The sequence below is a fragment of the Lepeophtheirus salmonis genome, chromosome 5 (genome assembly GCF_016086655.4).
Source record: "Lepeophtheirus salmonis chromosome 5, UVic_Lsal_1.4, whole genome shotgun sequence".
NCBI lineage: Eukaryota > Metazoa > Arthropoda > Copepoda > Siphonostomatoida > Caligidae > Lepeophtheirus > Lepeophtheirus salmonis.
This window is the reverse complement of record NC_052135.2, coordinates 26,880,758-26,952,846: the sequence shown is the minus strand read 5'-3', so window position 1 is coordinate 26,952,846 and position 72,089 is coordinate 26,880,758. Positions and strand designations below refer to the sequence as shown.

The 72,089-nt window shown below is 29.2% G+C and overlaps 1 protein-coding gene across 2 annotated transcripts; it reads left to right on the top strand.

Annotated features, from left to right (window-relative positions):
* The first annotated feature begins 18,019 nt into the window (after nt 1–18,019).
* Nucleotides 18,020–30,917, top strand: LOC121118447 (uncharacterized). 2 transcript variants are annotated; one of them, XM_040713030.2, is made up of 8 exons: nt 18,020–19,110; nt 19,892–20,110; nt 21,484–21,612; nt 21,668–22,062; nt 25,520–25,638; nt 27,124–27,277; nt 30,025–30,196; nt 30,266–30,917. In XM_040713030.2, exons 1-8 carry the CDS (start codon nt 19,069–19,071, stop codon nt 30,488–30,490), a joined length of 1,455 nt encoding a protein of 484 aa, XP_040568964.1. In that variant the 5' UTR covers nt 18,020–19,068; the 3' UTR covers nt 30,491–30,917. The 2 variants fall into 2 exon arrangements, with proteins under 2 accessions (XP_040568964.1, XP_040568965.1); XM_040713031.2 differs by lacking the exon at nt 18,020–19,110 and adding an exon at nt 19,465–19,614.
* Nucleotides 30,918–72,089: the final 41,172 nt, after the last annotated feature.

The window sequence follows — 72,089 nt, the reverse complement described above, 5'->3', positions numbered from 1 at the left end:
GGAGGCCTAAGGCGGGACTTTCTTGGATGCATTCGACAGGGGAGAGCTCAATACATAGTTCTACCAAGCAAGGATTGTTGAATGTGCTCCAATCAACTGTAAACATATTCAAAATTGTACTATATTTTAATTTAGTTTTTAGTACAAAGACACTATTTTCAACCCTGAGCTAAACAAATAATATCTGAATTATTTATAATCATAAATTATAATTGGTTATCTTTCTTCTTTGATATAAATACAATTAAGTAAATTGGCATAATTATATAGTAGCTTCTAGAAATGAAAAAAAAATAAAAAAATAAACTCACTGACTATAAACTAGGTAAAAAAATTAATGTATCTCAAATTATTGAAAATTTAATTTATTGAGGTCATAATTTATATTTAATGACATGAAAATTTATCATCATAAATTTAATTTTCCAGCTACTTTATTTTACCTGACAGTATTCAAATTGTTTAAAGATTTTTATCTAGGTACACATATATAATAGTTTTTTCTTGAATTTATCAGGATAATAATTATGGTAATAATTATCGATTTAGTTTGAGTTGATAGAGTGCTTAAATAATTATAAATACTTACATTGAATATTTCTACTTCCTGAACCATTTTAAGTATAAAAAATAATAACAAATGAATACAATCATATTTAGCTATATTATCTATTAAATTGAAAACATTATTATAAATTTAAATAAAAATAGGATAAATTAAATTCAGACAAATATATACTTCGTCATTACAAAAACAAACAGTTTTCTAAAGATTGAGTCTACATAAAACATAAAAATAAGTTAGAATGATTTTTCTTAAAATTGAATAAGAATTGCATCTGTATTCTTTGTCAAATTATCGTCAGTTTCTATATCTTTTCTTTTTAACCCTTTGGAGGCACCGCAAATTGCACTTAAAGTAGTCAAAGTAGATTGTCACAATAATAATGAAAAATTGATAGATTATTCTAGAAACGTTATACTGGTGCCAATATAAGTATCTTAAATCAAACCAATATAAATTAACCAGCAATTTTTTAATCTTTATTTAGACAGAAGATAATTTATAGAAATTAAAATTATCTAAAATTTTCTGATGAATATGCTTTTACAAAAATATAATTAAACATTTTAGTTTAAAATTTCTTCACTAGATAAAGGCCTACAAACATAAAATATTCATATATCAAAATCAAAAACATTATTATCTAAAATCAATAAAGATAAGAGCTAATTTGCTTTTAAACCATCACGTATCTCGTTTACCAGCGATTTTTCTGGGGCTGTAACCCCTTGATAACATTTACCAAGTTTGAGTGACCCCAGGGATATAATAAGTTGGGTTGATCTTCCTTTACTGCATTTTTGGAGCTAATTTGTACTAGGCTATATATTGAATTTTGCTTCAAAATATCTGAAAATTTATGGGTACATTTTTTTCCAGATAAATTTTCAAAAATTTGAATTATAATAATTTTATCAACACAATAATTTGTTATATTTTAACAACAAAAAAGTTTGAATTGCGAAAACCAACAAATTTGAAGCTTTAACTAGAATTTTATTCTTATAAGTTGGTTTTTATCGCCTATAAGTGCTTTATACTGTTGTTTAGATTGTTGATTCAAAAATGTTTTTAATTCATCACGAATATCAAAAATACATTTTAAAACTTTGGCTCCGGACAACCATCTCACATCACTTTAAATTGGCAAAACAGTATTAGATGCGTCCTGCAAAGTTTTTAAAATAGGGTGGTGTTTCAAAGATTCACAACTCTTAGCACTTTTTCTATTATTTATTGAAGTTCTTGTGGCTAAGTCCTTATGGCTTACACTTGTCGATTAATAATACAGTGAGTTCCGATGGGTTTCGATGATGCCTTCATTACAAAATGTTGAAATTCAAACCTACCCCCCAGCACTACAGTCTGTGCAAACACAACAATACTTATCCAAGGAATGTCATGATTTTGCAGAAATGAACCAAAATTACAGTATTTGACGTTTCAAGGGGTGTGTAAAAAGAAACTTATCTTTGAAATCGCCTTCATACGTATACTTCAACTATATATCAGTAAATGAGAACAATTTACTATATCGGTTGATTTGTAAAACTGGATACTAAATATTCTAAGTAGAACTGATTGGATTTTCTTGATTACTTGGTCCATAACATCAGTAGAATTTTCGTTTATAAAGCTCTAAGCATAATTCGAACAACGTCTTAGGTTACTGGCATCAGAAACTCACCAGCAATAGTGTGAAGTGTCTTGGCTTAGGCGATTCTGAGAGCCACTAAGTATGAAGCTTCAATGGCTACCATATTTTGATATTAGCACTTGCCGCCAAAATTAAGCCTTTTAATTTGCACAATACGCCGTATTCTTAGAATACTACACATCCTTGTCCGCAAAGTTATGATGTTTAGTGTCAAAATGGCGTACCATATTTTTGGGCTTCATCTATTCGATTGACCTAATTTCGATGCATATGATAGATTGTGTTAGAGCAATTCCTTCTTCAACTAGAAAACTAAATCCATACTTTAAAAATTCCTCATTATATATTTTCCCCTAATTTTCTATTTTCTCTCGATTCATTATGGGCAATCTGAAATATAAAAAAAGTAATTTTAGTTTAGTTGATATTATAATTAGAGAGTATTGATATTAACACACTGGTTAATTAACTCTTTGAAATTCTTGATACAAACTTTTTAATGCTTCTTCATCAATTAGCTCTGGTATCCTCTTATTTTTTTCATTCTATAAAAGAAATGTAGGTAATATTATTCAAGCCACGTATTCAAACTCTCTCCACATCCCACCGATAAGTGAGAATAAAATGCCCAAAAAGGAAGAAAAAAAGATAGGTATAACTTAATTCTGAAATATACGAAATGGAATTATTTTCATTAATGATTAGGTCTTTGTTTAATATTTATATATATTAGGGTGCCCCGTTTTTGGAGTAGTTTTTTTTTTTTTTTTGCACCAAAGGATATTTTATGGTGTATTGATGAACAAAAATAATGTTTGTAGAAGCCTTCAAGATCCATTTCTCTGTCATGTCAATCCATTTAAAGTTAAAAAAAAAAACAAGGTGTTTTTTTTTCTGATAAAAATGATTTATTTCAAAACTTTAGAAAGATTTGAATTTTGAAGATAAGATACTACATGAAGAAACCCCCAAATTAGTCGAACATGTCCTTCGATGTTGTGGAATTGAAATTACCAGTGAAAGTTCTTGGATGCATTGAAGTGAATTATAATTTAGTTGATGTCCGTTATATCTATCACTTTCTACGCTATTTTGAGAGTTTTTGGGCTAAAATCCTTAGCAATTGGTCCGGTGCTTAAACAATGATAGATAAGAGAAAATATAACGACTTGTGTTATTATTTTTACCCCTTGCATGTATCCCAAATTGCACATCAAATAGAAAAAAATTGATTTTCAAAATAAAAGAATAAGAAATTGATAGGTTTTATTTGAAAGACCATATCGGACCAATATAGTATATTGGCAATATGTGTTTCTGAAATCTAATAAAGGCTTAAACTATCGCTAAAATTCTTAAATATCTTAATTCATGCCACAAATTTGAAGTCAAAGATTATAATAGACTCAAAAAGGTTTATGAATGATTGGCCTGTATATTGAGTATATATGAAGTAAAAAATTAAATGAAATTTTCTCCTTTTCTTAATATTTGTTAGAGATTGTTTTTAAGTTGATGCACTACATATGAATAAAAAAGGCAGCAACAAGAAATACCCGAAAAACACAGGTCTAATTATACCTTTTAATCCTCTTTGAATTATCATTTACTTATTATCACTACTCAAAAAGTAAAAAATAAACATAAGTTTACAATTTGGTATGTACATGAATGACCAATTATGGTTTAAATAACAACCTTAACCCACTCCAAAACTACCTTTGTGTTCGAACAATTGCAATTGGTAAACCACACATAGAAGATGTATTGTGACTCGATCCGAGACCGAATTTTGTTTTCCGGTTCGGTCGTTCGTAAGTGATTTTTGTATAGACCACTTCGGACCGATATTTTGGACCAGACTGAAATCTCACAGTGTCATTTTTTTCGGTCTCAATATATAAACCAAATTTTTTCGGTCTCAATATATAAACCAAATTTTTTCGGTCCTAATTTCTGGACCAATTTTCTCCTCTATCCTAATTTATGTGTTTTACAAAATTTATTTATGCAACAAATACACTTGACATAAGGTTAATATTCCAATATTCTCACTTTTGAAACACACATAACTTCCTCAACAATTTATCAAAAGTATTGGTCTAGACTGTATTTTTAATAGAACCATTTTTTCTTTCGTAAGATCAATACAGACCAAACTTTTTTAAAGAACCAAATTAGTTCTGTCTATTAAGTGTCACAGACTGGTATAGGCTTTTTAGACTGAAGCCCAAAACTAATGTATATATATAAGTAGGCAAGTTAATAAATTATAGAGTGATTCAGTTTTAAAAAAAACAAATAACAATTACATTTATTTTTGTTTTTGAGGGAAAAAACTAGTGGAAAAAACTTTAGCTCATATTCCTTTGATCTCTCTCTCTCTTCTATGTATATGTACACAAACAAATAATTGTTTTATAATTTCTATTTAAATTTCTTTATATGTATTTCACTTTTTTGTGGTACCCTAAAGGTATGTTGGAAATATGCATTATGTGTTTATTTAACTCATTAAAAAACAACCCACCTTGTTATTTCTATAATAAATTGTATAATCAAATTGTACAAGTTACAACTCAAAAATGAGAGGAATAATTTAGAGCACGTTTTTTGATAAGATTAATCAAATGAGTGATTACTCCATGGATGGTGGATACATTAATTGTGAAAATTTTGAATTTTTTATAGAGAAAATTGATAATTGAACAGATGTGGGAAATGCCCTCCATAAACTGCAATATCAAGTCTCTTCTATCAAGTCCGAACCTTCGAATATTTTTACGGATTTCAGAATAAGATAGTTTTAGAGTCCAATTAGAGCTGCAGGTCGTACCTATCGAATCCAAGAAAAGTCTCGAGTTTTTTTTTTTTTTTTTTTGCGAAATCAATTCGCATTGTAAGTTTTTAAAATGTGGGATCAAGTTTAAATCAATTTACATGTCTCAAAAGTCCCCATCTCTATTAATTTATAAATTACAATTCCTACAGAAATGGAGACTTAAATGCTGTACACAATATATTGTGGAGAAAATAAGTCCCTTGACGATTTTATAAAATTGCCAACTGATAAAAAAATTCTGTGGGATATGATTACACTCTTTTGTTGCTTTTTCCGAATGTTTTGGGCCGTTTTTGTGTAAGAAGAAACATTACACGACTCATTTTCAGTGTCCTCCCCGAGAAAAGGAAGTTGTTGCCCAAGATTTCCTGGTTGAAGAGCCTGTCCATCCTTTCTTCAATACGGTTAAGTCATAGTATTGGGGTTATTCTCAGCATTTCTCCAAACAATTTTTTTGTTCATTTCATGTATCTCATTGTTAAAATAAACCAGCCATTAAAGTTATAGACTGTTATTTTTTTTTCAGCGGGTAAACTTACGAAATCTGCCAGGGATCAAATATTTATTTCCTCTGCTCAATTATTAATGCCTTGACAAGTAAGTTTCATTAGTTCTTAGACGAAGCACGTGAGTCAAAGCAAATTATCCCATAGTAAATAACTTTAAAAAATTAAGCTTGAAGCAGCTTGTATCTCTAAGTGTTAATATATGTACATATATATATATAAACTGATGAATTTAAAAAGGTTTGACTGCAAATATTAAATTAAATTAAAATTCGTATTCTAATAATTATAACATTATTATTTTTGTTTTTGAATTTTTCTTAAACAAACTTAGAGGAGAAGTTGATGTTGAAGATGATAAGCCTGCCTTTAGGCCTTTAAAAGAGAGAGAAAAAATCTCCTCCTTCGTTCTAAAAAAAAAAAAAAAAAACTAGCCAGAAAAAAAAAATTAATGATCATGAGATTAAAGCTAAGAATGAAAAAAGAAATCTTATAATGATAAATGTGATTTTTTATTTTCTTCTCCTTTTGCTCTCTTTCAAATAAGAAATATTTTTTTGTTTTGTTGGTTTTTTTTATACCTAATGTAAATTATTTATTTTCCTTTATGATAATTTATGATCTTTTTTTTGAAAAATTTGTTACGTTTATTTTATAATATTTTTTTCGTTTTTTATATTTTTTGAATAAGCGCCCAGATAATTCAAAAGAATTACTTTTTTATTGTTTTTGAAAAATAACCTTGCAACTTTGTCTGCATGAAAAACCACATTAATTACTTGTTGTTTCATACAATTAATTAGGCCTAGGGTGAAATGAGGCCTTCTGTTTTATTTGTTTACTACTAATTACCTTTGTAATTCATACTGGGAATTGCTTTAATGGCCAAATGTATGTGTAATATGCTAGTTAACAAATAGATAGATATTATTAATAATAAGATTTGAAGACAGTCAAATCCAGATAAAAAAGCTGTTTTTTATCAATGTTAACAGATATAACCATAAATAACAGCCCACTAACACAAAAACAAGTTAAAATAATTTTTCTAAAAACTGAGTCTGGATAAAATTTGTATTCTTTGACCAATTGCAGTCATTTTCTATTAAATAAATTATTATTACTAACCCTTTGGAGGCATAGCAAATTAATTTAAGATAAGTAACCTAAATTTATCGTTACAAAAAAAAAGGCAAATAAATTGGCCCATTTGATTTGAAATACCATATCAGGGCCAATTAAAGTCCTAAAAATCAAGAAAAGATTCTAAACAATACATACTTTTCTTTTGCATCTTAAATTATACCATTAATTTGAATATTCAACTTATAATAATAGACTCAAAATGTAGATGGAGTACTAGTAGTTATGTACATATAAAGTAAAAAAATTGAATTTTCTCCTTTTCTTGTTTTTTTTTCAACATTGTTTTTATGTTGACGCACCATAATTGTAAAATAACTTGATGTTTGGTGTAGTAAAAACCAAATTACAATTTGTCAATCTTATATAGATTTAAAAATCACAACAGCATTATATGGAATAAAAAGAAGAAGTAATAGACCTTGACTTTTGTAGGGTTCTTGACGAATTAAATTTAGTACTATGCTAAATTGGCATTAGAGCCAGTTCTTGTAGTACAGGAATAGATGAAACTCTCCCGCTTAAATGTTGTTTATGAAAATTTGTTTTTATTTAAAAAAATCTTCAAATTTTGGAACTAGGATTCTCTCTCTTACCATAATAAAAATCTTACAGACACCTCCTGCTAGGGCATGCAATTTTTTCTGTTTTTAATATATTTTTATTAAAAAAATATATAGAAATACTAATAACAAAAATAAATGGTATTGTGACAACAATAATATTGTCAAATTCGGATGAGAGAAACTGGTTTTTTTTAGACGAAAAGTTAAACTTACATATTAGGATTTTTCTTTTATTCAAATTTTCTAATTTTTGTAAAGTTATGTAAATATTTAAATAAAACAATTTTTCTTTCATTTTAATGTACTCATATAATTTATTTATATATATATATTTGCCATTTGAGTTGATTTATTGTATAATATTTTTGATTTCCCCTACTGTTGGATTGTCCAGTCCTTCAAATTGAATATATTATCTTTTGGAGTTCATCATATTCAGTTTATTTATCACTACTTACTCTTCTTTCATGAATTCGAACAATTAGAGTATTCTATTTTTTCCTATCAAATTCACAAATAGCAATGAAATTGATACCAAAGAGGAGAAAAAAAGTCAATAATTTTTTCACTTCATGTTGATTTTATATAAAGTAGTTTTTGTAGTAAAAGGTTTGTGTCTAATCTTATCTGGATTTGACTGTATATATGTGGTGTACAAGTTGCAATAAAAAAATAGGATGAATAATTTCAAATGAAGGATTGACAGTACTGGGGATAATAATAATGGAATAATTAAATGTTGCATGGATGATCGATGCATATTAGTGATAAAGTTTGTTCATGAAAATTTACTAATTAATTAGTATTTGGTGGCACATTGTAAGGTTTAAAGTCCACAGTTACATTACTCATAAAGACATAATAACTAAGTAATTTGAATGAATCAAAATAAAATAATGCGTAAATAAAGTATTTCAAAACAAATAAATTGCAACTTGTACAATATACTTTATTAAATTAGAACTTGTACTGACATTGCAAGTTGTACACTACACATATTGGTATATTTTTGATTTTACCCAATGGTTTATATTTTAATAGGTGCGATATTGGATAGTAATCATTAAAATCTTTTTTAGCCGTTTTTTTATTAATAGAAGCCTTAGGGCTTTTATAAGTCTACATATACCTCTCTCTATATATAGGTATATGAAGACCATATCTATGACAGCCAACCACTATACTTTTATGACCTCTTCTAATAATGGTTGACCGACTCTGCGGTTACTTTTATTTAATTCAATCAGACCTTATGGAAATATAATTATAGTCATAAAGAGAGGATATAAATCTTACAATATCCAGGCCGCGCCATATACCAATATAGAATGATGGTCTTCTGCATATTATATATATATATATAAGAATATATTCTCAAAAAACCATGGTGGAATTAATTCCTACCCTGGTAGAATATATATATATATACTTATTACATAGGTACTCTATACCTAAATGTGCCACATACGTACATATATTAGGGTGAGGATGATGCTCTGACTTTGTCGAAACAAGCTTAACTTTTTTTTGTTAAACTGTATAAATTTAAAATTCGTACAATTTCGTTAATGTATAATATGTATATTTCCTTATATTTATACTAATAATGCCTGAGATTATGTGAGACTTGAAATTTTCGAATGCATAGATATCGACAGATTTAATAAAAACTAAATTATTGTTTAAAATCTACCCTTAAAGTAGTGTTTTTATAAAGGAAAAATTAATGTGCAGGTCCTTTATTGTACATACATATATTACATGAAGTAAATAGTTACCTCTTTTGAGACTCACTTCCATTTTTGGAAAAAAATAAATAATAGTAATTTTTTGAATAAGTGGGATTAGTATTTACTGAACTGTATATCTTAATCTAAAATATATATTTTTCTAAATTAATTATTGGGCACATTCAAAAACGCAAAAATGTGAGTTTTATGGTTTTTTAACACTTTTTCCAAAAATTCAGATGTGGTGAGTCAACATAAAAAAGGGTTTGAACCAAAATCAAGAAAATGAGAGGGTCTTAATGTATATTTTTATTCGATATATATGTACATATATACTAGTCAATAATACATAAACATAATTTTGTAAATAAAAGGCTCTGTGTTCAAATTTGAAAATGATTTAATAATTTTAGCTATAGTTTAGAACCTCTATTTTATTTGAGAGACTTATATTGGCCTCGACATGGCCTTTTAAATAAAATCCATCAACTTCTAAATTCTTTGATTATGATGCTTAATTTTGGGCTCTACTTTAACTGCAATTTTTGGCATACACAAAGTGGAAATAACAATAATTTATTTATAGAAATGGAGAATAATTCATAGAAGAATACAATTGTTTCTCAATTTTGAGAAAAATATATTGAGCTCCTGACCTTTGTAAATATTACTATATTTTATAGATCCATGACACAAAGTGTTACTACAGGGTTGTCTGTTAGAATTTAAGTAATTGTGGAGTACTGGCCTCACCCTAACGTATACATATGTGTATGTACATAATCATCGGTCAGTGCGATGATGAAGAGAATAAAAAGAAATGGGGGGGAAGAAGAGATGGAGAAAGACCTTAATTGCTTCAGACTTTATTGCTTCAAATGACCAACTTGGTTTTTTAAGTTTTTCAATTTTTTCCCATTTTTCGTCAAATGGTAGTGGTAGTTCTGTTCTAGTTGTTATTTCCAAGATTGCCCCTGAGGATATAAATAGTAGTAACAACTATGTACAACAAGAAGAAGAACCATAGCAGAAGTCGTTTCTTATTTAAAGAATCTTCTTATTAGGGCATGTTTCAACTCACAACGAGGTTCACTTGAAAAAAAAGAAGTATAATCATAGAAACTAAGGTGGTGATGTGATTCGCTTCTATAAAAATCAAGAGTGGTCTAATCTTTGAGAAATAAATAGATAGAGGTGATTAGATACGCGAAGGAAAGACATCTGTTGCCCAAAAGTGACGTTACATTTGTTTATTTGTTGTTGTTTTTTGCTAGAGAAAGGATATTAAACACCTAACAAATCAATAGGTTTCCTTTAGCTGACGATTAAATTATAATACACCTTTATACTCAGAGATAAATTATTAAAAAAAATATTTTGACATACACGTTACATCCGTTTATTGACAAAGTTCCTAAGTCGAAACAATAAATTAGAAAATGAGTACCTTAAAAAAAGTTAAAATTCGCGTTTCGTCCCCAACTATCAATAATTGAGTATCTTAATAAAAATACGGGTGTTGTAGCACTTGTATCTTTAGGTATAACTATATCTGTGGTTTTACTCTTTCTAATAGCTGATTTTGAGTCTGATGAATCAAATCGGCTCTTTTGAAACAAATAAAAACGAACCAAATGAAGTTGCTATTTTTTTGTGAATATCCACGAATAAGGATTTTTTTTCTCGTTCTTTGAGTAAAGTTAATATATTCAGAAAAAAAAACAACTATTTACTATTCCATTTTTGTGATTATTAAGAGTATTTTACACTTTTATTCTATATTATATGTAAATATACTCCACAGTTATATTTATTATAATTAAAAAGTAGGGTGTTAGATATTTGCCTTTTTTGGAGGAAGTTAAAATGATACATCCATTTCTACAAACATTTCAATTCTCAACGATGCCATATAGCCAGTTAAAGTATTTGGAACTTTTAAAAGATATTTTATTGATATTCAGAGGTAGTAAAACATATTGAGTCTGCAAGTCTAAGTTGAGTCTCAAGTCTTTGCTCATAAGTTCAAGTCTTTGAATATTTTCATGTCAAGTCTTAGCTTTTGAGTCCAAGTCGAGTCTGGAGTCGAGTTGACAGTTTTTAAATATTAACTGAAGGTCAACTTGAGTTGCAATTCTCTATTCCAAGTTCTCAACACGATTGATCTCTTATTGTTAATGTTAAAAACGCCGAGCAAAAAGCTATGAACTATTGTCTTTTAAATAATATTTATCATTTGTGTATTGCAAACAATACATTTTTTTGGTTACTTTAAGTGCGATTTATACTCCAAAGAATCAGACTCTACCTACACAAATGTGTTTGTGTGTATGTTATGTAAAATATAAATTCCTTTTTTATGGTTTGGGGTTTATTTTGGCTACTCTCTCTATTTTTTTTAAAGCTATATACTCCATATTCAAATAAGGTACCTATATACAGTAAGTTTATGATCTATCATCCATATAATAAGGTGCTATAGATAGATAGAGAACTGCTCACAAATGATACATGCCATAAAAGCCAAATATATATTAGACCATCATGAGCCAGGAGCTTTTTGATTATAAATAGATTAAATGCAAAGTGGGAACGATATAAAAACAGACATTCACAGATATTAGGATTTTGCCAGTGCCAAAACTTGAACACCCCATCCTGAGGATGTTTCCGAAATGTACACAAAAAATGTACAAAGGAAATGACGTCATCATCAATCAATATTCACCCCTTGCTATAAAAATAACAAATCATGTAATTAAGCCTAAATTAAGAATAATAACAAACTATTCTAGTGTATAAAATATACTTAAAATTTGACTAAACTTATTGGTAGACTGAGGTAGTGTTATGTCAGTCCCTATTTAGGACTGAAGACTGCAGTCCGGTCCAGTTTAGCAACAGTCATGAATATCATTCCTAAAACTTATAAAGTCCGGTCCTTGATGACGTCAATCTACTTTGCCTCTTTTTAAACTGTTCCATTACTGACATTCCAAAGGACCGACAGTCTTAGCGACCGTTCCTAAGAATGGACGACTGGACAAGACCAAATAAATAAGGAATGACACAACGCTATACTGAGGTACTTCAGCATAATATTAGTGATAATTTAGATTTGGGACTTTTCAAGGACCAAAAGTAGAGGCAGGACTAGGCGCGATTACTCTCGGATCTTGTTCTGAGGTCCGGTAGAATCAAAAGTACGTAAAATCACGGGGAAGGGGGGTTAAAACAATTTGGAATCCTGTTGCATTGCTATAAAATCCATAATGCAGGGGACGCGGGATTTTTAGTCCCATTTTTAGAACCGAAAGAACCTCTTCCAATATGCATATTCTATGTATGTACAATGTACGAATTGTACATTGGTAGATACATGGAAGTGAAGTAAAGTGAGTAGTCATAATATGTACATAGAAACGTACATACTCGTATATATAATTGGCTCCATGGTTTACTATTGTTATGGTCCAAAGAATGTTAATTACTTTGTATAGTTTAACATTATTATTTTTATTATTTTGGTTATGTACATAATTGTCCAACCCCTGATTCAATAGGAGTTTATCCGACACTTAACTTCTCGGTCTTCATTTCCTTATCCACATAACTTACATATGTATAGTATTTATAAAAATTATTACTTATTCAATTTCTTTTTTCAGTTATGAAGACGAAATCTTTTTTTACATTGCCCAGCTCTTTCTTAAAAATATATAATAAAAAAGCCATGTAAAAAACAAAAACTGTTTGCTTTAATTGCTATAAACCTTCTTGAAAGTTAATAACAATTAACTTCAAACAATTAACCTAGTAGTTATTTTTTTTAGTTACCTCATCTTGTTTTCTTTTGGTCAGTGTAACAATTATAGACAAATAAAGAATAATAAAAAATTTACGACAACATTTTCCATATTTTTTTCTTTTTCAAAATGTTTTTCCCCGTATATTTTTATAGGAAATTTGGTACAAAATTAACTTTTTATAATATAATTATTCTACATACTTGTACTTAAATATATACATAATTATGGCTTGGGCATCAGGGATACTCAAATGGAACTCTTTGTCAAAATATATGTAACAATAACAATGATAAGCTGGAAAAAAACGATTTGAAGCCCATGCCTATCACTACAGACCAAACATAACAAATGCAAATAAATTCTCAAGAATCAAGGATGAGGAAAATTTAGTTCAACTATATAATTATTATTTACTCAAAATGTTTATTTATAAGATTTTATTTTATCACCAGTTAAAAATATAATTTGCAAATATGCAATAACTCTTTTTTTTCTTTTTGAATTATATACTCTTTTTTATAATGCAGAAAAATCTTTTAAAAATAATAAAAAATAGTAAATGTTTAAATAACCCAGGAAGCGTTTATTGATTACCATCTCTTATTAATAATTGTATCATAAAAACAGTACTATGTACGCACGCACATTCAAACGTTCTAATCAATGTCCATATGTAGATTTATTTATTTTTGAATTATGGGCAAACATTGATTATGGATTGAACAAACGATTTATTATTGTAAATATGTAAAAGGGTATATTATATTGAGTTGGCTTATTTGACGCCAAGGTATAGTTTTATGGGTTTTACCTCTGCCAAGTCTTTATTACAGATTAATAATATGAGATGTAATATTAATTTAGACTACCTGAATGTAGTCAAGTCTCGGATTGAGAGTGTTTTACACACGGAGTAGTGTACGTTCTTAATAAAGATAACGCCAAATCAGTCTTGGGCTGGTAAAAAGTAGTGTTGCATCAGTGCTTGAACAGATTCTTAAAATTTAAAGGGTCTTTTATATTCAAAAATATTGTAGTAATGTACCTCAGTTTAACAATTGAATTAGTTTAGTAAAACTTTAAGTATCTCTCATGCACAAGAATGGTTTGACATTATTCTGCATGTAGACCTAATTTCAATATTTATTATTCTTATAAACAATTAATAATTTAGATCTATATTGGTTGATGGTGACATCATTGCTCTATTAATTTGATCTTCATTAATCATTATCTTTTGAAGCTCAATAATTAGCTTCAATTCTTAAGCCTTTTTATTTCATGAAAACAAAATTATCTTGGGTTAATTTCAGAGTTAAATGGAGTTATTCGGTTAAGTACTGAGTGGGATATTTGTGCTTGAAATCATAGAATAGCTGAGTGGTAAGTTGGGTTACGCTAGTTGGTGTAGTAATAAAAAAAATACAAAACCAAAAAGCCCCTAAAAAAATTTCCAATATCCAAAACTGATCTCAGTTTTTTTTTCAGTCTCAGAATTCTGAAATATAGTAATTCGGGACCATTATCGTTTAGAGTCATATTTTATCTTTAAAATAATCCCCAATGAAAAAGTACAATTAATAAAACTCATATAAAAGTGTTTTTATTATTTCTGTATCTTATTCTCTACTTGATATAATTCAATTTCGAGGCTGAAAAATGATGAAAAACGACATGCTTTTTAGACCCTTATAATTTATTCATAATACTTAGTGATGAGGAATATCATAACTTCTATTATAGAAAGATATTCAATCTATAATTTAAAAAAAGATGTATTTAAGAAATATGCACCTCCAAGGATTTTTGTTCTATTTTGTAGTGATCCCATTTTTTATTGAGGTGTACCAGCAAATACTCAACATTATCATCACATTTTTTCTGATTTCAATGCCGTTTTCATGAAGTTATGTCTCGTTAGAAGAAGATCGAGACAATCAAAGGAAGATCATTCTAAATAGATCCTCAAGAGATGTTCGAACTCGGATTACGAATTCGATGAAAGACGACGGGAGGAGAACTAATCAGAGGGAAAATACTAGACCTCATAAGGGAGTAGAGTGAACTTCTTTCTTTGGAATGATATACCAGATTCAAAACATTACAGCAATCCATTCACGATGAGTAGAGTATTTTAATATTATAAAATGGGATCACTTAAGAATAAACAAAATGGAACGAAAATCCATGGAGATAGATATTTTTTAAATATATCTTTTTTTTAAACTATGCATTGAATATTTTTCTAGAATATAAGCTATAATGTTCCACATCACTATGTATTATGAATAAGTTATAAGGGTCTAAAGAAGAGTGTTCCTCCCTTTTCAGCCTCAAAATGGAAATATATCGTGTTTCGAAAAAGATACAAAATCAAAAAAAACACTTTTACATGAATGTTATTAATCCTCCTTTTAATTATGGGGGTTTCTTAAGGGTAAAAAATGACTCTGTACTTTAATAGTTCCAAATTACTATAATCCCAGATATTTCAGATGACTGAAAGAAAAACTAAGATCAATTTTGGATTTTGTGCTCAAAGATCTTTTTTGGCTTGAATTCATTTTTGCAAAATGAGTATTCTCCTGTATTATTTATGTTATGAAACTAATTTTTAAAGTTGCTATTGGTTTAATGTTTGTATTTAAGAAAGTTATGTCTCGTTGTCACTTTTACATGTTTAACTAGCACATTTTTTCCCTTTATTGAATGACTTTATGTTTTTTTGGTCCTATTATACAAGGATGTGAATTTAAGCTAAATTGAGGTGTTTTTTTTTTTTTTAAAGTATATGTTAGTAAGAGAAAAATTGGAATGTTTTTTTTTATAATAATTCCTTTCTATTTTGAAATTTTTTACATATAAGCGAGAAAGGAGCACTAGAGTTAATAAAATATCCATCAGCAGAAATGTTGTTTCTCAAAGTTAACATATTAACATAATTTCTACACTCACTTATTCATATTCCAAATTTGAGGTATTCAAGTAACGGAAATATTTCACAATTTTCTTTCATAAATAAGGAGCAAGTTGCTTAGTTTTTTTAAGAATTTGATTATAGTTACATCCAAGATGATCCATTTTCAGAAGGATTAAATTCACGTAAAAATGTTTGATTGACTCCTTCTACTGTGAGGTAGTAGCAATCTCTTTGATACTACATACAACCTATTTTGACTATTTATTTTAATACATAATATCTGGGAAGATGAAAAATATTTCGTTGGTATTTTTATTAAATTAGGATGGTAGGAATGATTTATTGAAATCCTTGTTCAGCTCAGCATATTTATTAGTTTACATATCGTACATAGGTAGGTACCCTTTTGTGTGTGTGTTCTTTTGGTCTGACCCCTAAAATTTACTCTAATTTTTATGAGTTCTTTATTAGTATGATTATCCTCATACAACTCACATCCAGGATTATTATAATAATATGTGTAGCTTTGTCTGTTTCTTCGACGTAAAATTCGGTCAATTTTTTTGAATATATAAAAAAGAAAAACGTTTTTTTTTCTCATATTTTCATAAATTATACCATATGGGTCAATGGTGAAATATACCATATATATAGATACGTAACAATAATAATCTTTTACGAGGTCAAGACTCTATATATTCAAAATAATTCAAGGGGCAATAGATATATAATGGTGTATATGAGATATATACATTGAAACAATATATTTATTTAAAAACTAACACTTTGTTGAAATAATATAATAATTACGATTGAAGGATCTTTTATTAAAGTGTTTTATTATTTATAAAAAGTATAATTTAGGTAGATAAATACTTCTCCTTTTTTGGATAAAAGATTGTTTCTAATAGGAAATTTGCAGTCCACATCTGAACGATACATCATCTCTTTAGGTACCAAGGCCAATGGAACAACTACACAATGCACTATGGGGAAATCCATTCTACACCCACTCTGAACTTTAAACTTTTCCCAAATGTATATTCTAGACAAGTAACTCTCAAACTTAGTACACGGACACAGTCCAGTGTACGGAGAGAAATACCCTTAATTAAAAGATTACCCTCCCCTAACTAAAATTTTTGTTGTAAAATTGGTAATATTTTATGTTAAAGACGCAGGTGGTTATTTAACAGTACTGTCGAAAATGATGTTATTTTATCAAAAATTGTCCAATTTTAAAAGATTCGTCAAAAAGTAACTCGAAAAATAAAACCCTATTTACTTAGAGCCACGCTTAGAGGAACTTAATAAATAAGTTCAGCCTTATATTTTGTAAATATACTCAGTTTGATCATAATGATTGTATCAGGAGATTTTGATATTTGCAATGATGATACATAATGTAAAATGTTTTGAGTCATTTTATAGACCTTTTACATTTTAAATTGGGAATCTCAGTTTTATGTATGGACCATGTTGTTAAATACACTTATTTGAACTTAATTATTATATTGAGTAAGAAATATTCATCCATTATTTTATAAACGAATGTTTCATAATTGAATGTGATCTTGATATGACCAAAAATGATTTAATTTGACATACGTTTCTAAATATAATATATTTAGTGTTTTACATGCTGTAGCTTCTACCACAAAATTGTAGTCCTAGCAACTCATAACAAGGTAATGAAGAATATAAAGTACTTGTTTTGAAAATAATTTATTGAATATTTCATTAATGCTCGATATTTTTTATGGTGCATTTTTTTAATATTTAATAAAAAGTAATATTAAATAAGACATATTCTGTGGCACATTATAAAATTCAAATATCCATTCTTATTTATTTCTCATAAATAAATAGTACATGAAGGATTTTAATATGTCAAAATGAAATGATAGCATCTATGACTGATGTGGTTGTTAAATAGAACGTAATGAGACATAAAAAGTTTAACTTGTACAATCTACTTATACAAATTATAATTTGTACAGATATATTGACTTATGCACAGCAAACATAAATTGTGCATCCAACAAAAAAAGTATATGTAGTACATCAGCATAAAAACAGTTTTGTACAAAAATTAAGAAAAGGATACAATTCCCATTAATTATTTACTTACAAGCAAAAATTTTGTAGACATGTTTGAATCAATTATAAGATTTGTAATCAAACTTATAGAATAAGTTATGATTCTCTAGAATTTTATTTATAGTTTAGAGTCTAATTTGATTTATGAGACTTTTATTGGCCCCGATATGGGGTTTCAAATATAATTAATCCATTTAGACTATTTTTTGTGGGGCCCAATTTTGGCTACTTTAAATACACCTTGTGGTACGCCCCAATGAGTAATAAGAAAATTTTTGCATTTTGTTGACGGTCCACATATAGTAATTCATTCTGTTTAAAAAAAGAGGAACAAGAATTCAACAACACATTTTCAATTACGGAAGTACAACCAGGGAGTGAAAAACAAAACAAAAAACAAAAGACTCTTGTTCCGAAATCCATGCCTTGGGGGAAATATTATTATTAATATACTACTTTTTACCTACCTAAACATCAAAAAATAAATAAATGAAAGACGGGATATTAATATAATACTATAGTATAGATAGTACTATTACGTTTCACAAGTCGTCTCTACGTTAAGATTGTTTTTTTGTTTTTTTTAAATATATAATATTTGTAATATTATTGGGTCTTGAGAGCTAAAAGGGCTTTCTACCAAGTTACATATTGCATGTTATTATAACTATTGAAATATATTATTTCGTGTGTATACAAAAACAACGTTCACCCTACAATAAGTTTGTAAAGGGGGGACACAAAGCATGTATGTACGTACATACTTTGAAATGGTTGCATCAACGCTTTTGTTTTTCTTTAATTATATGGAAATAAATGAATAATATATGAATTAAATTTCACAGAAATTAATTTATATATATATATATTACAAATTCGGGAGGAAGAAAGGATGGATTTTGGAAAGAGATAGGGAGAAAAGAAGTAAAAAGAGAAAGGCAGAGAGGGAGCGCAAATTAACGGCTTTCTTTTTTAGTATAATTTTTTTCCCTAATGTGTGTTATTTTTTATTATTATTAAAGAAAGATACTAAAAGAAAAAGAAGAAGCAAATCTCCAGTCTAAAATTCCAACAGCCCAAAACACATCATCACATTTTGTGCATGACAATAAAAAAAAATACAAATTAAGCATAATTTTAGTGAAAAAATGTTAAAAATGTGAATTGTGTAGGAGGGGGAAAACGCAGTTAAACACACACCACTACAGACTCCAATCGAATTGTAAGATTATGGAAACCGTGTGGGCTTTCGGAAATAGGTATCCTCATCAGGTAAGAAGAATTATTTTTATTGGTCGATGCCTGGAGGGGGAGAAAGCTAGAGTAGCAGTAGGTGCTGCAGTAGGGACCCGTCCCCTCCGGGCATGCTTCTCCTCCGGCTAACCAATCAGTGAATTATTTTTTTAACAGTAGTGTCTTAATTGATTTTTTTACTTCATACGATATGTAATATATATATATATATATTTAATGGTAGGAGTGGTAGTGGAAGTAGTAGCGGCTAACTTTATATATATTTAAGAGTGTCTGTAAAAAGAAAAAAATAATAACAATAACACAGCGTCTTCATCGCACTCTTTCTTAAAAAGACTTAGCTTCAAGATGGTAAAATGTACGAAATTTTTTGTAACGTCTACATATATGTATTTCTAAGTAATCATGATTTGTATCCTATGTCAGTAAATACAATTATTTTTCTGTGAAAATTGTGAAATTACATTGTGAATATTTATTATCTCTCAAATTCTGAAAAATGGTATGATGACCTTAATGGAGGTAAGGAAAACAAGTGTTTGTGGAATATTTTGCATTCAAAATATAATTTGTCCTACAAAACATTTCATATATTTTTTTTTATATAAAAAAATAATACAAAAATCTGTCAACATCAAACGAATTTTTTTTCTTTGAATGCTGAAATTATCGATTTTCATTATTTTTAATTAGACATTTTCTTTGATCCTTTATTTTTTTATATTAAAACATTATTCCCAAAAAAAACAAAATTCAAAGCCAGGACATTCCATTAGTTATTATATTTCAATTTTTTTAGGAACGTGCTAGTACTTCAGGTTTCCCAGGAGGTCCACGCACTTCAGCAGTATCTGATTTCCATTACTTTCCGTCTCATTTTGCTGCTGCAGCAGCCACCTCGAATCAACAATCATCTTCATCACCTCAAGAGGTCTTCGTGGGTCAGTCTCATGGTCTCTCAGGAGTGGATCCCTATAACGTTACGAATTCACTTCAGCATTTTCATCAGAGTCATCAAGTAATTTCCACTTGATATTATTAGTTACATATATTTTTGTTAGAAATGAAAAAAATAGTTTTAAAAAAGGGGGAAGCAAAGACTTCAAAAAAATAAAAATATATATATATTAATCGTTCTTAACGGAATGAGAACTCAGCAGGAATTCTATTTAGAGATGTTATATTGCTATTGTTGTTGTTTTCCATCCTATTCTACTCTTAAATATGTACTTGAAGTAACGAACGAACTAACACTCATATCGTGTGAATACAAAATGCATTTACAAATACCATTATTCAAATAAAATTATGGAAAACTTCGATTTTTATAACAATTAAAATGAATACTCCATCTAGTAGTTTTTAATTTCTCTTTTACGTACAAGACATTAACAAATGGGCATTACTTCCTTAACACATCCCTAAAACACATACAGAAAAAATAATTTTCTACTGTATAATCATTTTTATCTTATTTTACTCTTAAATAACGAACAAACATTGACATCTTGTAAAAAAAGGCTCTTGAAAACTTCGATTTATAAAGAAGTTAAATGAATATTGAAACTATCATTTTTTTACGTAGAAAGTATTAACGAATGCCATAGCTTAATGATCTTGATTCTTTAAATGCATTTTTTAGCTCAGCAACAACAGCAAGTGCCCTTTTTTTATGCATAACCTAAAGCAAAGTTGACGCATTCAAATAACAGCGTTGCTCATTCTAATAAAAAGTTCTTAGATATCAAATAAGAAATAATAATAATATTGAACCCAGAGGGTTTCTGCTCTTAGCAAAACTTTTTCTTTCTTTTTAGTTTTCGCTCTTCACAAAGTCACTGTGTACTCTACATTTTACTTATCACATCATCATGCAAACAACCATCTCATAAAGAGACAGATAATATATTGATTATAATAACCCCTGTCATTTGTCTTAATTGACATTCATATTATTTCAAATCCTTTTGAGTAACTACGTATGTTAAATCTCAACCATCCCATAAATGGTTGAACAGTGAATGTTATGTATATATATCCATTTAAATAGGGTGGTTTGACATCACTATAATATGTGTTAAGCGAAGGATTTCAATTTCCTGTGAAGGCAATTACTAAGGAAGGGGGAATAAAAATTGAACCATTTTATCAAAGGTTGTCAAGATTTATGATACCCCTTTTTTCTTTTCTTCCGGTTTATTCGATGTATTCTTTCTTCACACAGTCCTGATACCCATTGGCTCAAACATGAAAATATATAAATAATAAAATGCTCAATTTTTCTACATCGTTAATCATTTTGAAATGACATTTTTTTTCCTATTCAAAATATGAAATAATTATATATAAAAAAATACAATTTCGTCATAGTTTATAAATTTTATTCATTAGGTGAACGTTCATGGAAGTTCCGGTTTCAGCTATGATTCTGTACGCCGAGCAGAAGCATATCGACATCATTCATTAGAGGCTCAAGATCCACTCGTACTTCATAATTCAATCAGCTCAATAGAACAACAAGTAAGACTCTATGGCCAATCCATCGATTTTGAAATTAATTTATTTGTTATACTAGACATTAGAAACCGAATCTCCGGGTGTTTATCCCTCTCCAGATCACATTCCATTTCCAATTAAAAAGGAATTTGGCCTTCCACGCAATTCTTCTATCTCCTCCTCTGGTCATCACCCCTACCACCCCAATGCGCATGTCTCACACCACCTCTCCCCACATCACACCCCCCATCATCATCACGGCCACCACCATCACAGCCACAGTCTCTCTGCCTCTAAATTAGGGCCACCTTCCGACTACTCTCCTCCACAATCCGATGTATTCTGCTCTGTTCCAGGACGTCTCTCTCTTTTGAGTTCTACTTCCAAGTATAAAGTCACGATTTCAGAGGTTCAGAGACGACTCTCGCCTCCCGAATGTTTGAATGCCTCTCTACTTGGAGGTGTTTTACGGAGGTAAGAAAACCATTTGGTCGTATCTTAGTCTTTGTTTTGTTGAGTCGTATACTCCTTGTGTACATAACTAACTAATATAGGATGATGAACATCTGTGAATTGAGCAAACAGTTGCCATATTGCTAATACGAACCCCTTGAATTTTAAATAGAGAGAAAAAAATATATAAAAATCTAATTTCTGTTTCTTCTTTAATACACCATACATACATACATCCAGCCACATTTCCTCACAAAAAAGAGTAAACTTTGATCTTTGATTTTGTTTTCTATTTTTCTTTTGATAGGGAGTTCATTACAAATCAATTTGAAATGGTTATATACAATAAACATAAATATGTATATATACATTATTTGTTCATAGAATATCTATAAGAAATTTCACACGAGTTATACGAACCATCAAATCGTAATCATAACAACATAATTCACGCCATTTTCCCACAAAATCAGGAAAAAGACAAAAAGCGTTCGTACAACACTTCTTTCAAGTCTCCAAATACACCACATAGGTATGTGTTGTGTCATCATTGAAATAATCTTGAACACAAATCGAGAAAGGGAGAAAATTCAAATTTATTTATTTAACTTAATGTATAAATACATTCGAATATTTCATAGAGATATTTGAGTCAAAATATGCTTTGTATTCAAATTTGTGGGATGACTCAAGATACACAATAGTTTTAGCTGTAGTTTATAATCTTTATTTGGCTTCAGAGATTTATATTGTCCCCATTATGGCCCTTTCGAATAAAATCAATCAATTTCTCCTTCTTTTATTGTAACGACCAACTTTGGCTATTTTAAGTACAATTTTTGACACACCCAATGATTTAATAAGAATACTTTGATGATATAAATTGATGATAACTTGTCAAAAATACAAATCCACTCTCAATCCAAACTCAATTCTAGCTTGCTTTTAAAGTTGACGTGCCACATTTATAATATACTTTTTTCAAACAATCTATGAAGAGCACCATAGGGCGAATAAGTACTTTTAAAGCTGTGTTAGAGTTGAATGGGGGTTAGAGAGTTATTCATTTTTCTAACAAAAGTTCCTAGTAAAAAAAAAAATAGAAATACTAATCATACAACAAAATAAATGATTGATGGTTTGCAAAGTATCTACAAAACCATTTCATTGTATTTATCTATGAGGGGAACGAGAAAGAGAGTTATAACAACTCCATAAGGGTTGTAATATCACATGGTGTGAAAATGAGATGGTGTCAAATATCTTTTATACGTTGTTTTATTCTTTCATTTTGTCACACACACAAAAAAAAAAAAAAACCTGCGTGTGGTCACGATAAGTAGCAGGGTTACAACATATTCTGTTCCAAATATGGAAATAATAAAATGGTTGGAGACAATAAAACAAAAACACACCCTCCATTCTATTACTTTTACTCTCTTTTCGTTATTCATACAAACAACATCAACTGATGGTTGTAACTTCATAAATCAACTCTATTTATTTATTTTTTCGGATTCCTCTCTCTTTTTGAAATAATTACAGAGTAATAATTTATTATTAAGTCTGCGAAATTTAAAGTCATATATTTTTTTCCTTAAATACTTAATGGTTCAAGGCACGTTTTCATATTTATGGTTTTTTGCCAGTATATAAATCTTGTATGAATGGCTTATTATCATTATTTATATAATAATAACGACTTCTTGAATTAAGTGTAATTTTATATTAAATATATTTATTCTGTTTGCTGCAAAATTTTATTGTTTTTTAAATAGCATCTAAATAACAATTATTATCTCAATGAAATGTAAAGGAAACTTTGCAGGAAGCCAGCTAGAATGATTATTTTCAACATTTAGCTTGCATTAAATTTGTATTCTTCCATAAACTGTCGTCAACTTCAACCGAAAAATTATTCTCACTAATCCTTTCTTAACGCTGCAAATTGAACTTAAATAGTCAGAGTTGATTGTCACAATAAAGGAATGAGAAATAGCCATATCTATTTGAAAGAAGCTAAATCGGGACCACTTAAATCGAATCAAGGTTTTAAACTATATTTAAAACTCTTGTTCATACTATGTCAACCCACAAATTTGAATCCAAAGCCTTTAATTGGCTAGAGTAAATCTATGAAATATTGCCTTGTATGTACACATATATGAAATAAAGAAATATATTGGGATTTTCTCTTTTTCTTGATTTTTAATTAGGATCGTTTTGATTTTGACACGCCATATATGAAGTAGACTTAGTTATGTTTGATGTACCTGAACTATAGTGGCACATGGACACCAGCGGAGCCTAAATTTCATGGGGCCAAATTAAGTCCTAAGGGGTGTCTGTAGGATTTGATTTTGAGAGGGGCAGGGCCGTGACTAAGATTTTTAAGGGGGGAGGGAGTTTTGGTTTTTTTGAGAAATGTGGCAGAATAATTCTTTTTTATAATTGGCAAATTTGTAGAAAAATTTACATTTTATTAGAAAGAGATTATTTTCAACGAATAATCTTATATATTGAAAGTAAAAATTCGTAATTTTTTTTTCAAAAGTAATAACTATGTTACTATAACATTTTTCGATGGCGAAATCCCCTTAATATTTCAACTAACCCTCTTCCATCACTCTAAACAAAAATCATGTGGACACTTGTGTAAGTAGCTGTGAATTCCCAGGAACGATATTTAAAAAAAATATTTTTTGTGGAAGAAGTATCGAAAAGTATTGGTATACCGATAATAATTTTGGTACTGGAAGATGTACATGTATATTAGTGTGGGGACGACCATTGGTAGAATCAAACATGTATATATATAAAAACTCGTATATCTTAAGTATAAGAAATATTCCCGATTACGACATTGACATCTATTTGAAATTAAAGAAGATTAATTATCTTTACCTACCTAATGAACATGAAATGCTTTGATTAATGGGGGAACAAAATAATTAGCTATATTTGTTAAGACTTCTTTTTGAAATAGTTGAGATTATGGCTCTTTATTGAGAGTGTGTGTGGGGGGGGGAGGAGGAAGATTCAAATTGATAATTAATATGTAACAATATACTCCGCTTAGTCTGTATTCTATCTATTGGGTTTTGGTACGGGGTTTCATTAATTTGAAAAACATCATATATAAAAATGTAAAAAGAATAAATAGTTTGACGTCTTAACAAGTTAGGTATATTAGTGAAACCTGGGTATTACCGATAAATATTATTATTATTTCATTTGTAGATATATACTCGTATATATATAATTTAAGAGTAACCCTACTAAAACAGATCAAAAATAAAAACTTACATTGATACTATCTGTATTTTTCATCTAGCACAAAAATATTTTTATTTTAATATTTTGTTCACAAAAAATATATATAAATTGAACCGGTTTTTTTTAATATTTTGCCTTCTCTATATTTTGTGGCTCTGTTCAAAGGATTCTTTAATCATAATCGTCTGTTTATTTTCAACAGAGCAAAATCCAAAAATGGTGGACGGATGCTTCGTGAAAAGTTAGATAAAATTGGAATGAGTCTTCCAGCGGGACGTCGAAAAGCCGCCAATGTCACTCTTCTCACCTCCCTTGTTGAAGGTAAGAAATACTACAGAGTTTAGAGACTCGGTCTGAGATCGAACTTTTACAGACTCGATTCTTAGTGATTTTTTCTAGACGGATATTTCGGTCCAAAGTTCAATTTGAAATCGTAGACCGAAATGGTCTTGCAATCTTTTTTATCTTTTTCTAGAAATAAGTAATTAATATTTTGGAACTTGATGAAGAACTGTGTGACCAGAGTTCAGACTAAAATTGAAAATAATTAGTTAATACTAAAACGGTCATATATCAGTCTAAGAAACTCAATACTAATAAGTACAATAATCTTCATTACGACAATCTCTATTTTCGATCTTCATCGGCGACGTCTTCCATGGGAAGATCGTAATTACCTGTAAATTATCTATTGGCACATTCTAACAGAAACAAACTTTTTTTTATTTCAATTGATTTTCGTTCAATCACAATTTAATTTTTGCTTCTAAGTTCAACATATCTATGTACGTAGATATAATCAATTTTCTTTTCTTTTTGACTCATTCATTTGGCTTGTGGGAAGATCATTATTCACTATATCAACAACAAAAATAATAACGAAAAAACATAAATGAAATTTCCCTAAATCGTTGATGAAAAGTAAGCTAGTAGGCAAGTCTAGCACAGTGGTTTTCAAATTGTGCGTTCCACAGCATCTTAAAGTGCACTCCACTGCACTCCTCAAATATATATTTTGTCTAGTACAGACATAAAAAGTAAGCAATTATGCATTGTCCATTAATGTGAGCTTGGATTTTCAGACCTTCGCTACAGTTAAGTGTTAAAAGAGAGGACCTCATCAATACATTGATGAGGAAGTGAGAGTTGAATAAATCGCAAGATCTCATCAAACTCAGTTTATTCATTAACCAGGAATAAATAAACATGAAGGACATATATTCATTAAATGCGTTCTTTTTCTTTATATTTAAATTAATTATAAGATATTAGTCTTATTTTGTATAGAGTACACCAGCAAGTATATGTAGTATTGTAAGTACGCTCAGAATATATGAAGTTTGAGAACCACTGGACTACCCTTTTCAATGTTGTCCATAGAAGTGAGTAGTAAGTACATATATAGATAGAAGACGATGGGAGTTTCCTATTTTGCCTCAGTGTATGTTCAAAAAAGGTGCGTAAGAAATGCAAATACCCAGGAGATGGGATTCCCTATTTATCCTCTGGCTTCGTCCCCGTCAGCTATAAGTTTTTATTTTATTTACCCCTTTCCCCCCTATATGTGCTTCTGTTTCTCTTTCTATCATTTGTTGTTGGTTGATTGGTTACTTCATATATATATCTATATAGAGAGAGAGAAGAAGAAGACATTTCTTCTCTCTAAGCAGTGCCTAAAGGCTAAGGTTCCTTCTAGGAAGAAACTTCACACACTGTACAAATTGAATTTCATGATAATATCTACACTTCCAATGACCTTGAACTCACAACATATGCAAATATCTTTTCATCCCTCCTTCATTATAGGCGAGGCAATCCATATGGCAAGAGACTTTGGTTATAGCTGTGAAACAGAGTTCCCAGCACGACAAATTGCCGAATATTTCTGCAATCAGCAACAACATTCAACCACGGACGCCAGTGAACTATATCGGAGAAAGGATCTAATTCTAGCTGCAAAGTAAGTTAATCCAAAACATCATGCATACATTAAATGGCGTACGTACACATGTAATTAGAACTGAAATATCAAGCTTTGGCAATATTGCTTCAGATTTTATAATAATCCCACAAACAATGGATGTCATGTAAAATATTTGAATCACGTACTTATCAAACCATTGGCTCTTATCATCTTGAGGTCATTTCTGTATGTACTACATAAACGTAATTACATATTTTATATGTCAGATGTTTAAAAAAGGCTTCCTTGCAATATTTTATTAAAACACCTTTTTATTTAAGAAAGGAAAAAAAAAAATACGTGAGATACTAAAATATATGCATTTCACGTAAAACATTTCGTAAATTGTTTAGAAGTTAGATCATGTGGTATATTTGGTTCTTATTCAATCTCTGTTGGTATACGTATACTTAGGTATAACAATTTTAAAGAGTTAAATAAATAGTAGACATAAAAATGGACATAAAAACAGCAAGAAGTACCTTAATGATGAGAATCACCTGTTTGAATTATTTTTATATATATTTTTTTCTCTTATGGTTTTAATGAAAAAAAAAAAGAAATTAAAAAAATAGGAAAAAATGTTTAATTTTATCTGATATTGAGATCAAAAAACAAAAACAAGGAAAAAAAACTTTCTGTAACAACTTTATTAGGTCATTTTTTTTTCTTGAAACTTTTCTTATGTACTCGTACCTATGTTGTGAAGTAATTAATAACGAAATAAGATTTTTTTCTTCTTTAAAAATAAATGTTTTTTCTCCAAAATATAATCTTTATACATATATATATTAATATAATCGATCTTACAAGTATTTAAAACATAAATGCAAGTAAAAGAAGAAAGAAGATAATTGATGTAAAAATAAGATAAAACTCTATTACGAGATTGAAAAGAAAAAAACAATATTCTAAACATGAAACAATTATGTCAATTTTTTTATCTCTTATTTTATCATATTAATATTTATTCTTCCATATGGCTCAAGATTATTTTGTATGTGAGTAGTTAAATTTTACATACATACCATCGCCAATTATCCTACTATTTTTGGGAGATGATACAATCGCTTTTTATTATGGTAGTATCAGTACTTAATATTATACTTAAAATCAATCTTTGAAAAACGTCCCACATTTTAAAGGGCTCTCTACAACCAAAAGGTTGTAGCATTTGCACTTGTTCTCGTCACCGTTCTTGACTGGGGATCCCGAGCTGGATACAGTTTGAAAAAAAAAATATATATGAGAAGTTCATTTTCAAAACCAGTTATTTTCAACCTTCAGTTTTAATACATTTATATAGTATTTTGACGGTATAAGTACATAATAAACCTTTTTAATGTTTCAATGTGAGCTATTTTTATTTAATATAAATAAAATATACACGATTCATTCCAAAATTAATTCCATTTGAGTTTTTTTTAAAGCAGTGTTTTCCAGTGTTTGTGTTTTATTGGTTAAAATTAGCAATCCAAATCTCTCATTGGCTGACCTAATTATTCATTTTAATTTTATTTTTAGGACTAAAACAATTAATTTCACTAAAAGTAATTCTCTCTGTGAAAAAAAACATTTTTCACTACTATTTTACGCTGGTTATTGAGCACCTTCTTGGACTAACATCTGGTATAATTTACATTGTATATATATTTAAAAAAAATAGAACTAACTGGCTTTGAAAATTTATTCCTCATATACACTAAGGACCATACAAAATAGGATTGACCTTTTTTAAAAATGGCTCATTTAAAAAATATATTACTTTCTAAACAAAGTCATTAAACAAAAAATAGATACCATTTATTGAAAACGCAATAAGAAGACTTGGTCTTTTTTTAAAAAGGGTGATTTGAACAAAAAAAAAAAAAAAAAAAAAGTGCCTTCATTTTATTTTTATGAAGGAGAGAAAAATGCACCAGAATAGTTTGTCGTTATTCTTTTTTTTTAGGCCTACTTAAAATTTTATTATTATTCTAAAAATTTGGCCCTTCAGATCTAGGACGGTATCGGAGATGACGTCAATATATTGGGACCAATGCATCCCCTTTTCAATAACCATGAATTATATTCAGCATTACTAAAAAGGGCATATTCTTCATATATCCAACATTCCACAGAGTTTCCTGACCATCAGTTATCATTATAATTATTTCTCCAATCATTGTCTATAGAACCTTTTTCATGGGTAGATATGACTTGATCTTCAATGATTAACTATTTTCAGGCCCTTTTGTTCTATTTAAAGCTCATTGTATATACTTTTTTTGTCTATTCCTTTTTATCAGTCTTACATACACAATTTATATCAACATTTTTATAAAGATACTAATTTTTACAAGGCTTTATTTTTTCCTTCCTTCCTCTAATTACCTTCTCTTTCTCTTGATTTATAAAAAGAAGAAGAACTCACTAGGAGGTAAAAATGTCTATGGTTGTTACTTGTTACATCTTGACTATTTCATAGCATGACTCTTTAAATTTCAGACCATTTACCAAGATACATACATACAACTAATTCAAATTTTTGTTCGCCATATACAAAAAATGTTCATAAATAGCCATTGCATTGATGAGATGACTGTTATTATTGGCCTCAATCTTTTATATTTAAGGTAGCAGCATATGGGCTGGTTTGATTATTACTATAATTGTTCAGCTCAATTACACCCCCCCCTCCCTCATGGACCCCTTGATCTCAATCTGAATCTGTTGTAATCTCTATTTTCTATTCGTAATCCTAGGGTCATTACAAAAGAATTAATGGATTTGCTTAATCAGGATCGTAGTCCTCTCTGTAACACACGTCCACAAGTCATACTCGACTCCAGCATTCAACGTCATCTGACACATTTCTCTCTTATTACGCATGGTTTTGGCTCACCTGCTATAGTAGCTGCGCTCTCAGCCGTCCAAGTAAGTCCACAGCACCAAACCTTTCCCGTGATTCACTAATTATAATTATTCTTATACTTAATATTACAGAACTATTTGAATGAAAGTCTCAAATACATTGAGAAATCATATCCAATGAATGGACATTTGAGCAGTGGTGGACAGCCCGAAGGTGCGCCGTCGCATCATTCCACCAACAACAACTCTAGTAGCAGTAATAGCACTAACAACAACAATTCTTCTTCCGTCAACAGCTCACTAGACACAAAACCCATACATTTAGATCAAAAAAACTTTGAACTTAAGAAAATATGAAAAACAACAGAAAAAACCCAGATTAAACAGTGATATGCCAATAGATATTGTTAAACCAACCATTTTTTTCTCAAGACATATTCTTCTTATTATTTTGCCACCTGGTTCACCTGTGTTTTGTTATCCATATATACATCTTATATATTATTTATATACATACATTAATTATTATTATTATAATTGACTTGAAAGCATACATACATACATACGTACATTCACCCAACCTTTTTTTTTCTCCCTCTCTTGTGTTAGTGCAATAATATTAAAAAAATAATATCTTTTCTTATGTCTCCATATCAGTTCATACACCCCAGCCCCTTATGTCTACGAAATATCTAAATAATATATCAATCTATAAATACATATTATATAATTATTATTATACTGAATAACAAATCAATAAAATAAACTTAATAGAAAAAGGTCACACAAACTTGTACTCAATTAATGGGGGACTTCATTCTTTTTGGACTCAGGCGTTTACCTTAGGGATTATACTTATAGACCAAAAAAGGAATAAAAAGCAACGACTAAAAATCCTTGTCTACATAAATACAATTTCAGAATGAATGAAAGCTTTTTAACACCTTCTAACCTAATTTTCCGCTTACATATATCTTTTATCCTTTAATTAAAATCATTTTTAGAAAGTTTTATTCGGGGAAAGAAAAAAATAAGTAAAATAAATAAATAACTTCTTAATTAAGTAAGAGATGAGAGAGAAGGTCGGAAATGACTTTAAATAACTATATAAATAGAAAGGATGTGTGAACTATTCCTCAAATTCCCGGGTTTGCTTCAAGGCTTGATTGATATTCAATACATGTTTTGATCTAGTTTGAGTTTTTTCTTGTTTTTTTTTCTCGTCCATCCCATGGAAGTTCCTTGCTCTTAACAAATTCATACAGAGTGATTGACTTCCTTTCTCCTTAAAGCCTCAAGGAGGTTCTTTAAAAACTAATAATTCGCATCATATTTTGTCAATGCGTTGATGAATTTTTATTATCGAATGTTGTTTTTATTATATTTTATTTAATTTTTTCTTTAAAAAAGTTCCTTGAGGATTTAATTTTTTTTTTCTTCATTTTTCTTTAATGTCTTGAGGGTTTTTTTGGGTTATTTTTCTTCTTTCTCTGTATTTTTGTTTTTTTAAGATATGTACATATAAGCACAATAATTATGGATAAATCTACTTTCATTTTGTGGTAGTGGTGACGAAGAACCATGACGGAGTCTCATTATGTAAACCTATGTATTTGAATTACCTTCGAGACAATGTTTATAGGTAGATAGTTAAACTGTTGTTGAAAAGTGGATCACGAATCAACAAGTGTATTAAGATATTTTTTTAAAATCTCTGCATCCTGATTATTTTTATTCTTTGCCCCTAAGAAATTCCATATTTCCTGTATCAAATAATTGATGGTTAAAGCAGCTCTGTCCTAGGGGAGACGTGGGACAGTTGCTACACCTTTTTCTATTCTATCAATTAGTGGAAGTTGGATATCAGAAATAGAGACGCTAAAATCTACCACAATGTTGAAATTGATGAATTTGATTTAGTTATTCCAGTAAAAAAATATCAAGTTCGTCTTAGATCTATTTAACAGTTTTCAAATTTGGTCTAGTTTGAGTTTATGAAAATTTCTACGTATAATATAATATTGTTTCTTTTTTTTAATACAATACTCCTCTTATAATAAGGCGTTTGTACATAGTTTTTTATTAACCTTTTGATTGATACAAAAATTTTAAATAATTATGTTCCGTGTTTTATTATAATTTGGGTTCTAATTATTTTAAATTTCCCAAAAATGTTTCGGTGGAGCTCCAGGAATTATCAAAATATTGTCAGCTTCAGTTAATTTGATTTTTTTCGAGTTTGAACACTACTTGAACTACTGTTAGAGATTATAATAGTCAGTAGTTATTAGGCACATTGCATTTAAATTAATATTTGCTTTTCACAATAATTTGCATGATATTATACAGTTGTCAAGTAAATTTTGAGGCTAAGGCTTCTTTGATATTCGAGAAAAGGGGTATGTTTCAACTAGTGTTGTGTCAATCCTTATTTATTTGCTCCAGTCATTCCCTGGGACCGCCCCTTAAGACTATAAGTTCTTCAGATGTCAGTACTATAACTGATAAAAACAAAGAAAAATAGAAATAAAGTTGAATGACGTCATCAAGGGACGAACTTTATAAGCTTTAAGGGATGCAGTCTTCAATCCTACATAAGGACTGATACAATACTAGTTTCAACAATATTAAGGCCTGGATAGTAGAAAAGAAAACCGTAATTCTAATTACGTTACTTTGGTAAGGAATATATTAGAAATGAAATTCTGATGATTATTGATAAGGAATTTATCCAACAAAATATTTTTGGGAGGAGATAAATACATTTAGAGCCTCTTTTATCATAATAATACTTAAAAATCAAAATATATAACCCATTTCCTTCTGTATGTTTTCTTTTTTACAAATTTAGACCTTTGTATATAGGCTGAGGATGTACCGATAAGGAGTTTGGCGATAACCAATTCAGCGACAATTGTTAATCGAAAAATACTGATTAATCAGTTAACTATTTATTAATTTTCAAACAAATACGAAATACAGTTAAAAGAAGACCTAGCTTGGCAATGTCTCTCACTAAGTTAATTTTTAACTCTTAGAAGAGGATTATACACGTCAGTACACAAAGCACATACTGCCTTATTCTTAACTTGCGCTATTCTCTTGAAAGTTTTTTCTTATTTTTTTGATTAATGTCATCCTCCATCCTCATACAAATTCAATTAGTAAATGTTTTTTTTTTTTTCATTTGACTTTTTGAAAAATAATAAATAGAGTTTATTAATTGGTGCATCCCTAATATAGACTTCTCTTATAATCTGGGGGTTCCGAGTGAGTTTTGAAATGTTATACATAGATGTATGAAAATGAACTATATAAATATTTTGGGAACCATCTTTTCCACATTACATTTAAGTACAGAGAATAAAGAAAAAATATGATTTTCATTCAATAGCACAGCATGGTACAACTATATGTACTATACATACACATCGTCATCAACATGATGTGGAGAAGGATGATTTTTAATCTTAAATTTTGTTCTTTCTCTCTTTTTCATGTCTGAGAGAAGTGGTGAGTAAAACAGCAGAGTCTGCTGCTGACCTGTCCATAAGTAATACACATAAACATCAACAGATATTTTTATGATTTTACATGATCAGGAATTCATTGATGGAATCCATGTTATAAATATATTATTTAATGAAGAGTAGACACGCTTATTGTTTCTTTTTTCTTTCTTAATCCCTCCCTCCCTCTGTTACTCTTCAAGTTGTACTATGATTGAGCATTTTGATTTGAAAATCACGTAATCATCATAATTTCATAGCAAATTCTTTATGTTTTGTACCTTTTCTTTTTGCTCGTTATGTTATATGTATAAATTGAAATGTGTATTGAAGTACATCAATATTTTAGATTTCGAGACACTACATACTTTGGTTAGCGAGTATTTTGGAATTTATATAGCGAGGAATGAATAGGTAGTACACGTAATGATATCCGGTCCGATATTGATTTTAAGTGATTTTTTTGGACCGATTTTGACGGATGTTATATATTCTTTAGACTATGGATCGATTTTCTACTCCTTCCACTTCATTGATACCGATGAAGATCAACATTATTGTGGGACCAATATACTCCAATTTTTTGGCCTCACTTTTAGTACCAATTTTCTACTCAATCCAATTATAAATAAGCTGTATGAAACACTTTTAACTTCATTTTACGTAAAAAACAACAACACTGTTTCAAATTTAGAAATACACAAAATGGCATCAAGAATTTATACACCAAATTCTAAAGGAGACCGATCAAGACTAAATATTTTTTGGGCGAACCGATCTTGATCGAATTTTTCCATCGAACAATCCAGGTCATACTTTTTTAAGCAACCGAATTAGTTAAATATATATCAATACCAGAAATTATATAATGGTGACGTCATCAAGGGCGCTCACAAGTATGTGTGTGTGTTGTGTTTTTGTTTTGTTTTTTGAATGGGAGATTTTTGATTATTTTGTACGAATGTTTAAGATCTACTTTTTTTACAAGAGACAAACTTTTTTTTAGAAAAATTTTAGAGTTAAATTTTTTTAGAAGGGATAATATTTGATTGAATAACTTTTTTTTTAAATGGAAAAATTAAATGCTCAAATTGTGATATTTTTTTTCATGACTATAATTTTTTTGCAAAAGTGGGGCCAATTGCCACTATTTTTTTGGCACACCTGGTCAAAAACAGATAACACCTATGCAATTGTTCAGCATCTTGTCACTATGTTCGTAGATAATTTCTATCAAAAGGCATTCACTTGATATTGAATGATTAAACTCGCAATCCCAAATATTTCTCCGCTACATATTTGGAACTCCTGTTTTTAAATAATAACGTCCATTTTTAGTAAAAGTTTTGTACCATATAAAAATGTATAAAACTTAATTATGGCTCAATGTTAAACAACAGTCCAATTGACTAATAAATAGCTAAATTGAGTCACACTATTTTATTTGTAATTATTCTCATTAATAACCGTCATTGTTATTATTAAACTTATTTATTTAGAGGAATCAAAATATGTGTTTATAATAGGAAAAACCATTTAAAACCATGACGTAAAAAAACTACATATGAAAATTGGCTGGAACATCTTTTGAAAGAAAAAAAAAACACAAGAAAAAAAACACATGTATATAATTAAAAATACGAGATGCTGATATGTTAAAAAGTCGCGTGACCATTTCCTCAAAGAACCAACCAACCAACAACCAAAAAGCATTGTCATTAAGGCCAGTAAGTTAGTTAGTTAGTAGTAGCAAGCCAAATATTAGTTAGATATATAGTTAATATCTTGGCAATGGAGTTTATTTTTACGGTTAAAAATCACGGAGGAGTAATTAAGATACATTCCAAATATATATATATATGTACATACATATAAGAAATGACCTCAAAAATAAATATTTTTTCTTCTGTAAAAATGTATAAAAGGAGATCCATTTAAATCAAAAAAATGAAATTCTTTTAAAGAAAATTATTATTATATATTTTTCGGGAGATATTTAAACATTCCTTTACTTATATTTAAAGGTAACTTGGCTGTAAGTGAATTGTACATTGTTAACACACCACCATTAATAGACATTAAACAATTATATTGATATATTAGATTAGGAGCATCAACATTGCCATTTTGGTAGTAGTGATCACTATCTAAAATGCTCGTAAAGGGAAATAAAGCTTTCTTTTCTAAAATATATATTTAAATGATTAATGACAAGAATCAATATGTCTAATCCAAAGAACTGTATTGAATATTAATACACTCTGAGGAGAAAGTGATTGGTCCTTTGGAGTGATAATAATAGGGATTTAGTAGTTCCAAAATTTTGGCATCGCGTTCTAAATCTTAATTATGTGTCCATATAGGCCGTAGAAGTTGCCAAAGTTGAGATTTTTCACTAGTGTTACAAATGAACAGACAACAACACCAAAATGAACGAAATCTGCTAAACCTAGTTAGTACATACACTCCAGTTCGGTGTTGTTGTCCCTTCATTTGTGACATCATTAAAAATGTTCAATAGAACAATAATTGCTAAAATACATTATCATAGATATCAGTCTAGTAGTATCCTCATCAATCAATTTTGACCATTTTGCTTTGAATTTGCTATATTTAAGAATAATGTGAAACTAACTTCGTGCATAAAAGATGATGTTTTCTCTAACAGATTCCATTTTGTAAGCTGATGCACATTACTATTATATATATTAGTTAAAAAGATGCCCAATAAATAATATTTTAAAATTTGGGAAACTTTCCAATAGGAATAGGACGTACTTGACCTATATTGAGAACTGACAGAGCCCTAGATAATAATAAAGAAACTTACTAAAAATGTCTTCTTATCCAAATTATAAAAATTATAATTCTAATCCAAAACAGTCACAATTGGAAATATTGCAAGAAATAAGATTTTGAACCAAACAAGTTGGGTCTCAAAATTAAATTTTGAATTTATCAAACCCTCAATTTCTTGGTATCGTTGTCAATACCAAGACCAAACAAATACATTAAAATTCTTATTTTCGAAAATATAATATTTAAAGTATTGATATGATCTTGACACATGCACTAGATCAGTGGTTCCCAGCTAGAAAATCATCGAAGCATCGTTTAGTACTCTACTGAAAATTATATAATTAATAAATAATACATTTAGTTGGATATATTTAATATGCTGTAAGATATTAAAAAATGCTATCGAGCTCCTCAGTGATATTTTTAACGTTGGGAATCACAACAATAGATGTTATTGTACTTTAAACAAAATGTATGCTAAGAAATGGCTTAATCCATGATCGTAGTCCAGAAGATATTTCAACTGGTTGCAAAAATCAAGGCAAGTAGAGCATGGTTATTAGATCCCCCCCCCCAAAAAAAAATAAATATATATATATAAATAGCATCATAAACTTTTCTTCTTTCATAACTGGCTGCATTTTTTACTTAACAACAAACCTCATTAATACAAAATAATAAGGGATTGTGTGGAATTTTTTAGAATTTAGATACTTGTACTGTTTCCTAATAAATAAATATAGGTATACAAAGAGTTTTAATTCTTAGAAGAAATTCACATTCCATCACAACATTGAGAGCCTTCTTCTTTGGCTCTCTATATAAAAAAATTACATGTTTTTTTGTTTTAATAATAATAAATTGGCAGTTTAAGAGTATCGTGAAAATAACAAAGGTAATAAACAGGGAATGTTGTAAAAAGATATCTTATCGATTCCCTCTGTTATTAAGTCTCTGCGGAATAACTGATCAATAATAATACGTATATGAGTAGATGATCAGGTCAAACGAATGTACATATGAAGTCCAAGGATTTAAGTTACCGACCACACATAAATTGAGCCCCTTTAAATCAAATTGGCCTCTACTAAATTTAAGCATTCCTTTATTTTTTTCCCCTAATAAATCAACCATTACATTACGTACATTATATATTTAACCAAAAATCAAAGGTAATAAATCAATCATCAAAGGAGTATTTAATAACTCTTAATGTCCTTTTATTGTTATTATTTTATAGAGATAATTAAATAATAATTATTTTTACTGAAAACTTTTATGTAATGTAGTTATGTATAAATAATAAATAGTTGTTTCCTTCAAAATTGTACATACATAATATTTTAAACCTTTAATCATATATATAATATAATACATTGATATTCCATTTTGGGATGACATATTTTTAGGAATGTTGGAAAGGTCCCTTTTTTAGCAGATATTTGAAGTTATTTTCCTCTTCTCAAAGATACTCTTAGCTAATCTAATGAAATGTCATAACAACTAAACTGCTCTCCACTAAACATTCTTCAAATCGACAGGGTTACGAGGTTAATTTATAATTTTTGTTTAAACACAATAAAAGTTTTTAAAATTTACAACTTCGTATATGCCAAAGTTCAAATACAACAAGAAAAAAAACAGTTCAAAGATTGGGAGCTCAGAAAAAATAATTATCATTCTAAAAAAATAACTATATTTTTTGTGATAAAAGATTATCTTATAGGTATATGAAAAATAAATTTGGACTATAGACATACTTTTTACATAAAATATATAACTTGAATTCTGGTTCGTTAATAAATGAAATGTTGGTGAATTTTTTTAAGATATTAATTTGAGGTTTAATAAGTCTTCTCTTAATATAAATAATATATGTATTAAGGATAAAATGAGGTTTTTACAATGTTTAACTTACGTAAGTAGATTGTCCTAGTTGCAATCAAAAAATAAGATAAAGCATTTTAAATAAGAATTTATAGTACAAGATCCAATAAAGATTTCAATACTCCACTTTAGCACAGATCTATGTCGAGGTATTAAAAGGTAGTTTATTGATAAAACAATAAACTAAAAACTACTAACAATTATTTGTCGTACATACCAATAAGAGTCAACTTTATGGCAATTAGTGTTAAAAAATTATGTTTGGATCAATTTCATTTAATATTTTATTTAGACCGATTCTGTAGACATAGATTCTATAGTTGATAAGTTGTGTGTTCAAAAATTGTGGACATCGACCTATAATTACGTCATATAAAGTTGAATATTTAGCATAAATCAAATTTATATAACTCATAAATCAGGATTTGGGAGAAAATTTGATCATAGATTGAGACCGAAAAAAAAGTCTTGCACCGATTTTCAACACATATTACATATGTATATAGGAATATGAGGCCCCCTGGTGCCGTATTAGTATAACCATGTCTAGTAAAAGAAGTTAGTAGAGAATTGTGCAATCATAAAACAATTACTTATGTGCTTTTGTACAGTGTACCTAGATATTATATCTTTTTCCCCTCTGTTATGATAACAATACTATACATACATAATGGTTTGAAGAAGAATAAAAAGGTGTTGTTGTGTTTGTCGATGGTTCTACCCACGGAAGAGAAGGATGGATGGTTTACATACATACATATCCATAAGTGTTATATGCCTCTATAAAAAACCGGTGGTTTTTGTTAGAAGACGACGTATACATACTTGTGTTGTGTTCAAAATCATTTATCATTCTTATCAATTCTGAGGAAAAGAAGTAGGTAGGCACATAGAAATGGGAGAATAAAATCTTTTACTTCTTTCTTTCTTATACAAGCGTGACAATTTTTTTACATTTTTATAATATAAGAATCATTTTTTATTATTCTTCATTTAGGACTCTTACATCATACATACATATGTATAAAGATTATACAAACAAATGATTCATAATACCTTGAAGGGGGAAAATATATGGGTATAAATAAAGAAAAAGAATTTGAAAAATAAATAATTATTTGAATTTGACCATGCAAAAATGATTAATTAATTATTACTTTAATTATGGGGCTCTTTAAGGAAAGGAATTCATTTAATTGAGATTATATATCAGCATACTACTATAATTGTTCGGTACCCCGGTACACAATATGTAATACCGGGGGTACTGATACATTTAAAAAAGTACGGTTCGACATTGATATAGAACCATCAATTGTAGCACCATAACAAAATAATAGTATATGACAAATTTCTAAATGTTTCTGAGCTAGACGACTAAAATTGTCTTTAAAATAAAAAAGTATAAGAAGTGTCAGAGTAGAAGGGTGCCCATGAGCTCAATGGAACCACCAGCGATGAATACTTTATAGGAAATAAAAAGTTAGAGGAATGACAATTGGGGATCAATAAGCAGTTAAATTTATAGCTTTTTGTCCTTAGAATATTTAAGTCCACTTGTGCAAGGGGGTGCTCCATACTTTTGCCACAAATCATTTAGGAACTTTTTGCCTTAAGTTATTTTTCTCTCAAGGATATTTTACCTTAATATATAAATAAATAAGGTTTAAACGTCGATATTGTATAATTGGTTGAAATTAATATTCCCTATAAAAAATTGAATCAAAGTATCTAAGGTATATTTCAATAAAATGTTCATTTTCCACCGGAAAAATGATATAATTATACTTGTTCGTCAATCCATGAGTTTTTCTAGAATGAATAGTCCATAATGTCTAATGATAATATTTAACAGAGAAGTGATTTGTACTTTTTATATTCAAATTGTTGGCGTCTTCATATATTTTTGTGTTTCTTATTTTACTAATTTTATTAGCTATTTTGTCTCTGGCTCAAATTCATTAATTAGTGAGATTGGTTCGCTGTGTACATTTAAATTTTGGGGGATCATTCCATCTTTTTTACCACATTCAGCAACCAATAAATACACTTGATAGAAATATACATTTTGATACTTTGTTTAAAAAATTTAAGAGGGACATCAGTTTTAACCAAAAATAAACAATGACAAAGTATAAATCTCATTTTTTTACGTATAAAGACAAAATATCCTTGAAGCAAAATGGATTTAATGGGAAATGTCCTTACGAGATAGGGCTTAAGGCAAAATGTTATTAGGTAAAATATTTTACGGCAAAAGTACTTAGTATCGTGCAAGGGTCTTTTTAGTTGAAAAAATATTAGAAATACCAATTTTTTATACTGGAACCGGTACAAAATATTGATATCGTGATGATACTACTAGAGACTATCACTGATAGGATAACTATCTTGCAAGCAACATCCAAGTATTTGTTCATATATGTCTCACATTGTTATTTTTATTATATTTCTAAACCTCTTTTCCAAAAAGAACAAAAAAAAAAAAAAAAAGGCCTAATATCAATTGTTAGTTAGTTATCAAATTCTTTCCCAACTTAAGACTTATTATGCAATATTTGTTTGGAATTGTTCACAGCTTAACTAACAATAGCTAATTAAAATTGCACCAATCAACATTTTAAACACTGATTATGGGAAAAGAAGTAGGAAAATTGATAGCTGACAACAAAATACTTTTTACATTTTTGTGTTAGTTAGGTAACGCTGTGATATGTACATGAGTATGATATTTTAATACTCCTATTTATAAAAAAAATTGTCAAATGATGAGTATGACTTGGCTAATATTTCTTGTGGCGTTTATTTTTTTGGCTGTAATTATTTTTAGAAGTCTTTATGATAATAATAGTCATAATTATAGCCGGATAATAACTTCTGGACACGGTCAATGAACCATGTGTTTGGTGAAATGAATTATAAAAAAGTCAGGAGTTTTTTTTGTAAAAGGAGAGGTTCAGTTGTATTATAAATATATTTATATAGATACATAAAGATATTTTATTCACCAAAAATAATAATACAATAAAAAAACACGAAATGTCTATCTTTTTACCTCTCCCTCTAATAATTACGTGTGAGATACGTCCCTCCAATTCTTTGGCATGGATCTCAATCCCTTCATCATCATCATACTCACACTATTATAACTGAGACAGAGAGTAACAGGCAGTAACATTGCCAGTAAATAGCTTTAGTGTCGGCTTTTTTTTTTTTTTTTTTGTATTTTTATATTATATACATTCCTTAAAAGAGGGCAATAAGTCGTCACTCATCAACTTTTTTATTTTTGTGAAGACGAACAACAAACGTCTTTAGACAAAAGTTCTAAAAACCTCATCCTTTGAAGTTTTTTTTCATAAATAATGTGTCAAGATACATAGATATACAGCGTAAAATATTTGATGTTTTTTTATTAAATGGTAACATTTCTTGACAAATTTATATATATATTATTTTGATCTTCTTTTAAATTAAAGGGTCGGGACTGTCGTTTTCTTCATGAAAAGAAGGCAAGAGGGGATTTGTTACTGTTGTCGAACCCATCACCATTTAAAAAAAACTTTAGTATAAAATTTTTGACTCATAGTAAAGATTGCAAAATACAACACAATTTTACTTTTCAAAAATCCTCAGATTTCCGTATTCAACTCTAACAGTATTTGATTTTTGGAGTATTTTTACAATTTTTATAAGTTTGAATAGGAAAAAAATCCATAGACCACATAAAAGTTACTGTTTGCTGATTTTAAATATTTGCTTATATTTTATATGGAATCATCTTATCTTAAAAAAATTAAATTTAAAGATCAAAAAACACATTTCTTATGTGCTTTGCTTGAAAAAGAAAAATATCTTAGTTTCTTTAATTTTAAAAGTTTTTTTTATTACTCGAATGTTGTATCAAATCTATGAAAAGTGTAAAAATAATTCAGAAATTCAAATTGAAAATTCGCAAAAAAAAAAGATTGAATAAAGAAAAACTAATAACAGATTCGTTATCAGCTCGTCAAGTACTGTTAGAATAAACAATGATACCTAGAACCTAGAAAGAGACATGAAAAGAGTAGACCCATTTGTAATTTTGAAAAACCCCTTCAGCAATTCTCATCAAAAGTGGCTTAGGTACAGGCTGGCAATATTGTCACTTTTTACCAATTAATCGAGAGAGAGAGATTCCGAAGGATAGAAAGTGTTTATTCTGTAAGAAGGAGACGTAGACATCATCTCACATTTTTTACTTTTGTCAAGTGGTTTTACACATGTTGGAGTGAGTGGAAGACATGGTATGATTGAGACTTACCCAGATTGATTGGCTTATCGTCACATCTCCATCATATGAGGAGTGTCTCAAAATATAAAACATTGTACAGTTCCTGGAAGTACTTTTCGAAGCGAAGCATATGAATGGAATTATTCAACTCAAAATCCAAAGCTGCGTTTCCACCTTCATTAATATCATGGACTCCTTCTCAAGTGGAGGCACAACCCTTCTGAAGTAATATTTTTTAAAATCACACTGTTGAAAAATAGCGTCGATCCAGGGTTTGTTGTTTGATTCGTCTTTTTCTCTCTCTCTGAGTGTTCTAGGGCAAATTGCCGAACGGGCACTTTTCCCAATGACCTCTTTACAGAACAAACAGTTTGCTTAATGACCACTTTGCCGAATAAAGCAAAAAATATAATTGAAAGATAAAATGTTTAATTATTTGTCCCAAATTCCAATAATTAAGTGTTCATTAATTAATAATGAAATAATTTATACTATTACTAGGATGTTTCAAAAGTTAATATTTATTATTTATCATCATATGAACGTTATATAGTAGCATGTAGGGTGCACCTTCCTAGGATCCACAGTTCGAATCTTTTACAACTAGTACTTCAAATAAATTAAATAATACACAAACACGACAGTTATTCGATCGATCGAATGGAAGAAGTGCTAATAAGCAATAACCGTAATATATCCGTTATCAATTATAATTCGACATAATGGATTATTTGTATCTGAAAAGACTCATGGATGGAGGAACAAGCTTAACAATTAATATCAGATCAGGCAAAAGTAGTGATTTCAGATGTTTCGTTATGATCAAGGATGTTTCAGAAAAAGAGCAGGTTGGCTGTGGTGAAGCAAACCGCTGAGAGGATTTAGAGAGGCACTCAAAGGACGGTTCGTAGGAGAGCTTCAGGAAATGAGAGACTTAAGAGAGAAAAACTTTAAAGCTCAGTACAGCTGGAGCAATCTGAATAGAAAGATGAAAATGACGATATCTGTCTCTTCGTGTACCATTTTTCCTACACAAAGAGTACGAAATAATCTGAATTACGTATTCACCCAAGGGACTCAAATCCTCTACTATATAGGACTGTGAATGTATACTTCCATTGGATCTCAAATCAATTTATAAGAATCAAAACAAGTGACCTAAAAGTTATTGACTCTTTCAACATATTTTGTATGTGTACTTTTTCGGTATGATACAATGACATTTGAATATGTAACTTCATTTCTAATAATTGTCACTTGTGAGTGTTAAATTCCATAAGTTAACTAATTTATTGAATAAATATATATACATATTTTATTTGAAACATCATTATAAAATATATTTGACACTTCTAGTAAATATCTAATTTGGTCAATTGTAGTACTGCAATAGAATGTATGTCAATATAATTCTGGTATTTTTAACACAAAGTGGTCTAGAAGACCTTGCCGGAGTAAAAAAAACTGAGATGTGATGTGACATTTAAGTATAGTCCAGAAATATTTTATCCCTTGTTCCCCCTGCGTATTATCATTAATCCAACTAGTATTCCATGTGTGTTCGTTTTACTGCCGGGGAAATCTCCAGAAATTTATTTAAAGGTTTTTAACATTTTTAAGAGTCTACCTCTAACATCGAGTCCACAAACATTAATAGTTGATTTCAAGAAAGCAATATTAAATGTATTCAGTGAAACTTTCCAACTTCTAACATCACTGGTTGTCTTTTTCATATCACCAAATAGTTGTATCGGTATATTGTAAATCTGGGCTTCAAAGTTAGATAACAAACCAATTCCAATTTTAATAATAAAGTCAAGTCCTTTACAGCCTTGGCATTTCTCCTAGTCTTTGGTGGGCATATAGAACTCACCGACGGATAATGTGTTAGTAGTGTAGAAAGATTTCCCAATGTTCTGTTACTAGTATTCATCCCAACATATGGAAGGTAATAGACGCTCTTAAGCAGGAAGAGAGCCTAGTAAGAAAAAAATGTGATTTAAGATAGGGGTATAATATCCAAAAAATATCCAAGCAGGATCTACAACATTACACTTAACTAGACTAAAAAATAGAATATTTAAGAAATTTAGTTTGAAATTTTTAATGCGTTTATTAATCATTCATCGTTATGCATTGTTTATGTTATATATACTATTTTGTGAAGTACTTTTTTGATTTTATTACAATTAAGAAAAGTTATGTAAATAAATCATGTAAATCTATCATTTGTTGGCATGATTTAGTTTCAAAGCTATTGGGTCTTCGGGAATGTAGTGTAATAATGCTAGATTTCGGCATTATTAAAATAACTATGTACTTTTAATAATTGCAATATCTTCTTTCCCTAGGGATACTCCACGCTTCTTAGGGGTTACCCAACAGTTTGAGAGGCCCTGTAGTAAGGAGCAGTAAACATAATTAACCAAGAAGATAGTAATATTTTTATTTTGTAAGGTGTATCCTACAATAGATGTGAATACTTAATTAAGAGATATATGAAGTTAGTCAGTTCAAATAGACTATAATGATTAAAAAGAGGAAAAAGTTGGATTTAGCATTGGAAGCTGGACTGGAAATATGAATATGCCTTTAGATAATATATTTTCTGATGATCCAACTTTTCATTTGTTCATAAAGCTTAGACACGGACAACAACTTGCATGAAAAGATAGAAAAATTCTTTTAAACATACTTAGTAAAAATTAATTATTGCTTTTGCTTCTTGTGTAGTGTAAATTAGATTTTACTCCAATGAAAAACACATATTGAGAATTATTGAGACTCGGACGACCTCGAAATGGAGGAGTGTCCATCAGGTACATAGAAGCTCCAACACATTCCATCCAGATTATTCTTCAATCGCATTGTCCATTGAATCCCAATCACCACTCATTGAGTCATTGATTAATCTTAATCCACACTCGACTCCCTCTTTGCTTTAAGCATCTTTTCTCTTTCTAATTATTTTATTTATTTATTGGGCAGTTGTTATGACACAGCTCTTCTAATTGCTGTTCGAACCATCTTTTGAAAATCAATTAATTATTCATTAATGAACACTTAATTATTGCAATTTATCACAAAGAATTAAACATTTTATCCTTTAATTTTGGAGTAACATGAATGAGAATCATAAATACAATGTATTGGAGCATGAATCATCATCAAATATATTTATAATTTTATTCGGCAAAGTGTCAGTTCGGGAATGTATATGGCTTTCGGCAATGTGTCTGTGCACGATCTCTGAGAATGTTTAATGAGAAATTAAGTTATTTGCGATCCTCTTTGAAGGGGGGAGATATTTTTATATCTCGTTTATTTCTTTATAAATTATTGAAATATGTCGCTGCCATCTAGATAACATGGAATCTTGTCCTTAGTACTTATGGATAATTCCCAATAAAGTAATTTGTTTAAAAAAAAAAATATTTTTGATGTTGATTTGTCTTAGAGTTACAAGGTTAATAAAATGCAATGTTATAGCATAACGCATGTAAGACTGATGTTTGACTTCCATCATTAAATTATATTCTTATTTCTTATGGAAAAAATATTGCTCCGAAATACATATATTCTAAAATTTATTTTTAACTATGGTCTTTCTCTGGAATTGCAAAAAACTTTTTGGGCCCTTATAATTATTTAACAAATTCAACTGACCTATTTCTTCATTATGTATTTTGTACATCTTTACTGTATTCTTCGTTCTTTGAATAAGAAATTCTAATGGGTCCTCATGGGTTTTTATTATTATTATTTGGTTGTGAGTGTGTTTTTTTATCTCTCCTCTTCGATGTGTTTTTAGCTTCTAGTTTTACATTTTATACATATATGATTACGATGTAGATAATTTTTTATACATTTTTTTTTTTTTTTGGGGGGGGGATCAACATCATCATATAATATGTAAGTATATATTTTATGATTATGTAGACAACTGCCGCACGCTGTTGCTTCGTGATTTAAAACGATTTAACCTTCAAGGTCACCCCCAGAGAGAAGAGTGTGTTGTTGACTCGTTAGATCACAAAAAGGTCAGAGCAAAAATATCTACAACATTATTTGGACATACAACTATACATACATACTTAATCTATAGTCTTCTCAATACAATAGCAAAAGCTGGAAATGATTGTTGTCAAGAATCTGGAGCTTGCATTTGACCTTTTTAGTCTTTGAAAAATTTTAATCGTACATTTCTATCTGTAAATGATTCTAATTAATTATTTCTAGACTCTGTTGCAAATCGCACTTAAAGCTTGCAAACATTAATCGTCATGATGGAAAAATGTTAAACTGGTTGATTTAAGTTAATAGGGCCATATTTAGTCCACAAGGTAAAATAAATATTGTAAAGTATCGTCAACATATCTCAAATCATCTCAGAAGTTTGAATGCAAATTATATTATGGATTTACATATCCCCATGAAATGTTGGACTATATGTACATAGTCTAATAAAAAAGAAAGAAGAAATGGAATATTTCTTCTATTCTTGATTTTTTTCAAGATTGTTTTTGTGTTAACTCACCAAACATTATGTATGTATATTATTATTTATTATTACTAGGAATGGCTATAGCAAGACAGAAATAAAATAAAATAGGAGGGAAAGTTCTCCATGCGTAAAGAAATCAGCGGACCATTTGTCATTGGACATATTGACGACAATGACGTGTTTAATTTGTTTTTAAAATGGTCAACCCTCCTCTTTTTACGTGAGTCGCATCAACCAACAATTCCTACGTGCATATCTATGAGCAAGGTATATGATCTTTTTAAAGCCATTGATTGTTCCATTCAAAGGGCTGCTGATTTTCATTGTTTCTTTTAATTGAGACAACCACTTGTTACTCCTTCAACCCTCAGGTATATACTCACTCACTTATAAGAACTAATATATTGTGATAGTATACTGAGAAACTTGTGCTGCCCTAAGGTACACTTTGGCTACTACATCTCCCTCTGGGAATGCTAACAAGTATAAAATGTATATACATAATGAATCCAATGGTTTTCATCTAAGTATTTATAAATTTTAAGGAAGGATTGTATACACCTATATAGAACAAAAGTGTATCAAGTCAACTATTATTATTAATTGAAATTTTAAAAATAAAGATTTTTAGTATTATTATGTAGACAATTAACACCAAAGCAAAGAAAAATTATTTTACTCAAAATTTAATTTACAATAAATTTTCATTCTTTCAACATAATAGTCGTTGATTTCTATCAACAAAATTGATTCTAACTAATTCCTTAAATGTGCCACGAATACCACTTAAAGTAGCAAAAATTCAACGTGATAATTAAAAAATTATAAATTGACATATTTTACATAAAATAAGTTTTATAAATAAAATGAAGGATTCAATACTTGCATTAATTAATATTCTTGATTTTCTCAAATCATCTCCAAAGTTTGAATTCATTGTGTATAATCGATAAAATTTATTTATTCAATAATAAAATGGAACAAATTCGATCTTGATAGCTACTACAAAAATGACGTTCCATTATCAATCTTTTTTTATTTCGTACCTTTGTTTTCCCTCAGTTCACAATTTAAATTGAGTTCTAGATGCGATAAGAAAAAATGACTTAAGAACAAATTGGGAAAAAGTTTCAAGATAAGTTTCTTATACCCGATTCCTGGCTTTACTATATATATACAGTAGAGGAAATAAGTATTTTATCCCTTACCAATTTTATAAATTTGCCCAGTGATAAAGATTTTCTATGGGATTGAGGTTCGGAGACTGGCTTGACCACTCTAAGACCTTAATAAGCTTCTTCTTGAGCCACTCCTTTGCTCGTATGTTTTGGGTAATTGTCGTGCTGGAAGACACATTTTCATTGGCCTTACCTGAGGGAAGGAGATTGTCACCCCAGAATTTCCGGAATGCCCTGTCCATACTTCCTTCTATGCTGTAAAGTACTCCTTTCTTGACGGTGAGGCTGATATTTTGGGGTTATACTCTACATATGTTCATACAAATGTCTCTCAATGTTAAAATAAATCTACCAATTAAAATGGTAATCTGTTCTTTTCATTGTCAGTGGGCAAACATAAAATTCGGCAAGGGATTAGATACTCATTTTTTCCACTATATATTATCGCATAATTTCATCTATTATAAAATTCCAAACTACTGCTGTTACTCATGTAACATCGAGATATGATGTTCTCATAACTCTCCTATATATATTATCCATAAGGATCATCTCGTTAAATGTTGATCGTTTATTCAATCTTAATAGTTTAATCTTTTAATATTTATTTTTTACATTAGAAAAAAATTTATTCGGCTTGGTTTTAAGGTATGTATTTATTTCTCTTTCAATAGCTATCTAAAAGAAGGGTATTTAAAAAGTCGTTTGATCGTTTACCACATGACAAACCTCTTTCTTCTTCTCTCTCCACATTGAGCCAGAATCATAAATAACTTTGAAGGAAGGAAGGAGACAATAAAAAAGGACAATAAGCTATGTACATACAATGTCTTACATTCCTAAAATACTTTTTTTTCTATACTTTACAAATGATAGATCATAAGAACCTTTTTCGACTTCTGTTATACTGTATAAGTGTTGCAATCAAAAAATGAGATGCATTATATAAAACAAATTGTTTAAAGCAAGGTTCATAAAGGTATGATAGGGGAATGTAGTGAGGGGTGTGTCAATTGCTTCCCTTCGCCCTAGTGAGGAAGCGCTATCAATAGTGAGGCAATTAATATTGTATATTTGGGCAATTACTCCCCATTTAGTGAGACTAAGCAACATTTGACCTAGTCATTTGTACATTTTGGCAATATTTGACCTTTTTTTTTCTTCAAAGTTATGTATAAATGTGGCACGCCAGGACAAAAGTAATCTAGAATGATTTTTTTTTCAAAATTGAGTATGAATTATATTTGTATTCTTCAACGAATTATCATTATCCATTTTTATCGAGGAAATATTTTCTTATTAACCCTTTGGAAGAGCCGAAAATAGCACATAAACTAGTAAAACTAGATCATAAAAATAAAAAAATGAGAAATTAAAATACTTTATTTGAAAGGACAAATCAGGGATAATAGTAGTTTTTAAAATCAAGTTAATGTTTTAAGCTATACATACAATTCTTGAATATCTTAATCTATACAAAAAAAAAAAATTGTCTATGAAATATTCGGCTGTATGAAAAATATATATATATATGTTCATGATGTATTTATTTTTTTTGATGGACTTGTCCTTTCTACAAAAAAACATAATCAAAGAAATATCTTCCATAATGAAAAGTCGTAAAAAATATTTTCTCTTATACCTATATCAGAATCAGATTTTGGTTTGGAAATTCTAGACCAGTTTGAGGCCATTTATTGAAGTTTTATCTGTACGGGTCACATAGAAAAATTCGATTTTGATCAGTTAAACTTGATTGGCCAAATCTATAACTTTTTCTACATTTATTTTATGTATAAATTGTTGAGGACGCCATATGTGTTTCCAAACTCTGAGCATTACTTAAATGACGTCTATGATATTTAAAGTGGTTAAATGGTTACAACTCTCGTAAGACTGGATAAGGTTCTACGTATAATATTGGTTAATACCTGAGACCAAGTTTCAACACTTATTCACATTACTTGTGATGAGAATATTGCAATGACTGATTTTTCAATCCTTGTTCAATATATTTTGTATTTGAGTAATTTTTGACTTATATAAATAATTGTATTATTCATATAAGTAATATTCCGTGGCATGTTGTTCAATGGACTCCAGATCTTTCACTCATAATAATGTGATAACTAATTAGATATAATCATTACACAAAATGTTAGCATCAATTAATCGGTTTGTATGCCTTTATAAAATAACTAAGAATATACTCAAACAGGAGTTAGGATTAGAAGAATAATAATTTATATTGGAATGAATTACAAATTTTACACGATATATATATAGTACATAAGTATATCCATGGAAAAAGTTCACATAATGTAAGAATTGAATCATGTCCAAGTTATCCTGTAGGTCAGCTTTTTAAAAACCTATTATCCTCAATACGGTATTTACATTAAGTCAAACTGAAAAACAAAGGAATTATTTGAGTTTATTTTTTCGTGGGTCAACTTTTATTTCGTTTTTCTTTTTTTGTTGTTTTTTCTTTATATATTTTTTTAAAGAAAAAAAAAACAAAAAAAAAACAACCATATTATTCTTCCTCCCAAGATTAATCATTTTTTTTTCTTCTTACTTCTTGAGGATCATCATTTGATGGACTCTTAAGAAATATTTATGAATGTAAACAATAGACCACCACTAATAAAGAAAAATCGAAAAACAGTTTAATGGTGATTACGGATAATAATCTTTGGATCTTTTCATATTCGTAACTGATGCCTTGATCTATCTTTATGTATCAGCCCATTAAAATAAAAAAGAAAAACCTCCAAAAAAGTTGGAAGAAAGTTGTTCTTTTCAGCAAGATTTTGATAACCCGTGTCAAAAGGTTAAATGAAGGGCATTTAGATACAAGACATTTTCATCAACGTTTTCCTTATAAAGTAGGATTTTTTAATTGCTGGTTTGTGAAATGTTGTGATGAAGGAGGGTAACTTGAGTTTTTCAACATGGTTTTGTAAAACTCCCCCCCCCCTCTCACTTCTCTCTAAAAAATCTTTGTTGTGTTTAACCGCTCTCTCTCACTCTCTTCATAGGTGTCAGTCAATTTGATGTTTCCAAAATATTTTCGGTATATTAAGAAATATATTTACTCAACATCAACATTTGCTTAAAATTTGAAAGAAAAGTTGATTTATGAACCATGAAATAATTTGAATTTAGACAGACTCTTCGTTGGTATTTTATTTTGTTAGAAATAAACCCATTCAATGATATTCATGGTAAATAATGAGTTTTTTATATAAAATTTTTCTACCAAAAAATAACTATTAAGATTAAAATTTGTAATACATAAAATGTGAGGAAGAGCAATTGCTGAAATGTGTACACTGTCATTTCAAAAAATTCAAACAATATATATTCAGGCCTTATTTTGCTCTTATTATTATTGTATACATAAAATACAAATTGACGCATTGGAAATGAGAAAAGAGCTGTCTTTTTTCGAAATATGAAGAGTTCCATGTATGAGCTATATGTATACTCGTAAAAATGCCGGTATGTAAAAATATAAGATATCGAAAATTAACGTGGTAATCCTGACAATTTGATGAAAGTTTTGGAGGAGGGTAACTTAGCTATCATGCGTTTTATTATATCACCTGTGAGCAGCCTTTAGAGGAAAGAAATAAACACAAGTCCCTCTTTTCCTCTAGCAAGGACATATAAGCGGGAATTAACCCAATGTCGATCCTCGATTCTACTTCAACTCCAGCAAAGACTTGCACTTATAACTCTCGGGCAAACCCTCATTGTTACTCTCTGTCTTTCACAAGCACACATAATACATTAATTAATACTTAATATTTAGATATTCCCTTCTCAAGAATTAAATAATAACGATACCAGCTTTAGAAAATAAAAAATCATGTTTAGGATGCTACAATAAAAAATCTCTTACGATTTCTAGGTCATATTTTATGCAACACTAATTATGTGAGTACGTGTAATAATTGATATGTTTAATAGTATCAAAAGTCGACAACAAAAAGAGTACATAGTTATAAAAGCTAGAAAGATATACCTATTAAAAAAAAAAAATAAAAAAAAATAGGCATAACAACTGCAATATATTTTGTGGAAATAAATTTGTCTGCAAAGCACTCATAAGCCTAAACTAGGGTGGAGTTTTTCAGAAAGTGCAATATTTGATGGAATTTAAGTTGTTGAGTGAGGTTTCTCTTTTTTAATCCATCAAGTCTTGTTTAAATAAGAAGGATGTGTGTTTTTTGAGTTGTCTTTTTGAATAAAACTAGAAGATAATTTTGACTCATAATTATTACTCGAGTTCAATTAACGTCAAATTCTCTAAAAATATTTTGGGCGAGTTTGAGTAGTTATCAGAAAATTGTAGACTTATGTAAATTTGAGTTTTTTTAAGTTTGTGTTATCCAACATCACTCAAAACGGATTGGTAACATACTATTTAAAACAAATTTCCTCGTAACTTAACTTTGGTTCCATTTTTTTGTAGCTTGAGAATCAACATCACCTCAAAGTTAAAATAATGTATGTTTTTGAGACTCACAAACATACATTTATTCAATTTATTAGTCCTAAAGTGCCGTTTATCCTCTTATAGAATTAAACTTTAATATTAATATCGAAGCTTGGAAAAACACGACTCTCACTCAAAGTGAACTGCTCACAACTCGAAATAAAATAAAATTAACTCAGAATCGTTAACAATAGGTTTGTAGGGGTCCTTAATATCAAACTACAAATCAGTACCTTCCCACGTCTAGTCCAGTCCTGTCTTGTTAATGTTGTTGGTATTGTAAAACTTCCCGAATTTTAAAACACCCTTTTACCAGACACTATTTTCAGTAAAATGATAGTTGAAGTGTCACAGTTTGCCATTTGAGTTAAAAATTTAAATATCTTCTAAATACACGAAAATTTTGGAATTGTTTTTGATTTAGGCTTTATTCACATATGCCTAGGCTCATAAAAATTATATTTGATTTTCGATCTATCACAACTAGATATTTATGATGATGTCGTTTAGAAAAGATTGCTCTATGGTGCAACTTTTGCGTCCGATTCAGATACGTTCTTTAAATTTAAGACCAAACATCCATTTTTTTACCTTATAAGGTAAAAAAATGATCTTGCAATAGTAAGAGTTATCCAAATCTACTTAGCTCATGTCATGTGCAAATAAAATACCTAGTTATCTGAGGTATGCTTGTACTCTATATGAATGGATTATCAATGTATCCGTCTAACTTGGTCTTTATAAAGTAAGGTAAATGGCTCCAAATCATGTAAATTATACAAATCAAATTAACCCAGGAATCTTACTTCCCAAATGCCTATTTATCTGAAGCATAGTTGTATTCTTTTTGAGTGATTAAATAGTTTCTTAGTTTTATAATTTAGAGCTGATAAAGTAAGAAAGCTGGCTACGAATCATCGAAATTATCGAAATCTAACTAACCCTTGTCACTAGCAGACTTAATACTTAGGTATTTTAACCATAACTTTTCTCTATTTAAATGCGTGATTTATCCGTTACAACATTGAATTTTCACCCCTTTCATTTTAATGGACTCAAAGCCAGCCATTCTCAATATCTAACCTCAATTTTTTTTGTTCTTATATAATACAGTTTTGGTTTTTATTTAACAATAATAATGAATAATGTACATCATACATAGAGTCAACTGATGGCAACAATAGTAGAGCACCCTCGAGGGCTATTCCCCCCCCCCCTCTTTACTAGTCTATATACTATAGAAGACTCAGAAAGAAAAAAGAACTCATTTCCATGTGAATGAAGAAGTTCACCCATTAAAAAAATAAAATAAAACTTTTTTTTCAAAAATAAAATTTCCGCGCAAAAAAAACACACACAACAACAATGAAAAGGCTTACATATATGTACCTAGAAACTGACCTAATAACACCCTTTGACTTAAAAAAAGAAGCACTAATGTGTGCAGTACTAACTACTAGGGTTGAGACTCAGTCCAAGCCCGATTATTTTGTTCGGTTCGGTCTTATGTGATTTTTTATAGACCGATTTGGTCTGATATTTCAGTCCAGACCGTAAATTGATTTTGTTGGTGTCAAACTATGGATCGATTTTCTCTCTCATCCTAATTTATGTGTTGTACAAATATGATTTAGCTTCATGTTCACAATTATGAAACAGAACTTACGTAATATACAATTCATTTATAGAATCGGTCTAGACTGAATTTTAAATGAGACCGATCCAGACCGAACTTTTTACTGGACCGAACACATTCAGTCCACTAAAAACAGGTTTAGGATTGTCAGATGGAATCCCAGCACTACTAACTATCTACCGAGGTACATAAATTTGTGTATGTAAATGCATAGATGAGTCTGATTGACATGTTTTGTTTTTTCTGAAAACCTAAAGAAAAGGTTTCTTTTGATGTTGAGAGCCTCAGGTTTGGGCGTTATTGGTTGCCTACATATGTACCTATATTGTATATGACTATATGTATGATGAGAGTTTCTCAATAAATGTATATGTATACATATATGTTCTTAAATTCATTTTTGATTGACTGTTGGTTGTCAATAAATATCTTCTTCTCTTCACATAATTAAAAAAAAAAGAAGAGAAAATTAATTAGAAATTGGTTAAGAAAAATAAATATTAGTTTCCAAGAAAAATACAAATTCATATTTTATAATGAGTTTTATTTTTCTGTGTGTATATGTTGGAACTGGTTTTTTCATAATAAGGAAGGAATATTGACAAAATCAACATGTGTATCGTGGTTTTTTTTTTTAACATACGATAGCTAGTCGCTACATTATTTGTGTGTATGTTTTTTTGTTTTTTTGTACTGTTCATCTCTTATAGCCAAATCACTTTTCCATCATAATAAATTAATCAAAAATTTGGTAAATATTGCATTACTTTCATTATTTAAATTTAAAACTAACAATATTTTCAAAATATGTGTATTCAAATAGAGTTCAATACTTGAAAAAGGTATATAAGTTCTATATGTTATATCAGTGATTCTGAAACTCTCGCCTGAGAGGGGTGGAATGATACAACCTCAACGACTATTTATTTATTTCTATTGTAAAAATTGATTACACTTTTAAATTTTCTCAAAGATAAAGACACTTTTTTATAAATAAAATCATCCGTAAAATAAGTTCATATAATAAATAAATAACATTAAATGTCTACTTTATAAAAAAGGCTATCTGAGATTGCCTTTAAATGTTTTTTAATTTAACAACTTTTAAAATTATCCAAGATACTACTTGGAGATCTTGGAACTTTCTTCTCATATGGTATGCTATTTAAAAAGTCTGAGAACTTTTGTTGTATATTAACTAATTCCAGAGATGGGGAATTGAATTTGATCGTAAATTGCAACTCAACTTGAACTTAAGTACATATTTTGAAAGCTTGCTACTCAACATGATATCCCAATCAAAGATTGGATACTTGACATGGACTAAATTGTTCTTACTAGCGTTTCAACTTTGAGATGAAAGCTATTACATCTGGCAATAAGTCCCGGACCTAACTACCAGATGGCGCCACTAACAAAATAACACAATATTTCTCGAAGTAAATTAATTATCATTAATGAGCTTTTTAATTCAGTAATCGGCACTGATCTTTTCATTAGCCACAAAAAGCCTTCTTATCCAATGAGATATTCTCCCCTTTTTTGTCCCCCAATTCTCTCAAGAATCCCCTGAAACAATATGTGACAAATATATCAAATGTATAATGATATGTAAACATCTGTATCTTGGTAGATATCAGTGACATTTTGGAATTTAAAACCAAAACTTCAATATGATTATATTATATTATGTAAATAATACTATGTAGATTGAAATGCATGATTCACCCAGAAAGATATTATTATTGAACAAACTATATATATCCTTAAATATCTATTATTTTTGAAGATGAAGGAAGAGGGAGGGAGGGTGGGCAGCCGGGTGGTTATGGAGTGAGTGAGGGGGAATCCGCCTTGGAGGCACTTAATTTCACTTTAATAATGATAATCTAAAGAGAAAAACATTATTATACAAGATTCCTACATTCAAAGGAAGAAATAAATAGACATAATATAGGTTCGTACCCACATACACAGTACACGACTATCCTAGTTGCCTTTCCATCATTTCAAAAATAAAAATAACATGATTATTAAATTGATGTATTTTAAATAAAAAAAAATCGAATGTATAATTCATATAATATATTTTTTAGGTATCTTATTACGTATTTAATATCATATCCGTTATGATCATTCTGTAGACTTTTATTTATACCTATGTATCAACATAATATACCAATAGTTTTCTTTGGCCAACGGTTTTTGTATTGTTTTTGTTGTTGTTATTCACAAGGAGGTGGAGGAGCGGAAAAAAAGTAATTTTTGTCCTTAGATGTTGTAGTAAAATTAGTTTTACAAAAATACTACTACTTTGACAACTTATTTAAGGATATTTATGTCTATTTTTGAGATTTCTTCAAGTTATTTTTGAAAAAGATTTTTTTTCTTTTCTCATTCTTTTGTAAGGAGGTAAATTGGTTTTAATTTATCATTGTTGGTTATTGTTATATTATGTACTTACTTATGGAGTTTTGTTGTGTGCGTGTATTCATTTTGCAGAATTTACTTCATAATAACAAGGTCCTCCTCTACTGAATCCAAAGCAACTTATACATATATTTGTATACATTATTTTTTACTGACGCCACAAATTACATTATCCATGAAGGAAATTCTATCTTGGGGGCCCAAAGTTGATATAATTTACTACATAAAATGAATAAACCTTTACTAAATCTTTAATTAATTTTATCGAATGGCTTAAATAATAAAAGAGACAAAATATGTTTATTGAATACTACTTGATGCTTATTACAAATAGGTATATTTGAATTATATCTGATTAATAGGTACTGAAAATAATAGTGAGATTATTGTTTACAGTATGTTAATAAGAATTTTTAAAGATGGGAAAAAAATATTTTATAATTCATATTAGGTTCTGATATATAATAAAACCAGACAAATAAATTTGGGATACATAGTACGAATGTAAATCCTTCTATTTGTTGTTCCCATTTTGCAGTCGACGGGACTTGGAATCGAAACTTGAAACTCAACTTTGACTTTCTCTGGTGCTCAATACCTCTAAATCATGGTGACTCATTTTAATTTTTCAAAATATAAAAGTACCCTTTAAAATATTTTTTGAAGGCTTGAACTGGATTTGATTAAAATATTCAATGAGTTGGACTAATGAACTAAAATTTGAAACTTAACTTTAGCTTGAAGTATTTTGACTTCCAAATATACTACAATAGGTCCACATTTTCCTTAATCTTCATTAAATAAGGGTTATTATTCTTGTAAAACAAGACTATTTAGGTCGTCTTTATAGCCGTCATCAACAATGAAACTGATTTCATATGTTATAACCCTGTTACCAATTTATAAATCATGAGGATATATCTATGTATGACTTAATTATGTATGTTTGTCTGATTTTGAAGATTAAGCAAAAGTTGGAAGTCCCATCCTTATATATACTTTAGGTAAGGGTGAATACTTTTTGAAATTCTCTCTAAATATACTTACATACAATGAATCACCAGACGTTAATAGATCAAGGAAGGAATATAATAATGTTATTATTGCCATTAGATCTACCATTATTATTTTAGAAATGATGATGGTAATCATACTCAAGGTAAAATTTATCTATATCATTCGTCTGTTTTTTCTTTAATATAATACCATTTCGTTTCCAAAATATATGTAGTAGGTACTATAAATCTTTGAAGCCAGATATTTCATATGTTATATATACTTTTTGTAAGCTCTGTTATGAGTACATAGATTGTCATTCCATATAATTACTGAATTAACCCTTTCAGAACAATTCTCCACATAGACGTTTCTTATATAGTGAGTACATATTTACCTATAAGACATTCCTTTACCATTTTACCGACTTTTTATACAACTATATATATATATAGGTATCAATAAGGGAAACACAGACAGTACCTATGTATTGGAATGAATTCAAATTATAACTTGTCAAATGATGATTTTTCAAAAATAAAATCATATAGTGTTTTTTTATTTTTTTTCGAAAGAAAGTAATTATTAATTTATATATTGAAAAGAATGATTTTATTTCTTTTCTCTTTTGTCTACAGGTACAAGAGACTCTTCTTTAAATATATACATATATCTATCACTTATTTACATAGGTAAATTTGATAAAAAACGAAAAGAAAATAATTGTCATGAAGCTGTAAAGTTAAATACATATTTAGGAGTTTGCAATTAGACATAATAAAAAGTCGTTGAAAGGAATTTTTATTGCGTAATTTTCCGTTTTTCTCAACAATCCACATAAATATTATGTATAGTTTCTTCTTCTTTTTGTAAAATAGTTTACGAAACTTCAAATGAGTTTGACTCTCTTAATTATTCCTTAGCAAATGCATATATCCAAATATACATCCATGTATGGAGTATTTAAATAATTGTTTCAATTACTTCTCTACTATTAAAAAAAATATATATTAAAAAGCAGTTAATTATTCCAGCAATATATATATATATACATGGCCTTCAACACAATAGCAAGCTCGAATGATTTTTCTCAAAATTAAATGTGTGAATTCTTTGTGTTCTTGGACAAATTATCGTCAATTTCTATAAGCACCTTGTTCTTAACACTTTGGGTACGACACAAATTGCACCAAAAGTAGCCAAAATTGATTATAATAATAATAAAAAATAACAATATTTTATTTGAAAGACCATTGATGGACCAATATAAGCGTCCTAAATTAAATAAATCATTTGGTATCTTAACACATCCAACAAATTTGAATTGTAAAGGCTGTAATTGACTCAAAAATCTATAAAATACCTTTATATGTACAATATATATGTATATAGAAACTTAATTTTTGATTTTTTCCTTTTCCTAATTATATTCAAGATTTTTTTGTATGCTTGTGCACCACAAATTGATCTTTCCCATTTTTGGGTTAGCATTTTTTCCCCTGTACAAATTCCTTTTCTGGTGGTGAAGATAAAAATACTGACTTTTGCAAAGTTTGAGGCATCTCAGGCTATTTTTGCCGTAGTATAGGGCATTGTTATTTTTAAAAAAAGGATATTGAATTGTACTTATTATATTTATTAGTATTTGATTTATCAGTTGAAATATTCTAAGCTTAATTATCTTTATTATTTACTTCACTTTTCTTTTCTTTTGTTAATAATATGATCTCTAGCTACAAAGAAATTTAGTAAAAAAATGAGTCCTGAACTCCTTTTTTATCGAACTCTATACAATATAGTGTTGGATAAAATATGAGTTGAAGTAAAGCTCTGCGAGATTTTATAAAATTTAACATATCCTATATATAATCCCTTTTTTTTTAATATGACGCCCACGCAGACAAGCTCGATTGCTTAGAACTCTTTTAGATTAGGTATCTATGCAGTTCTAAGATACACTCTAAAATTATTTTAAGGAAAAGATACACATATGCTATACAAAAACATACAGACAACAGATATGAAGTTTACATTTCAGTTATAATTATTCATACTAAAATAACTCAATGAGTAGAATAAACACTTATATAATACATAATAAATGAATAAGTCAGATTGTCAATGGCTTTTTGAGTTCTTTTTAAAAAACTTTTATTTTTAATAATAATAAGGAAAATAAGGAAAAACATATGGTTGTTATTCCTTGTGAGAAAATTTTTATGCAAATTGAGTATATGAAAAAAGTCTCTTATAGAAAGAGACGTGCAGGAGAGAGGAACAGAACAGTATATATATATATACTAAGTTATGTATAAATTGAAAATGAGAAAATTGTAAAATTTTCTCGCCCCAAACAAATAATAAATAATAAATTGATTTATATTCTAATTTTGTTCTGTCAATGAAGAACTAATATATTTAGTTATACATGTAGAATTGAAAGATTTATGAAAGTAAACTTCCATAAATGGACAAATCTACTTAAATTTTTCATATATAGATTTTCAATAAAAGTAAACCCAATAATATATATAATAGTATATTGAAAATATGTTTAAAAGTACTTACAACTATCAATTTTTTAATACTAAGCCTCAATTAATAGAATAATCACGCTACTATTTTAGCAATGGTGAACAAATTGCTTATTTTATATATGTATATATACTTTTTTAAACGATCCCATAATAAATTTAAAATTAATAAAATCTTTATGAGCTCATTGAAATATATTACTATGATATTTTGAAGGTTCTAGTATGCAAAAGAAAATATACAAATATTTTTAAAATGACTACTTTAGGCCGTGATAACCTTCGCCAAACTCTTTGTTACCATTTTGTATGTGACCAACACAGTTTATTCTCAGATTTTATCCAAGGATTGCTTAATATGGAGAAAGAGATTGTCATAGCTCCTTCTGGAAAGTGAATTGATCCCCCTCTCAAATATCCCTAAAAAGGTATAGTTGATCATATCGGGTGAAAAAGGAGGTGAACTGTTTCAGACCCATAATGATTTAATGTTGTTTTTGAATCAGGATTTGACTTTCAAAAGAGTTTGAGTAGACGCACTATTCCATTGGAAGCAAATATTTTGTTTTGGGCCCATATCTATACAATTGTTTTGAAACATTCCATCTATACCTCCAGGTTGTTGTTTTTTTCGCACCGTCTGTAGTTTGAAGAGCATCATCATTCATACCTTCATTTTATAATCTTTTAGTTTCCATTTCGCTTCTCTTGTACATTTGAGGAAAAGAGGATAAACCAAATTTGGCTTTCATTGAAACATCAAATCTTATTTATGAGATCAACTGAAGCGTCAATCCTTACATTAGTACTGATATTTGTAATTTAAAAAAAATGGGCCATTTAAAAATCACCCTGTATTTGTAATTTTAAAAGCCATATTTTTGTCACTGTCGTTCTACTTATATATATATATTTATCCACTGAATTTGTCATGGCCTCGAGCCTCTTATGACCTCCAAATAATAAACCATTTTAAAATATATATATTTATTTTTGACATTTATAATAATTTAAATATGATTATTTGATATCATCCATAAAATATTGGTTCCATCCCCCCTTATTATTTATGAGACAGCCACACAAAAAATATAGGGTTTTCTTATCCACAATATTATTATTATATAAATATATGTATAAGAAGTTTGTGGCAATTTTATAAAATAAAATATATTTTGATATTTTTTTTTCTCCCTCAATTGACAGTTTTTTAAATGATATATCTACATTTAAAGGTTGTAAGGGAATTTTTTTTACAAAACGGCGATACAAATAGTACTATAAGTTGAGGTTTCATTACTTATAAGACTATTTTCATGTTACTTATAGTGGCTACTTTTTCTATTTATAATTTTTGAGAAAAAAAGAATTTTGTTCTTATTTGTTTTTAATTTCAACAGTATAAAGTACTTTTTGTATAATTTTTTATACTAAAAAATAACATATAAGAAAAATAATTTGGATTGTTTATTTTTGATTTTTCATAAATATAATTTGTTTTTTTCAATATATTTTTTCAATTTCCTCTCGAGAAGAGCCACATAATTTACTGTCAAATCTTACATTTTTCAAATTTTTTAATAAAATATCAAAATTACATAATTAAAATCCTTAATCAGTCAAAAGTTCTTTTAAAAATAGATTAGTAAGCAACTTTTCAAGTCTTAATTATTTTTTAAAATTTTTCTTCAACTCATGCACAAGTGAACTTTAGATTTAGAGAAATCATTCATCCTAAAAACGTAAGATTTTGGGTTTTAAGGAGACAAAATATATGGGGTTATCTGGTAGGTATAAAGTTCAATAAAAATAATTAAGCTAAACTTTGCTTAATATCCCTTTTTAAAGTCTCTATGTATTCAAATATTTTGTCATTTAGTTAAAGGTTATTTTAGAAGTTAACTCCTCTGGAAATCAAGAAGTATTGATAAGAAAGAAATATTCAAGTGGCATCCAACGAAGGAAAAAGAAGATTATCTTCCTCTCTTCTATTTCTCTGCTACACCATTCCCCCCAGTGACGAGGAAGGAGGAGAGGGAAGGAGCTAGGTTCGGAAGCTGAAAGAAACTCTCCGATTGAATGTTTCGTTCGCTGAGTAGTTGCGTCACTTTGGGGTTCATCAGATAGGCCGGCTTGATTTTGTGGATAGATATATGATCCATTATTCATTTACGGTCGATTATGATAGTCTTGTGCGTTCGGCAGATAACTAGAAATGGTCCTTCATACAGTTTTTGGAGGGGTTTTCTGACTGAGTAGAACCTAACGAACATATGCATGCATTCTGAGAGATCTGTACTGACGAATGTCTTTAGACTCTTAGGTTGCTTTGGTTCGACTTGCTTGATGGCTTCCATCCTTTCACTCAGGCAGGCATATAATTCCTGCAGAGTACAGGGGTCTGGCGACAGAGGGCTTCTCAAGGAATTATCCAGGAAGACTGAGTGCTGAACCATATACCAATTGTGAGGAGGAGAGACCAATGTCTTCCTTCAGTAATGATCAAACTATTAAGAGGATGAGTGGAAGAGAGAATGTCCAGGATGGGTGGGAAGTTGAGTGCACGTACAAGGCATGTTTTAGTTTTCTGTGGATTCTTTCGAACCTACTTTTCGTTACAGGATGATAACTGGCCGTGTGGAGGTAAGATACTCCAAGAGATTTCATTATGCACGACCATCGTAAGGATTTGAATTGGCCTCCTCTGTCACTGGTTATGGTGAGTGGGATTCTGAAGCGTAAAATCCATCCATCAATGAATTTTTGGGTGACTGTCAAGGCAGTGATTGCCTCAGACCAACGAGTGAAACGGTTGACGAAGCTAACTAGATATTTGAAACTTTTGGAATGGGGTAGAAGTCCAACCAAGTGGATGTGTACGTGCTCGAAGTAACACTGAGTTGGCTTAAAAGGTTGAGTTGTAGAAACTGTATGGCGAGTTACTTTGGAGATCTGACATCTAATACAAGTACGGGTCATAATTCGAACGTCTTTATTGATGTTAGGTTAAATTAACCGGAATTTTACCATCTGCTGAGTTAATTGAATGCCGATGTGTGAAAGATCATGAATATGTTTGATTAGTTGATGCCGGAATTTTTGGGGTATGAAAGCCCTTGGAATAGAAAATGAAATATCAGCTCTTCAAGTAATTACTAAAGTAGGTTTACCCGGTGTTGCACGGGACATTTAAAAATTAAAATTAATTAAGAATTCTTCTGCTTAATATATAACAAAAAATAAAGACCGTAAAATTTTAAGAATTATTCTGATATTGGTTTTATGAGTATGTTTACAGGTGTGCGCGGCTAAAACTGAACACTCCTTTAAACTTTACGGCTTGAGGGCTTGAGGAGGGGTTCTCTTGTAGACCTTAAGGCCAAGATCTTTCTTAACTAGACGGTCCATGGTCCTTGTGCTGACGTTGAACTCCCTGGAGAGGCCACTGACGGTGACCTTGCCTCTCTTGTCCTTGACAGACTTTTTCACGGCAGCAACCATTTCGTCTGACCTTCGAGGCCTTGACTTAGATCTCGTGGTCGCCTCAGGAGTCCCTTTGGCTATTACGCTGTAAACGGTGGTTTCGGCTGCAGTTCAAAACCTTGGCAATTTTAGTGGGAGTTATTCCCCGCGCGGAAAGTTCCAAAATTGCGACTCGACGTCTCTCCATATTATCGGCTGTTGTTTCACTGTTGCTATTTAGATTTTGCTTGAGTTTTGTTTATAACTAGTCAAGACCCTTGCCTCGAAGTATAAACTGGTTTCAACTCAATAAAATCACGAATATGTGCATGGCGTAAAATTTAAAGGAGTGCTCAGTTTGAGACGCGCACACCTGTATACTAATATATTTACATTTTATATCTTCTTTCACGCGATGAGGAAGTGGGTGCTTCAGTTTGCAACAGACACCAAACTCGCCGTTCATCTAGCTGCTTCCTTGAGCATCAAGAAACCCTCTTAATATCCCAAAATACTTTCAGGTTGCACATGTGAAGTGCTGAGCCAAATTACAGTTTAAACTCTACCACAGCCGCGTTTCTAGACACTTAAAAACTTTCTAATATGATATTATACACCCCAGCCCACGGTGTCCGAGTGAAGTTCAATTTCTCTTTCGCCACTTCCCGAAGAATCAATGTCCTAAAATACTCTCAGGTTGTACATGTGAAGTACTGGGTCTCAAGGCAGTTTAAACCGTACCGTTGTACATTTTAAAGCACCAAGAACCCCTTTCTAATATTCTAGAATATAATCCCATCCAGGGATTCTATATATGAGCCGCTGGTATTTACCATGGCTTATTGTAAATATCAATCAAAAGTTATTACTGTTCATCTTTCTTGAAGACACCGTCACAAATATCACTTAAAGTAACAATAAATCCTCTTAAAAATAAGAGAATCAGGTATGTTAGTTTTTAATTTAAATGAATCATTTTATTGGGATGAAATTAAGTTTCATAAAAGAAATAAAAGTTCTAAGCTACATATAGCTCAAACTCTTATAATTCAAATGACCCTAGATATTTCACTACAAACCCATAAATGACAGAAAAATATTAATATAATATTTGTCAGTAATACATATAGTGAGCTTCATCCTCAAAAAAATCAATCTTGAACAAAAAACAAGAAAAGGAGAAATGCCAATTAATTTTTTTTCATATACAGCTCAATATTTTGCAGATATATTTGAGTAAATTATAGTGGTTGTATTCAAATTTGTCATGAAGTTTACCTATACAACATTAAAATCTTTAATTGTTTTCAAATCAATTTCTAAATATTTTATTCTGACGATCAATTTACGACGCACTCCTATTAATAAGCATAATTTTTCGATAGAATTCGACACTAATTTGTCGAATAGTACGAATGTTATCCACACTCTATTATGAGAAAAATCATTCTAGATTTTTTTTGTATTTATGGGCCACAAATATCTAAAATAAAAAAATAATTTTCCTTGATTTTTGGCCAAGATTGTTTTAATAGTAACTATCTACATTTTAAAACTCATGGACAGAGAGTTGAATCATCTATTTCAATGATTCTCATAACAAATTTTTAAATATTGGACCTCTCCAATGGATAAATCATTATGAAAATGCTATATACATACATATTTATAATAGTTATTGCTCGATCTTTTTTCTTTTGGTTGTGAGAAATCATCCTGGGGCTATTTCAATATTATATATATGTACATACAAATGTATGAATGTATATATCTCGAAAATCATTTCCGCATATAGAGATACAAAAATATATATTACAATTAGTGTTGAGATTGGTCCAAGATCGATTTTTTCCAGTTCAACCTAAAGGGATTTTTTCTAGACCAATTTGGACCGAAATTTAATTGTTTTCAAATAGTGAACCGATTTTTAATATTTAGACCTATTTTTTTTAGTATCAGTACATGAACAGGTTTTCTCCTCTATCCGGATTTATAAGTTGTTGTGTAACACATTTAACTTTGAACGACGTTATTGTACCAATGTTTCTTATTTAGAAACATACATTACACGATTGATCTTTAGAATCTGTCTACACTTAATATATATGAACTGATTTTTTATTTGAGGTCGGTCCAAGAATGAATTTTGTTCAGTCTACTAAAAATCGTGACAGTCTCAGTCCGGTTTAGTATTTTCAGACCGAATCCCAACACCAATTAGAATATAGTAGTTACGGGATAGTGATTATATTGATTCCCTTTACAAAATGCATAACCATTACAGAACCAGCTAAAACATCCACAAACTTGCATCCATCATTATTACATGGTATTGCTTTACTCATTAGAATCATCATGTAAGATAATCAACCTGATAAGTAGATAGTTGCTTATTGATGAACTCTCAAGTATGAAGAGACTACATAGTACATTCAATAAGAGAATGATTACTTCGTGATTATCAATGAACCTGACCCATTAGATTATTTAAACCATTGGAAGAATTTATAATTTGAGGGAAATTAGTTGTTATTTTTGAAAATCATTCATCTATCTATGTTTGTTGGATAGAAAAAAATTTTAAAGATTTTAGTATATTTTCCTTTTATTCTTCATCAATTATTTAAAGTATGTTATTTTTGAAACAAATTTGAATTCTAAGTATGGCTCACAAAATAGTGTTGTTGCTCAAGTGGAACACTAATGTCCCGCAAAAAAGAAATTAACATGACAAAAAGAATTGTCCTCTATGAAAAAGTATTTATGTCGTGTATTTTTTATCTCGGGATTTCTGCAATGAATAAAAACCGTCTATTACAAAGAGTAGAGAGTATATTTGAATAATTTTAGTACAAATTTCAATTTTTTAAACTTTTTATTATGGTTGTATGGATCCGTTGTATGGATACATAACTTCTTAAAATAGATCCATCCCACGTCCACTTCCTACTCAGTCCTGTCCATTATATTGGACTTTGAAAAAAGCCCCAAATTTCAAAGTGCCTCTTACAAGCCCTATTTCATCGTTCATTTTATTTCTCGTTGTTATTAGGAGTCGATAAACATACAAACTTTTCTTTAATAATATAAATTACCTCTAGTAATTAAGAAGATAACTCCCCAAAAAGTCAGCAGAGTTCTACATGTTCTTCATGAGCATCAAACAAGATATATGTACTCTTCTCAAGAATGAAATCATAATGATAATAACTTCATAAAATAAAGTAAATACATTGTTCAAGTTGCCAACAAGAACAAAAATCGCACACAAAAAAATGTGTAAAACAATAACTATATTTTCTATCCACTTTTTTCCTTTTTTGGTATGAGGCACTGAGTTTAAGCTACACTCATTTTATAAAAAAATGAGTTTTTGCCAGACAAACAAACATACATACAAAATTAGCTTAATTATGTTTTAGCTTACCAATTGAACAGGTTGTTAAAAAAATAAAATATCTTGCATACACGAGAATAGTTTGCCATTATTCTTAATAAAGGTTAAATGAAATTATTAGTTATTCATATACACATTAGGTGAATAATAAATACCTCTTAGATGGTTGAGATAGGTTAATGATAACGTCATTGGCTTATATATACAAATAATGTCATGATTTAGGACAATTTTTGCATCCAATTGGTATGTGTCCGAACGGTACGTCAAAGTTCTGGAACCGATACATCGTAACATTTTTTTTAAACAATTTCCTTTTCGAATTATTGAATGTTATTTTATCAATATCACTAATGCTAAAGGTTTATTATATGCATTTGAAGATCAATCGAAACAGGATGCTTACGTTATTTTTGGTAATAGGAAAATATGTGCACATTACTATGTACTGGATGTTTATAACCCCCTCTCAAAGATACCTGCATGAAAATAAGTATATATTTAGCTAATTTGTAATAGTCCAATTGCCCATTTTTCTTTCTCAAAATGCATTACACAATTTAGAAGCAACATTCTTCAGAATACATTCACTATCATCTACTTTGTTCTTCAATAAAGAAATATATTTATATGAAGCCCGTCAACACAAAGTCCATTTATAATGGTTTTCTCAAAATTGAGTCTGAATTACATTTGTATTGTTCAACAAAATTTTCTCTTTCATTTCTATGAATATATTGTTCTGATGAACTCTTTGAAGGGACCACAAATAGCATTTAAGGTATCAAAAATTAATTGTCACAATGAGTGAGGGTTTAATTTTATAGATTTTATTCAAAAAGTCATATCAAGGCAAATAAAGTCTTATTAATCTAATGCAAGTTTTAAAGTATAGTTCACATTTTACAATATTTGAAGTAATCCCAGAAATTTGAATACAAAGCCAATCAGTAACCAAAATCTATCAAGAAAATATTCGGCGAACATATTTATGATACAAAAAAACAAATTTGATATTCTTCATGTTCTTGATTTTGGTTCAAAATTGTTTTTTTGCTAATTCGCCACATATGTTTGCAATTAATTTTCAACTATTATGTACGAAAAAGATCTAAATGTAGGACATCCAGTTATTTAAAAAAGCACAAGATGATGTCTCATTGTTTTTCCTAAGCAGATGTAAGGTTTCCCCTCCCGAATCCCTCTTTGTATGTTTTACATAAATTGAGTAATTGTAAACAGTATTGGGCGTTGTTTATGTTGCTACATTATTGGATAATAACTTAATTATGGCTGAAAGAGTGAGCGATAAGGAAATTTAGCTAAATTGGATTAATGAATTTGTGTTGTTTGTACAGAGAATGTACAAACAAGACAATTTTGTGTAAATATACTAATATACATACTCTGATATACTACCCGCATCAAATTTCGAATTCAATTTTCATTGCATTCAAAAATTTATTTTTTGATTATGTTGGTACACATGTCCACAAATTTTGCATTGTTAGTTTGTTTTTGACAGATAAAAAGGTGTAGAGATTTATTGGTGTACTCTGCGATTTTCAACTATTAAAAAAAAATGAAAAGAAAATACCAATTTAGTGGGAAATTCTATAGAAACTTTTGCAAGATTGTTTATTCTTCTAAAATGAGTTTTTTTTTTCAAAATGTTAAATTTTGAAAAAATATTTCAAAATTTTTGTTGAGTTTTCCCCTATTTTTTATTTTTTTCTACAGTAGAAACTAGTAAAGCACTACAAACGACGTTTAACCTTCCAATCTGTCAAAATTAAACTAACAAAGCAAACTTTCTGAACCTATGTACCAACATAATCTATATAAATAAAGGAAAGTATGTATACAATCGAATGACGGCATTTTTGATCTATAACAAAAAAATGTAGTCAATGTAGATCTCACAGCCGTTTAGCATGTAATATTTAGTGTATATAAGCTATAAGTTGTACCAAAATGACACAAATTGGGAATTTGGTATCACCAGAGATTTTTTTATTTTATTTTAATTCCAAATATTCGTTTTTGAAAGTTTATCGGAAAAAAAATATATTCATTATGAATGCAAATATAAACTTATAGAATATAAAAATGAAAACATACTAAAATATGAACAAATCAACTTTAGAAATTAAGGAATAATAAAATAAAAAGTGGTATTTCTAAAAAAAATTTTTTTTGTCTTATTTGGCATAAATGAGCAACAAAAGTATATTTAATAGTAATAATTTCAAATCAAAACGCGTCTATGAAAAACTATTTTTTTGGACGCTTGATGGTTATTTCCTAGTTTAGAAGAATAAAATGCAAAATAAATGATATCGGGATATTCCCAACTTCTGTCATTTTGGTACAGGTTACACTCTACATATTTATTGTTTTCTGATATATATAATAAACAAAAAATATAATGAAAGAAAAAAAGAGAGATTAATGTACAAGGATCACTGTATCAAATAAATGAAATCTTGCAGGGGTTTAGTTCAACTCATATTAAAAAAGAAATGAAAAGAAGGACTTCATATACAATTTAAAAAAATAATTTGAATTTAAATGCAGTTTAAAGGCGAGATAAACGACTCCCTGGCTTATTCAACCATATTTTACAAAAAAATCTAAGATTGTGATTACTATAACTTTATTCTTGAGGAAAGAACGTTTAAGTGTTGAGTGAGTAGCCACGTATGAATGTGCTCATAAAAAACGAAATAAACACCAAGGATTTGTTGGGGAGTTATCTTCTATAATGTTAAAACAAAATTGGTATGTTGATAGACAACTAATAACTCCGTGCAATTCCAGGTACTACTGCGAGTAAAAAATAAATTTGAAAATTGAATTCACAATTAGAAAAACAACGCTCTCTTTTTGATGAGACCTCATATGAAAGTAAGCAACCTAATTTAGATATTTTGATCTTTGTATAAAAAAATGCACTTTTTCATTCATTTGTTAAAGCCATTTCCTTTTCGATGTTTGCAACGCAAAGTATTTTTATTTAAAAAAAATAAAATTACATACACTATAGGATTATGAATGCCTTAATTTAAAATAAAATAAAAACCCGTAAATAAAGTGATTCATGTACATTAAAAAATTGCATTATTCATGTCATTACCTTAAGGCTCTTCCTTCTAAAAGTATCTTTTAGTGGAAGTAAGCAACCACCACCAAATAAGATGAACCTTCTATATACGTACATAATTAAGAACCACTTAGATATGGTCAAAAATAATAAAAGTTGAAGAAACACGAAAAAGTTGGATGTTAGCCATTAGTCTGCATTTATCAGCGTCTGACTATGATGGTCATATAGGTATTATCAGTGAGGGGAGTCAGGGAAACCTTAATACAGTGATTTCGAACATTTTCATCATTGAAGAGCCAGGGTCAGTTTTAGTTTGAGCAGGCCGGAGTGGACAAGGTATTTTGACTTTTAAAAAAATGAAGGTCCTTTTCCTTTTTATAAATTGACCTTTTTTGTTATAAAAATTGAATTTATATTTTGAAATATATTTTTCTTTTGACTTTTTCATTTAATTTGCTAACGTATTTTAGAAAATGGTATCTCATCATACTTATATAAGGATCTTTTTTTAAGGTCCTTCATTTATTTTCATGGTCTTCACTGGCCATTATCAAGAGCAGGGCCTAGGGGAAGTATCTCCTAAATCTGGGCCTGTAAGTAGCCGTACGACGTAATTTCTTTTGGTGGGGGGAGTAATATCTTAATAATATTTACTTTCAATTTATAATAATACCTTTTGTGATTAATTTATTTTTTTAAAAAGACATTTCTAAATTACTTCCATAATCTTGTGGAGCTCTGGTTGAGTATTATTGCCTTAAAAACGGATTTTGAGAGTGTCAAAATGTAGCAGAAAGTGACTTAGATGAATCCCTCCTGTTTTTTCATAAAAAAGGACTTCATTACTAATGTTGTAATTAATATTATAAATTGCAAACAATTAAAATAAAAAATAAAAAACTCCAACCCTGAAGCATAGACCTACATATGAAAAGATACCATTCATATTTTGAAGTAAGTAAAAAGAAAAGAGAGAGAAATAAATAAATAAATATAAAAAATGAACCTGAAAATTATATAAATTGTGAGGCTTGAAATTAGTCATTATTTTTATTATTCATTAATAATTTTGAGGGTTTAAATTATTTAAGGTTAGCCATCTTTCTTTCTTTTTTTTTCTACACACATAGATTGGAGATAACATTATGAGCATAATTATCTCTCCCCGCCTTCTTCTCCTCATCAACGATGTGCCTCCACAAACAAGATTAATGATCACACATATTTATTAAGAAATTTTTTTTTGAACAAAATAACCACATAGTATATAATAAATAAATATTAGAGCAAAGCCTATCCTTGAAAAGGTACTAAAAAGAAAAGAAAAGCCTATAAGAGAATGATGTAAACAAAACTTCACCCAAAAAAATTGAAGTAAATCAAACCAAGTACATAATATACATATATTAGGACGAGGTTAACCCCCCTCCCCACTTTGACCAAGCACGTTTAAACTTTTTGTACACCTACACTGTATGGGTCTAATGAAATTTTGGGTTAAGTACAAAAAACTATAAAAATCAAATTCTTCGGGTTTTGACCCTGTATAATAATTTTTTTTAAATTAAGATATCTTAGTAGTTCAAATAAGAGGAAGATTTGACATAATTTTTGGCGCATCCAATCATAGTCACTAATTCTTCCTACTCATCGGCGTAAGAATATGGACTTCGAGAAACATTCGGGTCTTCAAACGAGAAACCTTTCTTGTATTTTCGAGCAGGAACAGTTTCCCTTTCTG

Bases quoted from the DNA above. Each gene is read 5' to 3' on its own strand.
- LOC121118447 (XM_040713030.2), top strand. From the start codon at position 19,069: ATGGAAACCGTGTGGGCTTTCGGAAATAGGTATCCTCATCAG. The intron at 20,111-21,483 runs GTAATTTCCACT...TTTATTCATTAG, and splicing joins ATTTTCATCAGAGTCATCAA to GTGAACGTTCATGGAAGTTC. The intron at 22,063-25,519 runs GTAAGAAAACCA...TATTTTCAACAG, and splicing joins CTTGGAGGTGTTTTACGGAG to AGCAAAATCCAAAAATGGTG.